The sequence below is a fragment of the Podarcis filfolensis genome (genome assembly GCF_964270895.1).
Source record: "Podarcis filfolensis genome assembly, chromosome: 17".
Classification (NCBI taxonomy): Eukaryota; Metazoa; Chordata; class Lepidosauria; order Squamata; family Lacertidae; genus Podarcis; species Podarcis filfolensis.
Window position 1 is genome coordinate 24,493,129 of NC_139621.1, and position 72,089 is coordinate 24,565,217.

Genomic DNA, 72,089 nt, shown 5'->3' on the forward strand with positions numbered 1-72,089 from the left:
TTAATGGGATCTGCCTGGTTTCAGAAGCAATTATTTGTTCTTGATGTTATTAAAATATAAAACTCATTTGGTGTGTTAAATTAAAATGGGGGAAAACACATCTAATAATTGCAATGTGACTACACACTTTGAAAGTTCTTTGCATATGGAGATGACAGGGGGTGAAATGAGTAGATGAGAAACATGCACATCACCTTAAGCTCTTTGGGGGAAGAGGAACAAAACATAAGTATGGCGGGGGGTGGGGGAACCAAATGCATCAGTCAAACTATTTCTGACTTAAGAGTGCAATTTTCTGAAGATCTCTGAAAATGTTAAGCTTATCATCATGGATTTCCCCCCCTAATTCCCATGTCCTTGATCTCACTCAGAAGGAAGTTTTTATGTTGCTTCCTAGGGAAGCATACAATTCCAAAAAAAAGGGTGGGGGACAGAAACAGCAGTGGAAATTGCTTATGTTTGCTTATTCTTCCCATGTTCAGAACAGAAATCAATCCAGCAAATAAGATCTGTATTCATCGTTGTTGTTTTCAGTCTGAAAATGATACAAAATTGATTATGTTTTCCTCCCATTTGCATTGCATTTCTTTTGCAAGACAAATACCATAATGTTTGGTGGAAGGTGAAGTGTAATGGAAGAATGGAAAACGATGCCCTCTTACAATCCTAGTGTTTCCACTAAAATTTTTAACTATTCTCACCTATTATATGTATTATTATATGGACAATAATATATGCACATTATACACATATACACTCTGGGATTCCTAACATAACCAGCCAGTAAAAGAGGTGTGTGTTTGTGTGTATTCATACTTGTGTTGCTGGAGCTTCTATTAATCAGGAACTTGCTTACACCTGTAGCTCTAATGTCAAGCACTACAAAATCTTCTCAGGAGTGCTTTAGAGTATTGTTGACCTTTTAATATTCATTGATTCATTAATTGATTAAATTTAAACAAATATGCATATTACCAAAACCTCAAAGTCGGCACTCCACCTTAATGAGTGAGGATATGCAAAACACAGCATGCCATCTAGCAGAGAATCTGTCTTGTGTAGCATAGCAACCAACAGATAGAAGAACAAACCAGGAAGCCCTCAGTCCAAATCTTGCCTCTTCCATGAGCTCAGTCATTGTCCTTAAGCAAGGTGAAGTCTCTCAACCTTCCATCTGCAATATACAGATAATAATAGTGACCTATCTTTCAGAATTCTCCAAAGAATTACAAGATAACAAATGGGAAGGGCTTTGATTACCCAGAGGGCATCATAGAAATGTTGCAACAGATTCAACTCACTACATGCCTGAAACAACTTTCACCCAAGCTAATAAACCTCAATGACAATCCTTGCTCTTACAATCAGCTCTGCTTCTAGGAAAGAGAGGGCAAGGCAATCGGAGGCTGTGGCTCTTCTTGCTCTAGACACAGCTTGCATACTTGGAGAGGTCAGGAGAAAAGGCAGCAACAACAAGAACAGGGAGGAAGATGAGCCAGAACAGAGGACTTCGGAGTCAGCACCACCACCTCTCCTGCAGCAGTGTGGGCCACAGCAGGCATTCTACAATAATGACTGCTCTCATTGGTCAATGTAGTGGGCAACTGTCTTGTCCTGTCCTGTCCTGTCCAGTTGTCTGCTTTAATTCCAGCGCTGCAGGATGACTTTCCCACCCTTTATTATCCCCATCCCTGTAAAGTATGTGTCTGTTGAGAAAGAATAATTTTAGTAAAGAATGCAACCAAAGTTGAAGTCGTTCTTTATTTATTCATTATGTTTCTAGTCCACCCTTCCTCCCAAAGGAGATCAGGTAAGCAATCAACAAAGTAATAAGACAAGAGTTAATGGTGAGTGTAATGCCCATAATAACAGAATGAACACTTTTCAATTGGATTTGCAAAGAATGGTCATGAAATTGAACGGAATGACAGATAAAAATAGGTGAATGGGGCACAGACTGGAAAGAGTCAGGTGTGTTCCACCATCCCCTTCCTCATGCTTGCTATGGGCACATGTGTGTTACATATAAGCATCAATGCTGGTGGAGCACTGGGAGAAGCACCCATGACTCCAGAGAGGAGATCAACTGGTGCCTGACAGAGGCAGCCGTCTATCCTTTATCACACCTGGTGTAATTTATCCAGTCCCTGCACCAGCTCCTGTGAGTTCTCAACCAATGAGCCATGATCTCTCTCCTAATGGTTTTGTAGTCCTGCTTTCCCCCATTGCAGGGACTTGTCTGGGAACTGAACCCATGACATATTGCAACCAAAGCAAGAAGCAGTGGTTGTCGGATTCCAACTCCCATCAGCCCCAGTCAGCCTCGTCAGTTGTCAGGGATGATGGGAATTGTAGTTCAAGGCATTTGGAGGGCCATCAGTTTCCCATCCTTGTTTCAGATATTTCTCAGGGCTCATTAGCATTCACACACAAACACCAGCATACACCAAATTTCAAACACTCACTAGCCCTCTCCAGGTGTTTCCCCTCTTGGGTTTCCCAGTGTGGGGGTGGGAGGGAGGGAGAACAAGGAAGTGCTTGCTAACCCTGTCCCTTCCATCAGATTCTTAATGGCCTGTTCCACATGTGACAGCTGAATATGAAAGATTTCATGTGGTTTAGACTGGGGAAGCCTGTCCTAGATCAAGAAGGCAGACACTTTAAGCCAGAGATGGTTAACCGTAGGCACTTCAGATATTGCCAGACTGCAACTCCCATTGCCCTGATTACTGGCCATGAGTTTCTCTTATGTACGCTGCTTTCTCCTGCATTATGTAGAATGTAGGCAAGAGCAGTCAAGAAGAGAAAGATGAAAGAAAGAAGACAGCTGCCAGCAACTGCCCCCAAAGGGTGTGTGAGTGGCCAAGCAGTGACAGGTCTCTCCTTACCTGGAGCATGGAAAGAACCAAAAAGGAGTTCTCAATTGTTTGGCACCTTTTGCAGCTGTCACAACTGATAGCTGCTACAGGTACCCAGAGGCTTCACTGCACAGGGGGCCTCATTTAAAGATGACTGTTCTCCATCTCTGTAGAAGCCAGAGGCAGATTCTCACCTAGTTTAGTTACAGATAATCTTGATTTATTTATATAGCTCTTGAAATGTCTCAATTCAGTTGGAATAGAGGAAATTGTATGTTTGGGTTGGAATGTTATAGTGAAAAGGGAGATTGATAACAAGCTGCACGAAATTCTCACTTTGGTACACCTTGTCTTGATGGACATTTGTTATTTACTGCTTCCTAGTCTACAGGATATCAAAGCTTCCAGATGGACGCACTGAAGAGACCTACAGGCTGATACTGAGGGGTTTCCCACCCCCACAACCTACTATTCCAGGTTTGTTCTATGCCAGTCATTTCTGCCCAGCACTATTGAAACTCACCTCTATTTCCCTTAATATCACTTTGTGTGTAAATAGAGAAAATAAGACATAGGCTCCTCTGGTTATATTATACCTGTGCCTGGTATATAAAGTCTAAACCTTCTGTGGTACATTTCCAATAAAAGAAAATGGGTTTGTGCTTGTGATGCCAGGATTTGGGCGATGAGTTCCATGCATTGATTTCCACAAAAGGTAATGCGATTTGGGTCACTGTAAAAGCAAGTTAATCTATTACCTGTGACAGTGTAATCTACCCTCCTCCCACTGACTTTACCCCCTATTGTTTCATAAAATCTGATGTCTCCACATTAGGCTGTCGCTAGGCTGGTCACACATGGACGTTCTGAGTTAGTTTGTAAGTTGATATATTTTTGTTTGCAGTATCCGAAGAAGAAGAAGAAGAAGAAGAAGAAGAAGAAGAAGAAGAAGAAGAAGAAGAAGAAGAAGAAGAAGAAGAAGGAGAAAACAACACAAATGTTCTTCATGGAGTGAAATATTTCAGAGCTCTTTCAATGGAAATGGGCAGGGATGGGGGGGAGATGGGCAATGCATATTGACGAAATCACAGTTATTTCAGGAAATTATATTATTTGGGAATAGATGGGATAATATGGCCCCAATGTTTTATGCTGTACAGAGACAGCATTGTATGATTCCAGATCAAGTAATGCTGATTTTTAAAAATAAAAAAGAAACTTAAAAAAAACTCAATTATTTTGACTAGCAATCTTCTGTGCACAATTTTGAGATAGCATTTCTGAAAGAATTAGTGAAGTACCCATATATACGGAGAAAGAATCCACGTATTGCCATGGCCCCTGAGACAGCTGTGTATTTGAAACTGTTGTCATAAGAATTTAAGGTCTCAAATATATAAATTCAATGTTCATAAATTCATAAAGGCAAACACATACATAAGTATATAAAACACGTGTCTGAAATAGTACAGGAGAACAAGCCAGAATTCATTTTGACTCTCCCAAACCATTTTGACTCTCCCAGTGACCACAAATATTCCTCTGCAGTTTGGATGGAAATGGGAAAACCCTCCCCATTGCCTCTGTGCTCACAAATCCTGCCTTAAGGGCACATGTAAGATATGAATAGGGTGAGCCTATGACCTGGACTCAGGAATTAAGTATTTATCATCACAAAAGAATGGCCAGATGCCCAGGTAAAAGCAATCAGTGACCATTAACAGGTTTCCTGCCAGACAGGATTTCTGCTGTAGACCGCCTCCGGTGATGTATTTCTGTTGTAGACCGCCCCTTCAGTGATGTATGTATGATGTATTGGGGGGGTGGCCTTGAGCTACAGGGCGGGCAATTTCAAAAGCCTATATAAGGGCTTGCACCTCATTGTTCTGGGTTCCTCCCATTCATTGTTCTGGCTCTCCCATTCATCAGTTGATGGGCAATAAAGCCCAAGCATTGGGTGCTTTGAAACTGGGATTTCAAAGCATCTTCTCACTTGATATCATTGTGATGTCAGGTGATGGGCAGGTGGGCATCCCATTCACCTGCCATATTTGCTTCAGGAGGCTGTGATCAGTAAGGATCTGGCCCACAGAGCCAGAAAGGTTCCCTAAACACTCCGGTTTCCCACCTGTGAAAATGTGAATTGTGTAATTCACCTCACTTAGACGTTAGGGTAATTCATTTAGGCTGTGAGTTATTCAGATGAATATGACAGAAATCCACCTAAGTCTCAAAATAGATACAAAGAATGAGTTCATTCATATTTTCCCCAGGGTGAAGGAATGACAGGCAATTTATAATTTAGCTTTAGCAATAATAATAGGGGGGGGGGAGCAAGCTTGGCTCCTATGACTTTAAGTACAGCTTAATCTGCACACAAGTGCAACTTTTTAGAACACAGAGATTTACTTTATTACCTGCCCATGTCTGCAGATCGAGCTGCTATAAAGGCACAGGAGCAGAAAGTAGTCAAAATGTACCTAAACTAGAAGGAATCCTCTTGCTGATGATCAATCACTCGTTGCTGGACAAAATGCCAGAGCTAACATTTCTACTGCATTTTTCATGTAGCCTGTCATTATGATGCAAAATTTATTATGCTTACTTTACAAATGCATTATATGCCACAGTGTGAAATGAACTTCAACCAGTTTTTCATACTCCATTCTCCTTCTATACCCAAGGGGGAAAACTTACATCTTCAATCCAAAAATTTCTGAAGGAAGGTTAAAACAATTTTCCGCTTTATGTCTCCGCATTCATGTTTGTGTCTTTTTTCAAAAAATGTTTACAATGGAGACTTGTTCCTTGAATATGCATTCCAGGCTTTTAGCCATTTAAAGGCAGGCATGTCAAACATTTAAGACAAATAGCCCTTCCAGCTTTTATGAAGTGAAGGATAGCTTTAAAATGTGATGTTTCCTACAACAGACTTAAAGCATTGCTTCATCCGTTTAAGTTCCAGTTCAGCTTTTTACACCATTTCAAATCTAGAAACATACCACAGATCCCCATGGAAAGTGGGACTCTTTTGAATTCCAGATGCTATGTGATGCCCTGGTTAGAGTGTGGCACTCAGACTGGGAGACCCAGGTTCAAATCTCTAATTAATCATAAAGGTTGTGGGCTAAGCTTGGAAAATCACTCACTCATCTTTTAAAAAACCTTTTAAGGGCCTGGCAATGCTGAAAGGAGGTGTGCTGAGTTGGGTGACCTGCATTTTCTTCCCTTGCTGCCAAATGTGGCAGGGGATATGGGTGGCGCTGTGGTCTAAACCACTGAGCCTCTTGGGCTTACCGATCAGAAGGTCGACAGTTTGAATCCCTCTGATGGGGTGAGATCCCGTTGCTCTGTCCCAGCTCCTGCAAACCTAGCAGTTCAAAAGCATGCCAGTACAAGTAGATAAATAGGTACCACTGTGGCGGGAAGGTAAACAGCATTTCCGTGTGCTCTGGTTTCTGTCACGATGTTCCGTTGTGCCAGAAGCAGTTTAGTCATGCTGGCCACATGATCTGGAAAGCTGTCTGTGGACAAACACTGGCTCCCTTGGCCTGAAAACGAGATAAGCGCCACAACTCCATAGTCGCCTTTGACTGTACTTAAGCACCCAGGGGTCCTTTACTCAGGGCTGATTTCCATAAGAATGGATAGGTTTGATCTTCTTGCAGCCCATGGGACTCTCAAGAGTATCCTTCAGCACCATAATTCAAAAGCATCAATTCTTCAGCACCATAATTCAAAAGCATCAATTATTCGGCAACCAGCCTTCTTTATGGTCCAGCTCTCACTTCCATACATCACTACTGGGGAAACCGTAGCTTTGACTATACGGACCTTTGTCAGCACGGTGATGTCTCTGCTTTTTAAGATGCTGTCTAGGTTTGTCATTGCTTTTCTCCCAAGAAGCAGGAGTCTTTTAATTTTGTGACTGCTGTCACCATCTGTTGTGGTCATGGAACCCAAGAGGTAAAATCTCTCACTGCCTCCATTTCTTCCACTTCTATTTGCCAGGAGGTGATGGGACCAGTGGCCATGATCTTAGTTTTTTTGATGTTGAGCTTCAGACCATATTTTGTGCTCTCCTCTTTTATCCTCATTAAAAGGTTCTTTAATTCCTCCTCACTTTCTGCCATCAAGGTTGTGTCATCTGCATATCTGAGGTTGTTGATATTTCTTCTGGCAATCTTAATTCCGGCTTGGGATTCATCCAGTCCAGCCTTTCGCATGGTGAATTCTGCATATAAGTTAAACAAGCAGGGAGACAATATACAGCCTTGTTGTACTCCTTTCCCAATTTTGAACCAATCAGTTATTCCATATCCAGTTCTAACTGTAGCTTCTTGACCCACATAGAGATTTCTCAGGAGACAGATGAGGTGATCAGGCACTCCCATTTCTTTGAGAATTTGCCATAGTTTGCTGTCCATATAGTAATCCCTAAATGTGCCTTCTGGTGTGATTTTGCCTGTGAGACAATCCAATGATTTCACTAAGCACAAATACTTCAGGTATACTACTGGCGAGATGAGAAAGCTTCTGTTCTCTGACTGGCCAGAGGAATCTACTTCATCTCCCCATCACTTATGCTTCACTGCTTTGCAACATGAGCCAAACAGGTAAGGCTCGTGGGAAGGAAGGATCCTGAGTTGTGTCAAATCGGCGGGGAAGCCCAATATGTCAAAATAGATTTCTTTTGGAAGAAGGAACCAGGTACAAAAGGGGAATAGAAGGGAGCAGCTGGAGGTGAAGGGATGACTCAGCACAACATAAAAGCAAATTTCTGCTTCCCATACATCAGATAATCTGATGAGCTAAGGGAGCATCATGCTCATCTTGCAATAAGAGCAGAAACTGATTTGAATTCCAGATAGTGGAGATTGTTCAAGGGAGAAGGTTTTCCAGTAAGAACTTGGCCGGTTGAGTAAAGTGTGAGGTGGAGGACCATTTGTCTAGCCAGTATTTAGGAGGCAGAATCAGAGATCTTGCCTCCAGTCAATTGGGCATAGCAATCTCATAGTAATATGGACTTTAAAAGTGCCTCTGGGCAGAACCTGGTTTTGATTTTAGCCTTGGTTTTGCACAAAAGCAAGTTTTGAGTATGTTTGATACTGAGATTGACACATCTCCTTTTGACACGCATGGCGAAACATCGATGTGCTCTCATCAATGTGTGCTGGTTTCATTTCTCTCTTACCACCAGTAATGGATATCTTATTGCGATTCTGGGACTGGGGAAGAAAGTCTCCAAGCTGCCAATACAAGCTGAGGTTTGGTTTGCCATCAAATTGTCAAGGTCACCCAGGGGAGAGCAGCTTGGAAGAATTGCATGAGCAAGAAAAACTTCAACAAGGCCCGTAGATTTTTATTAGGGAGGCTCTCCACATCACTACCTCCTTTCCCTGGCTTGTCGTGGTTTGAGATCAGCGGGAAAACAATTTGACCAAACCTGTGTAGTTTTTCAATGGCTACTAGCCAGGATAGCTGCACCATTGCAGGCAAGATGTCTTCGAATGCCATTTCCTGAGAATCACAAGTGTTCAGTTGTAGGCATCTGTAGAGTTCTGAGCTTCCTGTAGGCGTCTGACTGGCCAGTGTAAGAACAGGATGGTGGACTAGATCCATCTGGGCCGAATTCTCACCATTGTCTAGAGAGAAAGGACAGATGGAGTTGGTGCTCTTTGCGCTCACTGTCATTACTTCCAAATGCTCTACCTCTGGGCTGGAGGGAGGGAGAATGTGTGAGCACATTGCAATGGCAAGAGGAGCAGCAAAGGCACTTTGGTGGTAAGCAGTGGGCCACCTTCTGAAGGGTGGTCCTTACAGTACTGGCTCCCAACGTCTGAATGGAGAAATAGCCTCAGAACATGGATCATGTTCCATCTTGGATTTCTTGGAAGAAGAAAGAATGCAGAAAGAGTATTGGTGGGTGGGAGAGGAGAAATGGCTTCTTTGCAGAAGACTAAGTGGCTGCTTTATGTATCTGGAGAGAGCTGCAAGCAGAATATGAAAGACCAACTGCTTTGAGATGTCGCAAAAACAAACCTTGGTGATATTTTTTTTGAAAAAAGAACGTCTCTTTTATTGGAAAGGCTGTGCTATGTGTGTTTTAAAAGCTGTTTTTGCAAAGTAATCTGGCAAGCGACACTGACTGCGGAGAGGTCAAGGCCCGCCAGTATCGACAGCTCCATCAAGCTGCTGCAGCTACAAGTAAAGCCAAGCAAATAGTTGCCTCATTGTCATGCAGAGTTTAATTAAAAGATTAGACTTAGCAAAAGGCATCCAAAAGTGCAGGCACAAAAAGGGCAACTCAGTGTGAAATTGCCTTTCTTGGCTTGTAGCACAAGCGAAGCATGGAACCTGTGGAGGTCTGAATGTCAACAGACAGTGGTGGTGGGACTTTTTCAATTGTGGAACAAAAGCTTGATTCTTCAGCTGGAGCTCCTTTGTGCACTAAATACTGCAGTCTCATTAAGACAAGATGTCTTTATTCAGGCCCTACCCAGCCACAATTAGGGAAAATCAGAGTTATATGAGAAGGTTTGCACAAATGTTTTGGGGTGATAAATGGGTATTTTGGGTAGGACGGCTGGAAGAAGAGAGTGGGGTTTCATTACAATGTGCTCCTCTTTACCCAAACAATGGGATGTTAACATACCCTCCAACCAGGGGCGTAGGAAGGGGGCACGGGGGGGGGGGGGTTCGCCCTGGATTCCATCATGGAGGGGGTGTCAAAAAGGAATAATTACTGCTCTACTAGGGCGGTTCATAAAAAAAACTTTTTTTAAAAAAAAAAATGCCTGCTCCAAAGGTCTTATCTTACTACACTAGGGATTATATAGCTATATCTGAAATTTCATGCAAATCAGTTAATATCTTGACCCTCCTCCATGAAAATACTTGGCCGTTTTCATATGTTGTGAAGGCTGAAATTTCAGTTCAGTGGTGACCAAAACACAACCCATCCTGTAGATTTAAGTATCTGTCCACAGTCGCCTCCTTGTTATCAGAGGCCCATAATCCACATTCATTTGTAAGAAAATATGAAATAATGTAAAACTATTTTTGCAGGCCAATATATATATATATATATATATATATATATATATATATATATATGGGGGGGGGTTGACAGGGGGGGGGTTGACAAGAAATTTTCCATACCAGGTACCACTTGACCTTTCCTACGCCTCTGCCTCCAACATTTCTCCAATGAAAATAGGGACGTCTTATTCCAGAAGAAGAAGAAGAAGAAGAAGAAGAAGAAGAAGAAGAGAACCCCGCCCATCTGACTGGATTGTCGCAGCCACTCTGGGAAGCTTCCAACATTTATAAAAACATAATCAATTTAAACATTTAAAAGCTTCCCTATACAGCCTGCCTTCAGATCCCTGCTAAAGGTTACCTATCTCCTTGGCTCAAGGGTCACATAAATCCATACCCTCCAACATGTCTCCATTGAAAACAGGGACATCCTACCAATCCTCCAATATTTCTCCGATGAAAATAGGGATGTCCTAAGGAAAAGCGGGACATTCTGGGATCAAATCAGAAACCAGGACAGCTTTGTAAATCTGGGACTGTCCCTGGAAAATAGGGACACTTGGAAGATCTGTGTTCAGAGTAGGCTCTGCGACTTTAATTTATATTGGAAAACAGGACATTTTGGATTTACATCTTCCTTGTGAAAGTATGTTGGTTTCCAGCTATTGGAGAGAAGATGCAACAAAAAAGACTAGGAATCTACCTACAAAAATTTAGCTCCTGAATTAATATAATTGTATGGATCCTTAGGTTTCCCTTTCTTCACATCTATAGATATGTTCAAAAATTCACAAATATTTTACTTTTGCTTGCAAATTTCTTTGCAATGACCGCTCCCCACTTAAAACGGGGGGCGCCCTTTGCGTGGATGTGCGCAGCCCCTAGATCTGGAGCGGCTCCAACAGCATAGGCTTGGTTTGCCTTCCCTCAGGTGGGATACCTGGAGGTCTCCGCCTACCTCAGTCAGTTGTCCAATCCCACCTGGGGGAAGCGTTGCCAAGGAGACCAGGCCAGGTAGGGGAGGGATTACCTGCCCACACAATAGAGGGAGGATCTTACCTGGGAATCCTCACTTGGCTCCAGAGCTTCTCCCACCCTACCCACCCTCAGTTAATTTCTTATTTGCAGGTTAACTTTTCTTCACAGGTATGCAGGCGCTGCTACGTTAAGGTCGCTGTTAAAGGGCCGGAAAGGAATTTCCCTGCATTGGCAGGTTTCGCCTTTCCCGTAGCAAAACGTCACAACTTTGGCGGTATCAGGCCTTGGGCGGAATCCTTTTGTCCATCTTCCTCTTTGCGGCGGCGATACCAGGGTTCCCCGTTAAAGGGGTTTCTGAAGGGAGGCTTTGACCGTACGCCGAAAGGTCGTCATTGCTCTCCCCTGCGGCGGCGGCATAACGGGGGCGGCTATCTCTGCTTGAACATATGTTCTCCAGAGCCGGCCCATCCCCCCCCCACACACTGGATAACTCTGATGCTCCCTAGGTCCCCGGCTGGGGACTGGGGAGAGAGAACGCCCAATGCCTGAGCCAAGGTCTACCCACATTTGAAATTTAATAAAGTTGTGGCCAATTTAATCCCATAGCACGTTGTCATGAGTCGTTATTCCACGTGACGGGGGGGGGGACCGCGCGGGATCTGGGGACTCCGCCTGTCCACGCAAAGAATACATCTAAGTGTACTCTGCAGCCTAGTTTTGAATGCTGACAAATACATCAGTGCAAAGTACACTGGGGGAAAAAGAATAACATGAGCTATATTGTCATTGTTACTGCTGTTTAGAAGTGCAGATATTCATGATGAGGCCTCTACTGCATCCTGAAAAATGTGCGCAGAATTCTTAGCAGGGATTGCAAGGACAGCATCATTTCTGTCATTCTTATTTGTTCTTCTGGCAGACCAGATGAATAGCATGCCGGCGCTCCCATCGAAGACTTTCTGACAAATGTATATTTTCATTCCTACAATAAATGTGAGCAATGTATTCTAGGTCTGATGCCAGCAACCTAATGGCAGAGAAATGCAATGTCTACTTCTGAGACCTGCAGGTATAGGGCGGTATATTAATAATAATAATAATAATAATAATAATAATAATAATAATAATACAGTGGTACCTCGGGTTAAGAACTTAATTCGTTCCGGAGGTCTGTTCTTAACCTGAAACTGTTCTTAACCTGAGGTACAACTTTAGCTAATGGGGCCTGCCGCTGTGCCATCGCTGTGCAATTTCTGTTCTCATCCTGAAACAAAGTTCTTAACCCGAGGTATTATTTCTGGGTTAGTAGAGTCTGTAACCTGAAGCGTCTGTAACCCGAGGTACCACTGTACTTCAATTGTTGATTAGCATTAACATGGCTGCCTAAAATCAAACAATCAAAAGTCATTTCCCAGCATTCTGTTCCACTCTAGAATGACAAGAAGCAGAAACTGGGATTGGGCTCTGCAGAGGAGATGGGGTAGGCAAATCAGTCTACCCCCCCTTTGCATTTTTGCATGCATTTACCACGAGTGCATCCCATCCCATTGCCATATCAACCTGCTACACACTCACACACAAACGGGCATCTGCCCCTGCTCATTCCACTTCCCCACCCCCTACCCACTCTTCTACAACACCTGATCAACTCCCCTCCTCAGGGCCGTCTTTACCCTTGGATGCAAGGGGTGCAGGGCACCTGGGTGTTGAATTCTGGGGGGCGCTCAGCGCTGAAGCCACCTAAGATTATTGTATTGAGCTGCTATGCGGCAGCAGGTTCAGCAGCACCTTTGACACAACTGATCTCACGCCGGCAGCAGGCAGGCGATGTGAGATCAGTCGTGTCAAAAGTGCCACGAGTGAAACATTGCAAATTGCATATTAATTTCATCACTTACAGTTCAAATTCGTTTAGGGAAATCGTTAAAAAAATAATGTTTATTTTCACTAATTGTCGGCATTTTCTTTGGATAACTACTTAGTACTTAGGGCTCTACTACACATGCGTTTCAGCACGCGATTTAAGTTTTCCATTTCCACAAAAACGCGCCTAGAGCACAGACTATGAATTCTGTGAGCTGCATTTTTTCTTACTTTACGACAAATGCTAAGCGCATAAATGAGCAAATAAAAAAGTTTGTTTCTTTTACCTCCCTTCTTTTGTAATCAAGAGGTAAGGCATAAGCGTGGTGTCTGACATAAGCATAATAAAATTTAATTTGGGGGCTAAACTAAATTGGGGGGCGCTGGTTGGATCTTTGCACCCCGGTGGCGCATATGCTAAGGACAGCCCTGACCCTCCCATTACACTTAACCTATCCCTTGCCTATCCCCCACATATTGCCCCTCTGCCCACAGCTCACCCCTTAGCCCCTCCCTTCCCCACTAGCCCTAAGCCCCTCCACTCATAACTTGTCCCAACCTCCACTCCCTTTTCAAGGAGAGGGAGACACTTCACAAAGCAGCATGTTTCTAAGTCCTCCCCCCTTCCATTAAACTTCACTGCAGCCATGTTTAATGGAAGGGGGAGCATTTAAGAGAGTGGCTCACTAAACCACTCTGTGAAGCGCCTCTCTCCTTGCCCCTGTGCAGTCACATTTAGTGGGGCAGGTTCACAAAGCAGCTTGCTAAACTGCTCTGTGAAGCACCTGTCCCTCTGCTGCCGCATTCAACAGAGAGGGGCATTGCACAGAGAGTTTTGTTAAACCTCTCTTGGAAGCACCTCTCCTTCCACTGTTAAACCTCACTGCAGTTGCTTTTAATTATTAGTTTTAGCAAACTGCTCTGTGAAGCACCTCTCTCCATGTGGTCCAATGCCTAAGCCAATACCTTCTCACATGCTGTAATCAATAAAGTTGTGGCCTTTTTCTTGCCCATTAACTGTATATTATACTGTGTCCACGGGTCTTTATTCCCCAAGCAGGGATCGGGTCCTTGAGCACCTCTCTCCATGAAACACCTGCCATCAGCACTGCTTCCTTTCCTCTCTCTTCTGCGTGCAATTCGTGACAGCCTTAGCAATTATATATATATATATATATATATATATATATATATATATATATATACACACACACACACACACACACACACACACACACACGAAAATTTGTATTGAAATACCTTTTAATATGTATACTTTAAAATGTATTTTGGTCCCAAAATATGCCATTCTAACTGCTTTTGCAAAGGTTTCCCCCAGTAAATTTTGCTAAGTGTTTTGATCTGAGCACTGAGTTGGAAAATTTGGAAGCACAAAACCCCCATGTATTGCTAAGAGACAAATCCAGGGGGGCAGCAGTGGGATTTAAAGGAGTGTCAGATCACCAACTGCATACAGAACTCTGCTGCTCGTGCTGGCTAGGGTGAAAGGTGTCCGCATGGGGTGCAGATAGAAAATAGCATTATTTTTGCTGTTGCAGCTCCAGGCAAAAGCTGGGACTCCATTTAATGTCATGCAGCATGCCTCTCTGTGCTGTAAAAAACCCCACTGCATCTCCTAGCAGTTGTTGCATTTCCACAGTCTCTTCCAGTCATAATCAAGGGAATTTCATACATTCCGAGAGGCCATATCAGATTAGTGCAACTGTGGATTTCAATGTTTGCCAGTTTCATATTTTAAAGTAAGAGGCACATAAAAACACATGTATTCACAGAGAGTGATGGAGTTACTTGGTTTTAATGGGAAAAAATAATTATTAACCTTTGCCGCTCAGTGGTTGTTTTATCCTTATGAAGCATGAAGGATTTTTATTTCAGCTAGCCAAGATGGCTTTTGATGTTCTCATCCGTATAAATGTTGCATTTTTCTCCTTCCTATTTAATCCTGCTAAGCCCTCGGCCACATTGATCTCATGTGGCCACGAATTAGTTCCACAGGTTAATTATACATTATGCAAAACACAATATACCATCCTTTTCGGTTTCATTATGCTGTCTTTGGTTTTCAAATACGAGTGTGCCTTCTGTATGAGGGAAAAGAAGGATCTGATTTGCCTTGTGTTTTGGTATACAAACAGTCTTTCACACACATACACAGATCTTGATAGATTTCTATCTGTATTAAGGGTCAGCTCATGCATAGAAGAGGGACACGGGTGGCACTGTGGGTAAAACCTCAGCGCCTAGGACTTGCCGATCGCATGGTCGGCGGTTTGAATCCCCACGGCAGGGTGAGCTCCCGTCATTCGGTCCCAGCTCCTGCCCACCTAGCAGTTCGAAAGCACAATTAAGTGCAAGTAGATAAATAGGTACCGCTTTCTAGCAGGAAGGTAAACGGCGTTTCCGTGTGCTGCTCTGGTGCCGGTTCGCCGGAGCAGCTTCATCATGCTGGCCACGTAACCCGGAAGTGTCTGCGGACAGCGCTGGCTCCCAGCCTCTAGAGTGAGATGAGCGCACAACCCTAGAGTCTGTCAAGACTGGCCCGTACGGGCAGGGGTACCTTTACCTTTACCATGCATAGAAGATTTAAATGGATGGAATACCTCCGCTGGCTATTTGGTATTCCCAGATATACCTTCAACATCTCATTGTTCAGAACACTTGACAAGGCAGGAGAGGGTGTATGGGGATAGCTTACTATCATTTTGTTCCATTTTGTTATAGGAGGACAATTGTCTGCATTGCTGTGATCCCAAACCATCCTCACCTGCCACCAAATCTATCTTCTTAAAAAAGAGGTGCAGAACCTCAACCCCATGGACAAAATACAGCCCCCCTCAGGCCACACCTCCTCTCCTCAGACTAGACTCCTCACTAGAGAGTGGTATGGCATGGGGGGGCACAGGGGCAGTTGCCCTGGACAGAAAATTGCTAGGAGTACAAAATTCAACAACTGGTGCCACTTCAATACAGCTGTGCACCTTTGTAAGTGGGCTTCATTGATAATGGCTTCTCCATGCAAACCAGGAGGTGACCTCTCCAGACAACAGAACAACTCTTCTTGTCTCATCTGTTTAGCTGCAATCTCCAGGGTGATGTGGATGCCATTAGACAGTTGAATGTACATGTGTACTCTGCCGGAACTCACCATGAACACCTTCCTCATTCTTTTAGGTGGCACCTGAACTGAGTTCAGGTGAGTTATGACAAAAAAAGGTCTGAGGACACTCTATTCCATACCCTCCAACATTTCTCTGATGAAAATAGGGTTGTCCTAAGGGAAAGCAGGGCATTCTAGGATCAAATCTGAATCTAGGATGGTGTCTGTAAATCCAGGACTATCAGTGGAATACAGGGACACTTGGAGGGTCTGTGTCATGTGGTTTGACCAGTCAATTCTTAGTAGTAAAGTTACTCTCCAGATGACATTTTCTTCCAGGTTAAAATGTTTCTGTCTTGTAATAGATTTCTCTTTGTGTAGTAGTCATGCATACCTAAAGGTTCTGCTCTGTTTCATAATAATCAGCTAATGTGATTAAATTTGAAAGGCTCAGCCACAATATATGCTTAGAAATGAATAGCTTGTCAACAGGTGAATATCACCTGTTGTTTTAATGCCTTTTTTTAATCTCTCATTTGTTGTGGTAATTATGTTCATGTTCATTAACTTCCAGATGATGGTGATTACAATGAGCCACTTATTTGCTAATGTATTTGGACTTCAGAGTTGTAGATTCTTTTTCAGTTTTGGTTTACTGTTGACAAGAGTTCAGTAAGCTCGCATTTAAGATAACGATTTTCTGGAAAGCGGTCATTAATGTTAAATTATTTTAAACTCGGAAAGTGCCTTTTGCATCCAGTTTGTTGCAATTTGTGAGACTTTGGTGTATTGGCCTGTTTCAAACCATGACTTGCTCTGATATGAATGAGCTGGCATGAGCCTCAGACTCTTGTGGACAAGGGCACAGGCAGATAGAATACAAACCTTACTAAATGCACAATGCATGCTACTCTGACCATATAAGATAGGACTTTTGCATGACATGTTTTAAGTTGGAGCTTTGAGTTTGCTTCTTTTCCTTCACTATAGCTAAAACTCAGTGACACTTGGTTCATCCCTCAGCACATAACACACGCTGTGGAAATTTGTGGGGCAGGATTATTGATGGCATTTACGTCCGGTTTAACTATCACTCTCTCCAAAAGGTCTCGCACCGAACCCAGAGAGGCTGGCGGAAGGGTTAACCTGGGACTCCAAAGTCAAAGAACTCTTGGGGACTGAGATACTAGCAGCCTTGTAACTGCTCCCTGTGATGAGAATGGCTGCCCTCCACCCTGCAGCTCTAAGGGTTTGATAAGAAACATTCATTATTTCCCCCAATAGGTATGTTCAAAAAGGATGGAAGTGTTTACAGATGCTATCAGCATGAGGCTGGATGTGTTGACAATGAATTAATGCCTCTTTCTGACATGACTCTTGGAGTACAGAGAGGATGCCTGTAGTAATTCTCTCTTTCTTATGTGTCTCGACACCTACCTGCAAGTTGACTTTTATTAAAAAATGGTCAGTTAGGCTGACATTTGGCATGGGAAGAATGATGTTATTGGCATTGCTTCTGTTCTTTGTTGGCTTGTTTGTTTGAAGGTCAGATTGGGTGATGAATTAAATGCACAGGCTGACTTTGTGTGTGTGCGCCCGCGGCGAACAAATAAAGAGAGTCCGTTTATGAGCATAGAGAAAATAGACTTGTCAGGTGGCTAGAAAATGTTAATTCCCCCCTTAGCATTGTAGAAATGGAATCTGCAACAAAACGTTGCAGTCTAGTGTTCTCATGTTCCATGTTGCACCTGGCCAGCCAGCCATTCCCGCTTCCTCAACACTCCATTTCATTCACTATTCCCATTATTTCTCCATCCTGCTTCCACCCCACCAACAGTCAACCAGCAGGCTGTGCCCACTGAGCACACTCACTCCTCATTGAGATCTCCCCACCCTTACTTTCATAGAATCATAGAATTGTGGAACTGGAAGGGATCACAAGGGCCAGCTAGATCATGGGTAGCCATCTAGACCACTGAGGCTCGGGGGCCGGATCCGGTCCAATCGCCTTCTAAATCCAGCCCACAGGTGGTCCAGGAATCAGCGTGCTTTTACATTAGTAGAATGTGTCCTTTTCTTTAAAAATGCATCTCGGGGTTATTTGTGGGGCCTGCCTGGTGTTTTTACATGAGTAGAATGTGTGCTTTTATTTAAAATGCATCTCTGGGTTATTTGTGGGGCATAGGAATTTGTTCATTCCCCCCAAAAAAAAATAGAGTCCTGCCCCCCACAAGTTCTGAGGGACAGTGGACCAACCCCCTGCTGAAAAAGTTTGCTGACCCCTGATCTAGTCCAACCCCCTGCAATGCAGGAACCTTTTGCCCAATGTGGGGCTCTAACCCTTGGCCCTAAGAGTCTCGTGTTCTACCAATGGAGCTCCATGGCCCCTTCAACTCACAGATCAATTTAGTGAAAGCGTATAACAACGTCTGTTCTCGGCCTCCACAGTCAGAGGCTGTATGCCTCTGAATGCCAGCTGCTGCAAATCATGACTGTGGTGACTGCTGTTATGCTCATGTCCTGCTTGTGGGCTTCTCACAGGTGTGAAAACAGGATGTTGGGTCAAATGTGCATTGCTCTAATCCACCAGAGCTCTTTTTATGTTACATCTTCTCTCTAGTATATCACTCAGTGGTGGACCTTGTGGCCTCAACAGGACCTTTTGTGATAGCAAAGTTCGGTGCCCTCCCCCACCTCTCACCTTCCATTTTATTAAATTTTATATAAAATTAAATTTTCTGTTTTACAATTTAGAATATTCATTTAAACAACCTTGAAATATCAATGACTTCCCTTCTTCTCTTTCCATGGTTCATTTTGCATAACATAAATCCCTGCATATTTACATTAACTAAACCATTATGACATTATGACATCCATTAAAACTTATTTAACCTGTTGAATTTATCTTAATGCTGCCAACGTTTTCAAGTGTATACAATTCCCCCCCCCCATATTCAATAAACATTTTAGAATCCTCTTTAAAAGTATGTTCTTCTTGTTCTCTTATTCTATATGTTAGATCCACAGGCTGCGCATATTCCATCAGTTTAAGTTGCCATTCTTCTTTAGTTGGGACCTCACTTGTTTTCCATATTTGGGCTAACAAAACACGGGCTGCAGTAGTAACTGTCAGGATCTGGTAGGCTGACGGTTTAGATAATCAGCATGCAGTAATTGTATTTACAAGAAGATTTATTGTATACAAAACAAAATAAAAAAATTCCTTCCAGTAGCACCTTAGAGACCAGCTAAGTTTGTTATTGGTATGAGCTTTCGTGCGCATGCACACTTCTTCAGATACATTGAAACAGAAGTGTGCATGCAGACGAAAGGTCATACCAATAACAAACTTAGTTGGTCTCTAAGGTGCTACTGGAAGGAATTTTTTTATTTTGTTTCGACTACGGCAGACCAACATGGCTACCTACCTGTAACTAGAATTATTGTATACAGTCATTAAACTCAGAGTCTCTCTCACTAGTGATTGTCCATCAAAATGAAGTTGAGGCATCTGAGCTCAAATTGCGCCTCCAACAGGAAACACAAAAGTGCCCCCCTTCTTCTTTGATTGACGCCTTTCTTTGACCTTTGTTCTTCTGCGAGCTCTCACTGTACTGATAAAGTACAGTCTCTTCTCCTTCTGAGAAGGGTTTTTAGCCCACTGCCTTTGGCTGGCAGAGAAAGAGGCAAGTCTCTTTCTTCCTCTTCTGACTGACTACAACCCCCCCCCCCCAAAAAAAAATCAGACTGCTCATCTTGACTGTGGGAAGTCATGTCTATGACAATAACCTTTTTTGACACCTGGGAATTTCCATCTGAAATGTCCCCAACTCTCACCTTCCATTCTACATCACAGTTGTAACTGAAACCTGCTGCAGCGCCCCCATAGGCTCTGCACCCCATGTATCCAAACCAGTTGTGCTCCCCTAAACCCACCTCTGTATCACTCCACTAAATAGAAAACCCTATCATAAAATCCAAAATATCAGTCCACTTATTCTTTTTAAGGTGCAACCTTCACCTTTTCCTATAGTTAAGGTCCAGAATTTCTTAGCATATGACTGGTTTTCCTGTCCATAATATTGACATTTTATATGAAGTAGGTAATGGATATTTTAAGTGGCTAAAGGCATGTCTGACAAAGTCTAGATTACTGAAATGTTATAATCACCAACAAGATATTGGGTCCTCCCACCCCAGTCATGGATTAAAATGTTATTAATTGTGCCTTTATGTGCTCATAATTTATTAATGCAGCCTCAACAGAGGTATACTTAGTCAGATACAAATTATCAAAGCTTCATTTGTTTAAAAATAAAGCAAAACAGCCTCTTTGGGGGGCCAGATGTATAGCTTATTGTGAAATTCAAGGTGAAGGGTGAACATTCATATTCTGCGGGGGGCCACTAGGGGGCGCATCGGAAGATGGCTGACAATAACATCTCTCCGACCCACACGAGGTAATTTGGAGGCTATGATGGGAGTAATTAGCCTCCCTAACCCCCCCCCCAGGATGGTGGGGGGGACTGCCCATGCCTGCTGTGTCCTATACCACCCCCAAATTTGTGGGGATAGGGGCACTAGGCACAAAGCCCTCCTGTGGGATTCTGGCACTCCTGGACGCCGTCCCTGATCCGCGCCACTAGCTGCAAGAACTTCAAAAGAAACAATTTGGATGAAGGAATGCACATATCTCAAGGAAGGAGGGGGGAGTAAAGACTGCTAACAGAAGAGATCTCTGATAAAACAAGACAAGAATAAAACATGAGAAGATACGCCAAGATACGGTATGGCAAATGACTGATGGGGGAGGGGAAAAAACTTTCCTTTCTTTCCTTATGTGATTAAACAGAATCCCCTCCCCTCACGAGTCAGAATTGTCGTTTTAAGGACTTAAGCTGTGGATTTAAGGCTGTGTGGAGATAAACTTTCAAACCAAAGCATGTTTTAAGAAGAGCGTGGAATGTATAAGAGCTTTGGAATGACAGTTAAAAATGCCGTTGCCATATTGGGAAGTTCTGTCGGAGGACTTAAGTCTGAGAGGAGAAATAGAGAATTACAGCTGTTTCTATATTGTGGGTGAAACTCCTCAGTGGGACTTAAGAATGACAGTTCTGTAATTAATGATGGAAAGAACGCTGTTATCTATGAAGGTGATATATGGAAACCATCTCGATTTGAGGATTGGAAGAACGGAAAATTCACACAGGATTATTATTGGTGTTTATCGGCTTAAGGAGACTATCAGAAGAGATCATAAAGAAAAAAGAGAAAATATATGAACAAGATGTGATGTGGAAACAGCAAGATAAGACTGGATAGAATTATGAACTCTGTTTGGACTGATTTGGATTGATTTGGACATTAACGCAAGAAGATGATCAGAATCCCCCTTCGGATCTTGAAATATGGGTCCCCCCAACAAAATTTAAAATTCGGCGTTGTAATTCGTAATTTATGTGATGTGATTTAATTTGATTTGATTGGCCGGTTAATAAAAATTATTTTTTTTAAAAAAAGAACATTCATATTCTGCAGATGGGGAAACTGTGGTCCTCCAGATTTTGTAGGACTACAGCATCCATTTTCCCTGAAATTCTGCCATGAGTCCTGGAGTGCAGCAAATGTGGTGATTCCGCGAGGCATTGTGCAATATGCTTCTGTGCTGGCTTCCACAAAATTAGATACTTTGGCTAAGGAGGGTCCTCAAATTTACTTTGACGTTTCAAGTGAATCTGGTGACAGCACTACATCATCTATCGAATATCTGACAAATACTAAACACCACTGAATGTTAGTTGAAGGAAAAGCTGTCATCTACACACTACCTGCTATTAAAAATTGAAACTGAATGTCAGATGCAAATATGAGATGAATACCTGCCAAATATTCAGTGAGCATTTGGATGTTCAGGGACCACAGAGTGAACATTCAAAATTGCAGCAGTGGTGCACTGTACTGCACCCAGCAGCATGGAGTTGGGAAGCTCTGGGTTGGTGGTCCATAGGTTTACATGCATTTATAGTGCTGCCACTAACTTGGAGCTTCTCCCACCTTACTACTGCCAGAAGGCTGCCACCGCTGCTCTGCGCCCTTCATACACCCCTTCTCTTACATTTGTAGAGAAGAATTTTGAGGAGTATTTTTCCTTATGTTTCCAAGCACAATTCAAAGTGTTGGTGCTGACCTTTAAAGCCCTAAATGACCTTGGTCCAGTATATCTGAAGGAGCGTCTCCACCACCATCGTTCTACCCGGACACTGAGGTCCAGCACCGAGGGCCTTCTGGCAGTTCCCTCACTGCGAGAAGCCAAGTTACAGGGAACCAGGCAGAGGGCCCTCTCGGTAGTGGCGCTCACCCTGTGGAATGCCCTCCCACCAGATGTCAAAGAGAAGAACAACTACCAGACTTTTAGAAGACATCTGAAGGCAGCCCTGTTTAGGGAAGCTTTAAATGTTTGATGCATTACTGTATTTTAATATTTTGCTGGAAGCTGCCCAGAGTGGCTGGGGAAGCCCAGCCAGATGGGCGGGGTATAAATATATTATTATTATTATTATTATTATTATTATTATTATTATTATTATTCAGAGCAACTGTAAGACCTTTGCACTTGAGCTGTGGCTTGACATTTGGAGAGTTGCTACCCATTGCTGGAAACCACAGGCGGAGATAGTGCTCCTGTGATCAGATCCTACTAGCAGATTTCCTTCAGGCAAGTGGTTGGCCCTTGTGAGACCAGACTCCTAGACTGGATGGGCCAGCAGGGTTTTCTTTGTGGGAGCATTAAGGGTAGTAGGAAAGGATATATAGCGGTACCTCCAGTTGCGAACGGGATCCGTACCGGAGCTCCGACCACATCCTGAGGAATTCACAACCGCAGGTGCCACTTCTGTGCATGCACGCAGCATGTAGAGCACTTCTGTGCATGTGCCTACAACGAAACTCAGAAAAATACTTCCGGGTTTGCTGCTTTTGCATCCTGAAAGATACGCAACCAGAGGTGTGCCTATCTAGAGGAACCACCGTATTGAATAAATATTATCCTTCCTTCACGCATGCTAGTAAGTGTAGCAGAACAGATTCCTCTTAATATAGCTGGAAGCTAGTTTGCAGATTCGTTTGAATCTCTTAGTTAAGATAATTTCCTGGTGTCCCCTTTAATCCCTCTTAAAAGAATAAAGACAAGAGAGTCTTTCTGAGTAACGTAACAAAAGTTTGGTCACATTTCAGCTCATGATTTGATCCCTGAAAGGCAGGCTTTACTTGGTAATTACATAAAGAAACTGCGAGTTCAGCTCATAGGGAGACTGAACTCATGTGCTGCTGGCTTAGAGCCAGCAGACAACAAAATTACATTAAGACAACAAAATGGCTGCAGGAGAGCAGCATGGCAGCAAAAGAGGAAACAAGACAAAACAAGACAAAAGATACAAGAAGACTGAGAAAACGGCTACATGACTCGGCTCTTTTGTGGAGTCAGCCAGGGCCATGCCCATCTCCTAGGTCACATGCAGGGGGAGGATGCTCCAGACCAGTGGAACAGGAAGTTACACTGACTGCATGTCCCCCTGCTTATGCCCACTCTAGGGAAATAAGGAATGTTGCATTTGACTGCACCAATGGATTACCGTACACCCCACATTCTTATGTTCTTAAGAGGACATTGGCCTGATGAGGACATGCATGTGGGTGCATCATTCGGAGGGCCTAACATAACCTGAACTGAATTTCAGAGAAACGAGGGGAGAGTCTGAGATATGGAGGAGGATGAGTTTTCTAATTGCTTTTGAAGAGGAAAGTAATTGTTACTGTCACCAGAGTAAATTAGTTTGTGGGAATTTTACCTCACAAGGATCTCTCTTTTTGCTTTCTCTGAATGTACCAGTTTTTCATTTGATTCTCTTCAAAACAACAGAATAATGGGGTAGGTAATTGAGGTGGAGAAAAAAACATGTGTGGGGATTTTAAAGACTAGGTACTTGCCAGAAAATTACAATACAGGTGTTTTTCATAGGAACCTGCCTCCCACATAAGCACAAAAATACACACCAACAGAATGTCACAGAATGTTGGGATCTTTTTTGCATGTTTCAAATATAAGATTATGGTATATGGTTCTGATGGGGAGGAGGAAGACAGAATATCTAACAACCTGCCCATCTATCCCAGCTGAACATCTGTAATACAGTTCTTTACACCACTGAAGCAGCAAATCTTATCTGTACATGTTATGTTTGATTATATTCAGTCAAGGGGAGAGCGCTTTCTTTTTACACTTAGGGGAATATTTTCAGTTGGTATTGTTTTTCATTTTGAAACAAGAGATCTAAAGAACCAAACATGTTGCCAAAGAGAAACCAAACATATTATTATTTTTTGTCTCTAGTACCGTTCTTTAAGTTTCTATGTCCAACACAGCTTGAACAATAGGGAGTTCTTCAACTGGAAATCTAATCAATATAAGGAAATGATATGAAGTTGTCCTGGAAATTCTGGATCACTGAGTTACTAGCTTGCTATCTGCTATACTTCCTTCTGCCCCATTTCTGTAATAACTTTAAGCTAGGGATGGATGAGGCTGTCCATTTTGGTCTCTCTCAATCTCTCATTTTTCCAGTCTCAGTTTCAGTTTGCCCCATTTCTGCTGCAGTTTGCAATTGTTCAACGTCCGCACAAAATTCTCATGCACATTTCCCATTGCATACACCAACTCGATGCAATTTTGCCTCATATACACATTTTGCCAAGACATATTTTTTTTGCAATTGATTTCCCAGTATAATGCATTCTGCAGTGTCATTTTCCCAAATATTATCAGCTTGTGCAATATATACATACACCCCAATATATACCTTCCCTTAATATGAACACTTTGGTTGGAGAACTGTATCACAAATTTTTTAGAAGTGAGAGTTTTGAAGGCTAGCTGTGTTTCACTTGACACATTAGTTTAGGAAGTACAAATTATTTGTTCTTCCAATACATTTATATAATAATAATAATAATAATAATAATAATAATAATAATAATAATAATAATTTATTTATACCCTGCCCATCTGGCTGGGTTTCCCCAGCCACTCTGGGCAGCTTCCAACAGAATATTAAAATACAATAACCTATTAAACATTAAAAACTTCCCTAAACATTTCTTTCCCACTCATACTTTATGCCAACATAACTTTGCTTACCTGAGGAATTGAACAGATGTGTTGTACCAAAATAAAGCACAGGTAAGATATTGACCCCCCCAAATCACCCAAAGGCTCTGTTTACTGTATTTTAGATTACTTAGATTACTTCAGGCTTTGTGATTTTTTGGAGCAGCAGAATCTAGCATTTCTATATCATATCCAGCCTGTTGAGGGATACCACCCCGCCCCAATTAATTAATTAATAATAAATATTCGTACACTTCAGTTTTATAAAAAAACATTGAAACAGTTTACAACAATTAAAATACAATGAGAACAGATCACAAGATGACTATTATGAAGCATGTTCTTTTTTCTCTCTGCCTAAGTCTGGCAAACAAAAGTCTTCAGAAAATGCTTTAAAGTCTATAGAGAAGGTGCCCAGGAAGAAGAAGAAGAAGAAGAAGAAGAAGAAGAAGAAGAAGAAGAAGAAGAAGAAGAAGAAGAAGAAGAAGAGTTTGGATTTGATATCCCGCCTTTCACTCCCTTTAAGGAGTCTCAAAGCGGCTAACATTCTCCTTTCCCTTCCTCCCCCAAAACAAACACTCTGTGAGGTGAGTGGGGCTGAGAGACTTCAAAGAAGTGTGACTGGCCCAAGGTCACCCAGCAGCTGCATGTGGAGGAGTGGAGACGCGAACCCGGTTCCCCAGATTACAAGGCTACCGCTCTTAACCACTACACCACACTGGCTGTGGGAGAGGGTTACATAAAATAGACACTGAGCTATATTATCAGGGCAACTTGGCAACTTTTGTGTTTGGATTATCATTTTGGCCCAAATATAAGCTGCACCTTTAAAATTGGAATGGGGGAAGAAAAAAATACCCAAATATAAGCTGCTCCATTCCTCACTGCTCCTGGCTGCATACTGGGGGGGGGGAGGAAGCTGTGCTGCATTGCCAGTGGCCTTCTCCCTTCCTCGCTCTCTCCCTTCCCAGCCTTGGGGAAGAAGACGGGGAACTATGCAGGGGCAGGCGACGCATTGTTGTGCTCCTGGCGCTGCTTGCCCCACGCTCCTGGCTGCATACCATAAAGTCACGAATATAAACCACACTTTAACTTTTCACGGTCAGAATTTGGGGAAAAAGTGAGGCTTATATTCAGGCCAATATGGTAAATGACCCTTCTGAAACCGTACACAGACCAAAATAAAGCTATCTACACACTTTTCTGAATTTTGCAATACACTTGTTCAACCAAATAAATATATACACCAAGGTGTGTATCACGTGGAAAGTGTGTATAAATACATTAGATTCAGGTAGGTAGCCGTGTTGGTCTGACACAGTCAAAAGAAATATTTTTTTTTTTAAAAAAATGTTCAGTAGCACCTTAGAGACCAACTACCGTATTTTTCGCCCTACAGGACGCACCGTCCCATAAGGCGCACCTAGTTTTTTGGGGGGGGAATAAAGGGGGGGAATTATTTCCCCCCCAGGCACGGGGCTGGGGTGGGGGAAGCACGAGCTTCCCCCGACCCCAGCCCCCAGAACAGGCAACTCTCCGCAAGCCGTGGGAGCCCGGCGCTGGGCTTGCGTGCCTTGTGGAGAGCTGCGCGAAGTCTGGGCACGCTGAGCTCAGCGCGCCCAGGCTTCAGCATGCAGGCAACTTTCCGCAAGCCGTGGGAGCCCGGCGCGGACTCCCACAGCTTGCGGAGAGCTGCGCGAAGCCTGGAGAGCGAGAGGGGTCGGTGCGCACCGACCCCTCTCGCTCTCCAGGCTTCAGCAAAAGCCTGCATTCGCCCCATAGGATGCACACACATTTCCCCTTCATTTTTGGAGGGGGAAAAGTGCGTCCTATAGGGCGAAAAATACAATAAGTTTGTTCTGGGTATAAGCTTTGGTGCGTATGCACACTTCTTCGGATCCTTTGATAAATATATTTTTAAAAATTTAAAAAATTAAAAAAACTTTAAAAAAATTATTGTATCATATAAAATAGTTTGCAAAAATGTAAATATTAGGAGAAATACACACTAAATTGTGCCCCAATTTCAATGAGAGTGGCTTTTTTAAAAAATTGCACACTGATGAGGAAATGTTGCATGCTGAACTTACAGCTGGAACAAGGAGAAATGGAAAGACACCAACATTGACAGATTCACCCATCTGTATTCATTCCTAGCCAAAACCAAAATGAAATCACTTCATTTCATTGAAATCAAGCCAGGGTGAAAGCTGTGTATCAACACTTAAGCCAAAAAGAGTTGGTAACATTTGTTGGCATGGTAGCTCTAGGTAAATGTTATGCTTAATAAGGTTGTGATTGAAAGGTTAAAGGCTTTGCCATTCTTCACTCTTTATATTATGAGCTGGGAGTCTGAGCTTGGCATTTGTGACATCTCTTGCAGGATCTGAACTGCTCTGCCTTTTAAAGCTTGATCTCAGCTTTGTTCCACAGCAGCAGAGGACTAAAAAGAATAGCTGAAAGGCAATTTCTACAGCATGTGTGAGCCTATCAATGTGCCCCCCCTGTGGGACAGGCTTGTTTGATCCTTACCGGAGTACTTCTCAAGAGTTCAGATAGAGAGCTAGAATTACCAGCTGAAATAAGTGATCAGAGGCGTCCTGTAATGCTCGTGCTTCCCTGTGAATGCTTATAACTGCTCTCATTCAAGGTTGTCATTAGTGAAGAGATATTTAGTTGAAAGGAAACTGAATCTGCCTACCCAATTATTCCAAAATTTTATGCTTTTGGTGGGGATGAGATGATTCTGCTCTTATTATTCCTGCTGTAGAGTTAGAAGTTTAAGACAGACCCATTCGGTTCAACAGGACAGCTGCAGAATAGGTAAGAAAGCATCTGTGGTCTTTTGAGCTTGACAAATCTGTTCATGAGGCTGAAAAGGTGCCCCATTACTTCTTTTATGTCATCCTCTGAATAGTTGCTGTCTTTTGCATTACATTTTCAGTACATTAATGTATATCAGGCACATTCAACTCCAAAGAGACAGTGATCTACTCCTAGTATTAAAAAACAAACAAACTGGCAGTGATCTACCCATTGTCATTGCCCAGAGTTGCTGAGCTTTTTGGGGGGTGAAATGCCCAAAGTTGTTGAGCTTTCTTTGGGGGGGGGGTGCCCAAAGTTCTCATTGCCAGCTTAATTAATCCCTCAATCGACCTGTAGCACCAGTAGATCGTGACAGACCTGTTGGACATGCCTGATGTATATAATAAATGACACTAGAACTAACTCACCAGTGGAGGAGTCAGGATTCGACAAGAGAACAGTGACACAAGGCAGGGGAGCTGGGATGGAGTTGTGGTTGACTAGATGCTAGAGGTGGAGGAGACTCTTGAGAGTCCCATGGACTGCAAGAAGATCAAACCTATCCATTCTGAAGGAAATCAACCCTGAGTGCTCACTGGAAGGACAGATTGTGAAGCTGAGGCTCCAATACTTTGGCCACCTCAAGAGCAGAGAAGACTCCCTGGAAAAGACCCTGATGTTGGGAAAGATGGAGGGCACAAGGAGAAGGGGATGACAGAGGACGAGATGGTTGGACAGTGGACTCGAAGCTACCAACATGAGTTTGACCAAACTGCAGGAGGCAGTGGAAGACAGGAGTGCCTGGAGTGCTCTGGTCCATGGGGTCACGAAGAGTCGGACATGACTAAACGGCTAAACAACAACAACAACAGATGCTAGAGGACTAGTTTCTTTGAATGGAGAATTAACTTCATTGAAACTGTGTGACTTGTTGCTGACCTGGCACCCACTCCTGACAGGCAAAACCTCTGGCGCCAACCCCCACAGGATCCTGGTACTACTTCCTACACCTCACTGCCATCTGGCATCTACCACCCGGCACCTCTCACCCACCTCCGCAGCAACATCCTCCGCAGCAACATCCTCCGTTCCACAGCAACATCCCCTGCCACTAGCGTGTCGGGTCCAGCAGTGGAGCAAGTCGATCAGGTGCCTGGGGCGGTGCGCGTGCCCTGTGCCCAGGGGTGGAGCCAGCCACCTGTGGGGGTGGGGCCAGCCACCCATGGGGTGGGGCAAGCTGGGGCAGGACGCTCTGCAGGGCCTCTGAGAAGTCTGTCTGCCTCCTCCTACTCAGCCGCCCTACAACTGAGGGGGAGGCAGCAGGTGGACCGTTTGGGACAGCGTAGAGCCTGCGGGCACCGAAGCCACAGTGTCACTCCCAGGAGAGACGCGTGGCTCGGGCACGCTGCAGGCCCCTCAGTGAGTGCCGCCCGGCATTTTGTCACCCCCCTCACTGGTGACACCCGGGGCGGACTGGCTCCACTGCACACCCCCCCTTCTTCCACCCCTGGCCAGGTCTTCTCCAAGCTACTGCTAGGTGTTAAAGAGGAGGCATGGCAGCAAGCAGGCCATGGCAGGGGCCACAGCCATAGTGATGAAGGAGCAGGAAGAGGCAGAAAACACCTGACAGTGGTGATCGCTGGGTGCTCAGAGCAGTGGTGTGCACCCCCAGGAGCCTGTCACTGTGAAGCAACTGCTTCACCATGCCTTGTAGGCAGGCTGGGCCTGATCAAATGTTTTCTTTAAAAAAAATAAAAAAAAAATATGTTTTATAGCTTCTTCGGTGATAACAAGTTGATTTTACCTATCTTGATTATTTTTAACCCTATTATCCCTATTGGCTGTTTCTTTCTATCCTAAATCTCCAGGTCACTTGAAATGAGCCAATAATATATTAACCAACAGCCATTGCATCTTTGAGCCAAAATGAGAGCATTTTGTTCTGCGTTTCGACTTATGAAAATGTGTTTCAGAAATATAAAAAAACTATAAAAGTTTAGTATCTACAATAACACTAGGAATCCTTTTTAAATTCATTTTATTTCTGCTGTAACATCACAGCGCTTACCTCATTTGAAAAGTGCCTCTTTCCCGACGGTTAGCAATCGCCCATCAGTTATAGCGGAGTCGGACATGGTCTGTTAAATCCATGGTAAAAATTAGGAACCGTGGATGTTAATACCCCTTTAATTGCTCTGCCAGCAAAAAGCTGGGCAGAATAGCAAACATGAATCATGACGAATATTTCCTATAAAAACACTTTTGCGTGGCGCAATGAGTTCCTTTCCCCCCAACTTTTTATATCCCATTTCATGGCTTGCCCTGACAAGAAAAGTAGTGTTTTGGTGAGGTTAGGGAGATTGCTGCCTGTTTTCATAGCAGGAGTCATTGAGAAGCCTTTCCTTTATTAACCCCTCAGCATCAGTTTCTATTTTGTCAAGAAAATAAATATGATGCGAGCACTGAATATTAAGTAGAAGAATGTCTGTTTTCCTTCCTTGGTTTGTGTTTATTTTGTCCAATGTAACTTTCCTTAAAAGAAACATCCTACAAGGATGTTTGATATATAATTGTTTTGGCAACAGATTGTAATAATTAACATCAATGATATTAGGGGGGTGTGTGTGTGTGTGTATACACACACATATATATCATCCTACCTCGGGGTATCTCTGCAATGTCTCAGTGTTCCTATGCCTTGATTAAGAACCCATCTGCTCTATACATTTAAAACAGCACCTTACCACTTTAAACAGTCACGGCTTCACCCAAAGGATGATGGGAATTGTAGTGTGCTAAGGGTGCTGAGAGATACCCCTTCTCCATTCACAGAGCTGCAATTCGACAGTGGAATTTGCTGCCAAGGAGTGTGGTGGAGTCTCCTTCTTTGGAGGTCTTTAAGCAGAGGCTTGACAACCATATGTCAGGAGTGCTCTGATGGTGTTTCCTGCTTGGCAGGGGCTTGGACTCGATGGCCCTTGTGGTCTCTTCCAACTCTTCTATGATTCTATGATTCTATGAATTTGCTGAATGGTTTAACAATCAATCCCTCTTAGCTCTCAGAAGGGAATAGGGGTCTCTTAACAATTCAACTCCCTTGGCAAACTACAGCTCCCAGAATTCTTTGAGAGTGGAATGATACTGCTTTAAATGTATAGCGTAATTTTAATTTCAACTGTGTCAGACCAACATGGCTACCTACCTGAATCTAGAATAATTTAAAGGTGGGACTCAGTTTGGCAATCCCCTCATTATAATATTATGCCCATCTATAAATTGCCCATTTTTATACAGTATGAGCCACTACCATCTGTCTCTCTGCGTGTATGTGTGTGCCCATTATCATTTTTCATAAACACCCCCCCTCTATTTTTCTTTTTTAGATCATGATTTGCTTATACACATTGAACAAGTCAGAACTGGTTTGTTAAGTCAATAAAGTAATCATTGTTACCATACCAACTCGGGGCTGATGCGATCTCTGTAGAGCTCAGTCAGAGAACACACAGAAGCCTTGATATTCGCATCATGCTGTGCTTTCAAAGGAGGCTGACTATTTTTACCCCTGTCCTGCGGTGCTCATGAAATAAATGTGTAAAGCGTTACAGATAGCTAAATAAAACTATATGCTCTATGATCCAGAGGGGAGAGTCAAAACTGAACGCCCATCATTTTGGAAGAAAGGTGGGGCTGCATAGACACTTGGAATGGGCAGAGCAATCTTATTCTGCCATGGTGCTGGGTTTGAGCTGCTTTGATGTTGGAATGGCTGCAATCTCCAATACATGCACTCTGCCCAAGTCAGGAGGGGGCAACACTGTAGAAAGAAAAATTCAAATGGTTCAAAAAAAGAGGGGAAGGATCTTGTTCTCTTGCACTATTTGAACCAAGGTGTATTGATATGAAATGTGTTGTTTCATTGATTTATGGTATGCTCATGGAATAATACTTGGGCAACGCAGAAGGTTTACACTTAGTTAAAACTATGGTTTTCCCAGCAGTGATGTATGGAAGTGAGAGCTGGACCATAAAGAAGGCTGATCACCGAAGAATTGATGCTTTTGAATTATGGTGCTGGAGGAGACTCTTGAGAGTCCCATGGACTGCGAGAAGATCAAACCTATCCATTCTTAAGGAAATCAGCCCTGAGTGCTCACTGGGAGGACAGATCCTGAAGCTGAGGCTCCAATACTTTGGCCACCTCATGAGAAGAGAAGACTCCCTGGAAAAGACCCTGATGTTGGGAAAGATGGAGGGCACAAGGAGATTTATACACTCTGGGAATGGGAAGAACTGTGTCAGAGAGCAAGAGACTTCTCAGTCTAGTTTCCAGGTGGGTGGGTGGTTAGAGGGTGCTCAGGTGTTCACGCTTTCTCCTTGTGCATCTTTTCCGCTCCTCTTTTCTTCACACCTGTTGGTGGCCTGTCCATTATTCACACTAAAATATCATTTTCCGTCAGAAAGATTTTTATACTGATAGCGTATTGTGATCATTCAGGGAGCTATGACTGCCATTAAAGCCTGTCCTTTGGAATATATACTATATTATGCAGTCATGAACTTCTATATTAATGTCATTTGACCCTTGGCAATATTAGTCTATAGAGGGATGTTATCACTTCATTTGAAGGATTGCTACATTAACTTCTATAAGTGATGAGCTCTGGCACCATTCATGTTGAAACAGATCACATTGATTCATTTGCAACACCGGCACTTCTAAGGAGACTTTGTTTTGAAACACGATATATTGCTGTGACCCTCGGTTTCTTTAACTATCATCTGCTGGGGAACTTTCCTTTCCATTAGGATCATTCTTTTCATATTTTGTCTATAAGTGAACAACCAAAACAATAATTTTACTACAATTAGTAGTAGAAAGATGTCCACACCATGCCATTTCAAGTCCTGCCCCCCCCCCCAGTTAACAGGAAAAAAAGCTCCCATTTCCAACACATGGTCACAATTGTGAACCATGTTCTGACTCCCACTATATGAGAGGAAGATTGTGGGTTTACAGAAACCTTTATTGCTCAAATCCTTATAGGGCAGAAAGCTGAGGAAATAGGCAGAACATGTGCCAGGCAGAGAGAGGCAATGTTTTAACTGCATCCGAGTTCCGTTGTCAAGCAAGTAGGGGCTAAGTGTCTCCAAGGAACTCTTGCCTGAGAGCAGAATCCACATAGGAAGTCTGGCAGTCCAGGGGTCAGAGAATCCAGATGATCACAGAGTCAAGGGTTCAGATGGAGAGCAAGAAGCAACAAGGTAGGGCCAGGAACTACAGGCATTGTTTCCAGCATCTGACTGCTGCTGAGAGTTCTGTTTAAGATAAGGCTACCAGACGTCCCCATTTCCCAGGGACAGAACCCGGATTTACAAATCAGTCCCTATACAAAATCCATTGAAGTTGAAAACTGTCCCCGGATTAATTGGGGAAAAAATCTGGGAACCTGAAATATTCTTGGAGTCCTGTAGTGATTTCATGCTCTTTATTGCAGAATGTAAAACAGTGATTGAATTGCCCCCCAAACCTTGGGCTTTTATATACATTATTTACACAATGAGTCCCATCTGATTGGCTGATTCTGATTCCCTCCTGGAGCCTGATTGGTCTTTTCCTACAGGCCAATCAGTTGTTGCATTCTAGGATCTACTTGCCTATTGTTCTAGGATCCAAGCTTAGTACATAACAGAACCTTAGTTTAAGAGTGCCAGAGCCAGCTGGCTCTCATCAGTGCCTTTTCCTCTGTGGAGGATGATCAGCTGCAGGTGGAATCACTCACCTTCTCCCCCTTCAGGCTGCTGTTCAGCAGGTGAAGCTGACTTCTGGCCCATAACAAGCAAACTAAAACGTCAATCCAACCAGCAAGCAACACATGTCCTGCAATCTCATATGGGAATGAGAATGGCGCATCTTAGCATGGCAAAGGGGACTGGGCAAGCGAAAATTCAGCCCTCTGTGAAGGCTGAGCCTGAATTATCTGTTCACACCTGCACTGGGGTGATGAAGGTGACATTACAAACACTTGGGAACAGAGTGGCAGCCTCCTGCTGGTGGCATGATCTGGTAATGCTGTAGGTGGAGTTGGCATAATAGGCAGAGCATGTGCAGGTGTCCTACACTGTGGTGACTTGTGGGACAGGGCAAGAGGCAGGCACCCCACTAGGACCTTTCTTGAGATCCACTTCCCCAAGCAGCTCCCTGGGCTCCCTAGACCCTGGTATGCTCTGCCCCAACCTATTGGATCTCTCCCCCCCAGGATCGTATGGGGCCAACTACTCCCTTTAGTTTTCATCTGGCCAGTCGCTGTCCACCACAACCCGAATGCTTCCCCATTGCCCATGACAAACACATATAGTATGGGGCAATGGCAACATACGGTTTTACCTACGGGACCGCCTCTCCTGGTATGTCCCACGGAGGACCTTACAGTCTTCAAACAAAAACATCTTGGAGGTCCAGGGCCACAGGGAGGTTAGGCTGACCTCAACCAGAGCCAGGGCTTTTTCAGCTGTGGCCCCGATCTGGTGGAACGCTCTGTCACAAGAGACTAGGGCCCTGCGGGACTTGACATCTTTCTGCAGGGCCTGCAAGACAGAGCTGTTCCACCAGGCCTTTGGCCAGGGCACAGCCTGACTCCTTCCTTTGGCAATCCTCACAGAACGCTAGCCCAATGGTTGCCATCAATTTGATTTGAATTAATTTTATAATGAAATGATTTTAGAATGTTGTATTATTTTATTGTTGTTAACCGCCCTGAGCCTGGCTTCAGCTGGGGAGGGTGGGATATAAATAAATTATTATTATTATTGTTGTTGTTGTTGTTGTTGTTGTTGTTGTTGTTGTTGTTGTTGCATTGTTTGTTTTCTATTGCATATATCTAACCTTTGTTCCACCAAAGAACCCAAGGCTATGTTTGGGTGGACACGGATCAGGCCCAGACCAGTAGATCTGTGGCCTTGGGTGCCTTCAAATCATAGCCAGGGACTATCCTCATATTGTAACTGATCTTGAACAAAAATCCAGACATATGACTCAAGCACCTTCTGTTGGGAATAATTTTTAAAAAGAGTGGTTAATCTCCAGTGTAATGATTTAGTCGTAATCTTTGAATAGGCTCTATGATCCGGAGAGGAACTCCATAAGTTAACGGCTCATAAGACAGAGGTCCCATACCTGACAGAAATATATCACAGTTCATGTAAACACAGGGAAAACAGGATTTAAGATTTTCACTATGGTGGCTTTTGAAATAGGCCCAAGGGGCTTCACTACGCTGCGAGGCGCTAATTTACCTGGGAACTTCATAGTTGCTATGGTAATTGGCTCTCAAGATGTCCCCAAAATACCTCTTATGCAGTTGTAGCCATAGGTTAATTTAATATTCTTATTGCTAAGCAATACTTTGATTCAGTGTCATTATGTTTTGAGTTATGTATTTCTGTCTGGAAATGTCAAGGCAATTCATCCCTATTCGTTTTTAGGACTTTTGTGTTCTTCTTGTTTAAAAAGAGTTCATTGCATTTTCCCCTCTGGCACAATTTATTTGTCTGGGTTTTATTTGTAGGTGGAAAGAACAGCAACAGGACACTGAGCTGAAAAGCAAATGATATCAGCCTGGAACATGAAATTAAGTGTTGTAATTTAGGGCACTACTAGACAGTAGTAGTTCTATGTATTGTGTGGCAAGAGGTCTCCCCTACCCTTCGGTCCTTCCCAATACCAAGAATAAGAGGCATGATAACAAATATTTGGGTGAAATCAGGCCACAACTTTATTGACTACAGATATAAGAGGTTTGGCATAGGCATTCGGTAGACCCCATCCCTTCTGGCCTGCCTGCTGGAAGAATTGTGTTTGGGGGTCAACCAGAAATTAGGGAGTCCCTGACCTGTACACCAAGGGGTAACAGCCCCTCTGGGTTGCACCTGGGGAGTGCTCTGGCCCCTTGCCCCCACCTGGGAGTCCAGATAGCAGCATATCCCCTGGATCCCTTTAATGGGATACCCATTTTGGAGGGGCCAGGCAGAGGCTACAACCTTCCTTTCAATCAAGACTACACCTATCCAATGCCCAAACTGCCAAAGTTGTGACACCATGAGGATGGTGAAAACTAGAGGGCTTGAACCAATTTGCCAACTGGGAAAATTCCAACTTGGCCCCAGATACAGTGACTGACCATACCATAGCAAAATTGGGCTGCAACATGTGACAGCAATATATTTATAGGGATGGAGGGTGGAAATGAAAAGTGGCTGCAGTGCGAGCCATGGGCCTATGTTATATACTGGAGCTGGTGCCCTATGCCCACTCATGATTCGCTGGTTAGGTGAGTTGGCAGGATCAATTACCCAGGCTCAGCTCGGAGGCTTCCTTTGCTGCCTGGGAAACAGTCCCTGAGACTTCCCCATTGGATCCCAGCACATGGGGGAATGCCGACCCGCAATGGCACCCATCAGAGACTTCTAAACATGGGTCTGAATTTAACAGGAAAACGGTTTTGTGGATGACATACACAGAAATCATTTTGGGTCAGCCTTGCAAGGAGGCCACTATCCTACGTGAGCTATGTGCTCCAGAGCACACCTGTAAGATTCACACACTGAGAACTTCATCTTCCCTTTCTCTCTGCAGCCCTTGTGTTAAACTAAAGCTTGTTCCAGAGGTCTGAAGGACCCTTTGGAACACCATGCGGATTGGCGTGGAGTCTGCAGGAGAAGGGAAGAATGTGAAAAAACCACCATTTCCATTCATGGAAATTCTCTGCTGGATCAGAGCCTTCTATCAAAAAAGTGGGGCAAAAATTCACGTTTGTACATGCAAGCCCCACTCAAGTCAAGAGGGACACCACCTTCTGAGCACCTCCCAGTGGCAACATACTTGACATGCTTTTTGGGGGGACACAGTGATCCTTAGCCTTCTTTTTTAATTTTTAAATACATATCTGATTATTTCTAACAACAGCTTCCAGACTTTCAGAACTAGCCATATGCACCTTCGGAATCCAGCTCACAATCTCACTTGTTGCATATTGAAAATCTATTACATGTCCTAATGACTACAGCATGCAATACTTTCAATGTGCAACAAGTGTTGTCAAGAGATACTGTTTGCTAACTGTGGGAATGTTCAGGGTGGCAGGAGAGGATACATTGTTTATTAATACCCTTCCTAATTTGTGCTAGCAAGTTCCTTTTCTTAGCAGAGTGCATTCCTCTTTAAACAGCAGAAAACGGGTTGAAAACTTGTTGAGTTTCTTAAGACAATACGCAATTCAATCTGGCTTGTCCGAATTGAAATGTGTTCTAATATTTTCCTGGTAAGACCCCTTGAATCCCTCCTAAAAGAATAAAGACACCACAGTCTTATTCATAAGAAATAAAAAGAAAGTTTACTCATGATCAGGCAGAGCACAGTGTGATCCCTGAAGGCAGGCTTAAAGTTACAAATGTATAAAAACAGGTTTACCCCATATGTGGGTTGACCTAGTGACTGCCGTTAGCAGTCCGGGAAGTTCACAGGACGAAAGGAAGATGGAAAAGAGGGAGAGTGGCAGCATGCCTTGGTCTTTTACCAGGTCTGGAAAAGTCACGCCCACCCACTAGTCACATGCAAGGAAGGATGCTCCAGCCCAGGAGGAACAGGAAGTTTCAACTGGCTGAACCAAACATTCCCTTGCATGTCCACTTTAGCAAAACAAGGAATGTTTGACTGCTCTCAGTGGATTACATCTCACACTAACATTCCTGGCTATGTCTCTGTTGTGGTCATCATTAATCTTGGAGAAAATGAGCATAAATTAGGTATCTTGCCCATGATGGATTTTTTTTTTTAAGGACGCTTTGACCACTAAGAAGACCACATTTTTGCCGCTCACTCGCTTACATCAACCTTTCCCAGCCTGGTGCCCTCCAAATGCTTCAGATTGCAACTCTCATCATCCCTAACCATTGACCATGCTGGCCAGGAATGATGAGGCTTTGCTCCAAAACATGTGGAAGGCACTAGGTTGGTTTCCACACATCATTTCACTACTGCTTTCATCTCAGGTGTCAGCTGCATAAAGGCTTAGCATAAGTTTCTGGTGTGTGTGTGTTTTAAAAAAGAGAAAAAGCAATGTCAGGTTTTCCTATCACCCAGCATTAATGATTAAAAGATCAAACAAGAATCATGCAAAGCATAAAAGGGAAGGAGGATAGAAACTAATGAAAGCTCGCAGAGAGAGAGAACAAAGAAGCAAAAGGGATATCTTTGAACTCTGGAGATCTCTCCCCACTACCAGGCTGTTGTAGCGCAACTGTAACATGGGAGCATGCGACAAGTCAAGAGCGAAATGAAAATGGCTCATGCAAAATGGGACAGGAGCTTTCTGGCCACCTTGCCGCGACTTCAAAGTCGGGCTTCCAAATCAATTAAAGACGAAGATGTAGTCCTGCTGATGCTGGGAGAAATTTAAGAATGCAGAAACACTTGCTTAAGGTATCACGAGAAATGCCAGACATTCTAATACTTCCTGAAAAGCTGCATCATTTATAATGCTGTTAATATCTACTTGCAATTGCAGTGAGCTTAGTGGGCATGGAACAGCTCTTTGTCTTTTTCAGTTTTGTTTTCTTTCTTATGATACTCAATCAATTCATTAAGGTCATAATATATCATTCAATAGCTCTTACTTCTCTTTCAAAGCCTTGGTGTCATGGAGGGATCACACAGAGGTTTTCAGAACACACACAATACCACCTGGATGCAGACTGATCAGAAACCTGAACTAAAGGAATATTTTTTGGGGGGAGGGAGAAAGCTTACCCCAGCAATAAGTGCCAAAATGTTCCCCAAAGGGTGGGGGATGTAATCTGTCCCATTTCTGTTTATTGTTCTTTTTCTGCTGATTTGTTGTGGTTCTTTTTAAAAAGTGTTATATGATGCTGAAGACACCAATCCCAGACAGGTTAGAACCAGGCAGCCAGCCTGATAATGTCATGATGCCATATAGAATCATAGAGTTGGGAGGGACACTGAGGTTTAGCCCCGTGCTCTGACCAGCTGAGCTATGTGTAGGCAAATAAGGCTTGCTTATGTGATGATAAAGTCATAAAGCCAGCCCTGAGTGAAGGCAACACTTCCTGCCCTCAATCTGAATAGGCAAACACATTTATTTCTGTGACCAGGGCCCTTGAAAAAAAATGCCAAAAGGAAACTACTTCAGAGGTGAAAGCATTCGCAAAAACACTACCTTTCATTTGGGTTCAACCCTAATGAATTTTCTCCACATTTTCCAACATCAATGTCTTTTTCTTCCTTCCGAAATGCATGCTTCCCTAAAGATGCCATTTGCAAAGCACTTAGCCTGGAAGTCACTTCTCCAGAAGTGTTATGTAGCTATCAATGCATTTTTCTTTTCTTTTGAGAAGTGGATATTGTCACCACTGAAAACTTACTAAAAAAGAACACGTTTCACAATAAAGTTATTGTTCAATTAACTTGAGAAGATTCATTTTTATGACTCATGAAAGGCTTGAGTTGACCTTCATCTGTTCAGCCTTCATGATAAGCTTGAAGCAACCAGCAAAGACCTTCAACAAAGCAGATCGGCTTCTGTACTTTAGTAGTGTGCAAGGGAAAAAAGGAAGTAAAATGTTACTGTTTTCTGAGGGATATTAGAACAAAGAACATTTGAAACATAAAGTACAGGCAAACATTTGGGCAATAGAACCCAAGTAGGTATCATTCTATAAAGGCCTTCAATTCAGTCTCCCATTCTCCATCAGAAACAAAATACAGTCAAACCTCAGTTGTCGAAAGTATAATAATAATAATATAATAATAATTTATTATTTATACCCCGCCCATCTGGCTGGGTTTCCCCAGCCATTTTGGGCAGCTTCCAACAAAGATTAAAAATACATTAAAACATCAGTCATTAAAAACTTCCATAAACAGGGCTGCCGTAATCCGTTCCGGAAGCCTGTTCAGCTTCCGAAATGTTTGACAACCGAAGTGTGGCTTCCGAGTGGTTGCAAGAGCTTCCTGCACTCAAGCGGAAGCCGCACTGGACATACGGCTTCCGAAAAACATCCAAAAACTGGAGCATTTACTTCCGGGTTTTCAGAGTTCGGGAGCTGAAACGTTCCAAAACAGAAGCGTTTGGGAGCCGAGGTTTGACTGTAGCCTGAAACCAGGAGATTGCTTGCAAATTGTCACGGATAGGCAAATTGTCACTGCAAGATGTAGAATGGAGCAACAGACTCATGAAGGTGTCGTTGGAGAGACACATCTGTTTTTGGTGTACAAAGTTAGCCTAAAACACCCCAATGGCTGCTATTTCAAATGAGAGAATTAAGGTTTTATCTAATGTTACTCAGGGATCTCCTATTGGAAATAATGGGCATAACTAGTTTTGGTTCAACAATTTCAGGGGGTCTACTTTGAATATTGCTTAATGGGATACAACCCTCATCAACCAACTCTACTACAGTGGTACCTCAGGTTACATACACTTCAGGTTACATACACTTCAGGTTACAGACTCCACTAACCCAGAAATAGTACCTCGGGTTAAGAACTTTGCTTCAGGATGAGAACAGAAATTGTGCTCCGGCAGCGCGGCAGCAGCAAGAGGCCCCATTAGCTAAAGCGGTGCTTCAGGTTAAGAACAGTTTCAGGTTAAGAACAGACCTCCAGAACGAATTAAGTACTTAACCCGATTTACCACTGTATTCTATGCAATCCAATGATAGGTTAGAGTGGAATCTACACACACATAAAAACCATTTTGAAAATGCTTTGAAAAAAAGCGTTTTTAAAAAAATACATTGCATTCTCTGTAAGGCTCACCATCACCATCTAGTGTCTCATTGGATAGTGCATGTAAAGCACACTTAAAATGTTTTATTTGCTGCTGAATAGCTGAGTCCTAGGAGTAAGGAGAAAATACGGACAGTATTTTGCAGGACAGATTCAAGCACATAAATTTAGGTTAAATGAAGGTAGATTAAAGTGGTCTGACACAACAGCAGCTCCACGTTAAAAATAAACAGACTTTTTGCAGTTAGGAAAGTGAAAGGTAAATGCACTGAAAACTAGTATGAACAAATGACAAATGGATAGCATACCCAATTACCTTTCTTGGTAGGTGTTTCTGGGGCCAGGCATTGGGCCCCACAGTGATCTGGCCAGGGAAGGGGATTGATGCCTTCCTCTCTACTGTTTGGCCACGTCACTGAGTGGGGCCCCACCCAGGGGTGGCCCTCACTGTCCAGTTGGCACCGGCAGGGTGTGTGCCTGCGGGAAATTTAAACTGCAGCGCAGCAGGAGATCGTCCTCTCACACCCTTCACCAGATCTGTCCCTCCTCATTAAGGGTATCCTGTTAAAGGGATCTGGGGGTGTGGATTCTGTCTGATGCCCAGGTTGTCAGGAGCTCGGACCCTGATAGAGACACATGCCTGACTGGGATGTTCTCTCCCTCCTGGTCAATTGTTCGGGAGCTTCAAAAGCTTTCTTCAGCCTGAACATCACGACGACTGATGCCAACCAACACCAGCACACTTAGGGATCTGCAGAGTCTTCGAAGCTTTGCGTAACAGACCTCAGCAACTCAGCATTTTGGCTAATCTACTTTATTTACATATAAACACACACAGAGCACTGCAACATGGCTCCCTCTCTCTCTAGCATCAGACAGCAGAGAGAAAAAGAACAAAGGACAATAGTCCCACTTCATGGAACACAGTAACACAAACATCCTGCCTCCGTCACTTCCCACTCTGTGGGGTCAAAACATATACTGTCATGTGATAGACAAAAATCCCATGACTGCAGTCATGGAGCAGGAATTCTAACATAGTTGTGGGCTAGGGCCATACTACTACCCCAATAGGGCCCCCTCGGGGTGCCCCATTTGATGTAAGTCATAGGGCTCCCCCCATTGGTCGTTGGACTCCATGCAGATGGGAGGGAGCCAAGATACAGCAGGCATAGGCAAACTCCGACCCTCCAGATGTTTGGGACTACAATTCCCATCATCCCTGACCACTGGTCCTGTTAGCTAGGGATGATGGGAATTGGAGTCCCAAATGTCTGGAGGCTGGAGTTTGCCTATGCCTGAGATACAGCCTGGCTTCACCCAGTGCCTAAGCCAAACTGCTCATATCTGTAACCAATAAAGTTGTGGCATATTTGAACCCACTTGTCCACTTGTCCGTGTTTATTTATCCACTAGGGAACTGTGGGTCATGGTGCCTTGGCATGCAAATAACAACCTCCATTAAAGCCAGTCAAGGTGAAGACAAGATGAATGCTTATTGTCAAGTAACCTCTCAGCAAATGAATCAGAACAAATGTTCAATAAAGACTAGGTAAAATCTAAACTCTGTGCAAGATTTTTACAAGCAAATCAGGATGAATGCTCAGTTAACGGGTCATCAGGAGAAGAAAAGAAAAGAAAAGATTCAAAGTCAGTACAATGGCAATGATACCTCATTTTTTAAAAAATTCACTTAATAGCCAATATCTTCATTTTAGTTTGGCTATTTGTCATGCAGTCCTTGGAAATATATAGAGCACAACATTCCTAATGTTACCATAAAATCAAACACCGTGATTTCAGCAGTGATCAGTTTAATGAACAATTTTGTTCAACTCTCACATCCATCGAGTCCCCGGATTTCCCCATCAAGAATGCATTTTCATGGTTCCTTTTTAAACGTCATCTGGGGCGGGGGGGAGTCATATAATATCATAAATTCTATTATTTTCAACTGGAAGACAATCACCTACAAAATGGCAAATCAGCAAGGCTAAAACTCTTGTGAGCACAGATGGACAAAAAGTGGTAAGAAATGAAGGTATTAATAAGGATAGGGGGAATTTTAAATTTACCAATGATCCTGGATCCAATCTATGTGAATTAAGCATTCTTTCCCATCCATCTAATATGGTGGCCCTTCTTTTGCTGCTGGAGCTTAGCTCTAATCCCTAACACTTTCAAACAGGACATAGAAATCAATATTAATTCTGTCTGTGACTAAATGGAAAGTAAATGTGCCGCTTATTTTCGTCTCTCTGAACATGACCTAAATCTCTTTTTGCAGGTATCAAAAAACTCTCATAAGGTGGCAATTGGCCTTTGAGAAGTGTTGGTGGGTGACTTCATTCCACTTCCACTTCTGGTATTTGAAATTGCTGTCAAGTTCGATCTTCGGATGAAACTCAATCTGAGTTGGCAGGATGGGAAGCTGAGCAGTGCAACTCATTTTTGCTCCCTGGGCAATGTTGCAACAGGAGCTATATCTTCATTTAAAAGTATATATGATTCAACACATTAAATCCATACAATCCAGGAGAATTTGGTTCTGGAAAGGCTTCATGCTAAAGCAGCTTAGTTAACAAAAATGTGATACATTCAATGAGGGAATTGACTGGCATTTGCTTGCTTTGCAATGGCCTTGGAATGAACTGAAACACAGGTGGGGAACCTTTTTGGACCAGAGGGGTGCATCCTCTTCTGGGTATCCTCCTGATGGCCACAGTTAAGGTGGGCAGAGAAATTAATGCATCTTCTTCTTTGGCGATCGCTTGTAGCCGAGTAAGATTGCCTTCCATAAACACAGTTTTAATAGTGAGTCCGTAAGTGACCATGGAGGCCAATTCTGGATCCACACGTCATTCCGTGGGTGGGAGTTGATCACGGTGAGGGTTTGCCAAGTCTGCCTTCCTCTTAGCACGTTTCTCCCTTTTGTCCTGAGTTCAAGTGTCTTCAAAGCCCATGACACCTTTGGTAAAGGCTGTTCTCCAACTGGAGCACTTGCAGGCCAGTGTTTCCCAATTATCGGTGTTTATATTACTTTTTTTTTTTTTACATTTGCCTTGAGAGAGTCTTTAAACCTCTTTTGTTGACCACCAGCATTACGCTTTCCATTTTTAAGTTTGGAAGAGAGTAGTTGCTTTGGAAGATGATAATCAGGCATACTCACAACATGACCAGTCCAATGAAGTTGATGTTGAAGTTGATGTATATTTATCTTTTAGGCTAGCAGACCCTCCAAGTGTCCCTTTTTTCCAGGGACAGTCCCAGATTTACAGAAGCTGTCCCAGTTTCTGATTTGATCCCAGAATGTCCCACTTTTCCTTAGGACATAAATATTTTTATTGAAAAAAATGTTGAAGGGCATGGTAGGCCATTCCTATTTTCATCGGAGGGGATGAAGTTATGTGACCCCACCCCAAGCCTAGGCGAACTATATAACCTTTAGAATATGTGTAGTTGCAAATGGGATGACAAATTATCTCCTAAATGTCAACTCCAAATGTAGTGAAAATTGTCCTGCGTATTTTGAGGAGGACTGCAAATACAGCTGTGGAGTCCACTCCCACAAGATCCAATGATGACCATCAACTTGGATGGCTTGAAAGGGATTAGACAAATTAATGGAGGATAATGTAGAACTGATTAAAGCGAGTTGTGTGTGCTTCTGAATCCCCGCTTCTCCCATGGTGATTAATGCTTTTTGTAAAAGAAAAGAGGGATGAGGCTGTATGCTTTTGAGGGAGGGGCAGGGCAAGGGGAGATGAGACAACAGAGCTCCTTGCAAGGGTGAGAATCACTAATCTACCCCAACACACCTTGACAACATTTCAATCCGACGCTGTAAGGTGAGATCATGACCCAAATCACTCCAATTTGCCTCACTCACAGCCAATGTGCCCCCCCCCTCATATTTATTCCTCTGGACACAAGCAAAACACTTGCCTGGAGGGAGAGGCTGAGAAACAGGACTAGAGGCAATATGGGAGAGCAGAATATACCCATTTTGTCAAGACTTTCCAAAGCATTAGACACCTTCCAGTTTTTTGGGGCTCTACCTCTTTCCCAAACATGATAAAAAGCCACCCTTCCCTACCCACAATGCAGCAATTGTGTACAAGCACAAATGTGTTCCATTCCTGTGTCACCTCATTCATGTCGATATTCATTCTGTATTCAGTCTTGCTAGGGAATCATAGAGAAGCCGGTGCAGGCAAGAACAAAGTTCAGGTTATGTTCCATGCAATATTTAAGAGCGATGCTTATATAATGAGAATACTCTTAATGCCTGGCTGTCTCCAACTACACCACAGCATATAAAAGGGAGATAAATAAATAACGTACAATGTACAGAAAAGAAGTCTGTTAGGGGTCTTTTTACGCCATTTACCTAGTCATGATGAACATTTGAAAAGGAACAAAAGAGAACACAATAGCAAGCTTGGCAGGTACAGGGAGTCAATGCCAAAGAAAGTGCCTTTGACACAAGACATTTCAAAGCTCTCAAGTGGAAAATGCAACTTCCCTTAACAAATCATCCATCTAAGAGGTTTTACCATCACAGCTGAGCTAGTGCTTTTAAGGCAGGTAAGGCAAAAAACAAATTTCCTTGTGGAATGGCTAGGTAATAATTAATGCTCCCACAAATCAGGAATGCACTAACTCTGGCTGCCAAAAAAAACCAATAATCCACCTTTTAGAAAACCCAGTTTCTGGAGACATCTTGAAGTTTCCTTCAACCATGGAAACCTGTAGCATCTAGCTGGATGCTGAAGCTTCTGCCAATGATAGCCTTTGTCACTGGTCTTTCAAAAAGGAACTGAAAAGTAAGTGGGGCTTCTCATTTACTATGGCTGAGCTGTTGAAAATCTCTCCATCTATCATTGATTCAGACCCTGGAAATGGCTGGGCAAGTTTGTGGCCCTAGAAAAGCAGGGGTAGAAAACTCAGCAAACTATTGATAAACTCGTAAGCAGGATTTGAGCTATGAGCAACAGAAGGAATTAGATTATAATATTGTAGTTAGGATTGGATAGATGGAAGACAGGGTACAGCAGAAGGGGAGAAACAACAACGCCATGGAAAATGGGGAGGGATGTCGAGAAAAGACGAAATTGTATTTCGACTATATATGTTAAAAGTAGATCACTTTGCAAGTAGAAAGTCTCAAACTGAATCCCTGGCACTCCCTGTTAAATGAGCAGGTAGCAAGTATTGGGAAAGAAAAGACAGAATACACAGTACTGGGCTAGAAGAACTGATTCAGTGGCTTAGTTCACACATTGCATTAAGCCATAGTTTAATGTAAGCATGCAGTTGGTGCCTGCTGTTGAAATGTTCCTGCTCCACCCAGAGTCTGTCTTGTCTGTCTGGGCTTGTAGTTTGTTTCTGTCCAAACAAACCTTGAGTAGTAATTCAGGCTTGCTCTTGGGTTTCTGAACATTATTCAAGGAAAACAAGCCATGAGCCCACGTTTAGACAGCAGAACAAGCCGGATTCTAGCTTCTTTCCTCGTGGTATGGCATTAATAGGGGAAGTGGAAATGAGAGCAAGTACTTTTAAGCAGCATACAGCAACACACTGCTCATTCACATTAAACCATAGTTTTGTTTTAACTATGGTTTTAATATGTTGGGTGAATTAGGCCAATAGAAAACAGCTTTATACAAGGGGAAAAGGTACACTTGGCCTTGAGCTCTCGAAAGGCTGAATGTCATGCAAACACTTGAAATCACAAGGCAAATCTTTGGCTCAGACTTCTCCAGTGGTTGCACTGAGTTTCATCATTGTCATAGAGTACTTATGTTGTGCCAAATTGCAAATATTTTTGACATTAATTTATTCATTGCAGACAGACACTGAATCACATCATCAGTTACAAAAGGTATCAGAAAGATAATGTGAAACACTGCCATACCTGCATAATGCAAGGTGTGATGAATTATAATGCAGGCTACCTTTTGCATATGAAGATATCTACGTTCTAAGTTACATCTTACAATAGTTTAATACTTTATCTGTTGTTCTTTTATTGCTGCCACTCGCGGTAGTCAAAAATTTCCTCAAACCTGGCTGGACTTAGCTGCGGACTTAGAAGGAACTTCCCTTCCTTGGAGTGCAATATTGGATGCTGTTGGATACAAAGTGAATTTTCTCCATGACGAAAAGCCAGAACACATTTTTTCCCCTCCTCCTCAAGGATGCATTGATACATATGCATTTAGTTCAGAGATGCCCAAGACTCCAAGGATCTAATTAAAAAATGGGATTTATGAAGAATAGAGAGAGCGCCGTGTTAGAATGCAAGAAAAGGCATCATCCACATAACAACTCCCAGAAGCTTCCAATCTGCAGAAGGCTGCACTAGCTCAGACTTCCTCATATACCATGGCATGAATGCAAGCAACATCTTAAAGCACCTAGTGAGGGTTGCCTCTCTCCCTCCTCTTCCATCTTGTAAGCAGTATGGAAAAGACGGAGCCTTTGGTTCATCTGTGTACATCGTGGATCTCCTCATCTATATTTCATACCATTTCTTCTCAAACCCCTCTCGTTAGCTCCTATGCATGGCTGTGTCCATGGAGAATGTTGCACATTGAGAAATTTCAAGCACCTGGAACCATCCTTTAAATATGCTCAACTGTGTGCCTAGCACATGAAGGGTTAAACTGAGGATGGAGCAGGGGTTGTACACAGGCTGCTCTTCAGATATTCACAGCATTAGCCTAGAAACATCTCCACAAGAGGGACCCTTGGCTTATCAGGGTTTCTGAGGACAGACAGGGAGAGTTTCTAACTGCAAGGTACCAAAGTGGGGTCTGTGTGCCAGAGGGATAACAGAGGGTGGGGTTTGTGTGCATGCCCCATGCCTAGTTTCCAGAAGTGGCTTGCTGTGTAGGGTGGAACTGCTATGCTTGTATCCCAGCAGGTTACTGTTGCTTATTGGGGGTGGGGTGGTCAAGGTGGTGCAAACACACTGACAGGAGTTTAGGATTGGCTCTGCCCATGCAATTGCACCACACCAACTCCTAGCCACTTCATCCTTCTTTTTCTTTCCTAATTAGCAACAGCAAGTCACCTGCTAGGAAGTTAGCATAGCAGCTCCACTACACCTGGTGAGTAACTTCTGCCAGTTTCACCATTTGCCCATTCAGTCAAAGCCCTGAACATAGCTTTTTCCTGTATCAGTTTGAGCACTGCATTTGTTAATCAGGCAGAATGATCCTGTATTGTGCTTCCATTTACAACCATACACAAATCGGCCTTCCCTCAAGAATTAGCCGCTGCTTTTATTTTTAAGCTCATCAGTTTATTGTTCTAGCCAAAGGCCATGACAAACTTGTACTATGCAATAGTATTAATAAAAGAATACAGAACATACATCCATAATATAAAAATCCATAATACAGGGTGAGTCTTTTAAAAGAGGCCCCGTTGAACATGTGTACTCTGTATCCATGGGGCTTCTTTTAATGGACTCACCCTGTATAAAAAATACATTGCCAAGTTCCTGAGCATTAAAACACAGTGCATCTCTGACAATTCCAATTCTAATATTATTCTGACTTCTAAAAATCCAACATTCATGATGTAAGAGAGAGAAGTTACCAGATATACCAACAAACTCAAATCCAACTTGATTTCAAATTAAACCTCTAAACCACCACAATTTATACTGAATTTATCTAACTCATTTTTCCTGTTGTTGTTGTTGTTTTTCCAGGCAGTGCGTGGCTCACTCTCTGTGCTATGAAGCTATTGTTGTCACTCAGAAGAAACTGAACCATTTCTGCTGGGGTATATCTGCTTGCTTGTATGAACAAAAGTTTCAGAAAGTTTCAATCTCTATATAAGGTGCAGGCTAACAGATAATGAGTGATGTTTTCCACCCGAGGCTGACTTCAAATACAAAGTCTTTCTGCGTATGGGACCTTATTGCAGTGGTCATCCAAGACTACAGTGGGCATGACTTGGAAATGCAGTTCAGGAAAGGCATTTCTTAAGGAAACTATTGAGAGTTTGGCCAGATAACTGGCTGCAAAATGCTTTGTTCTCAGTAGTAAATACCAATGGGAAATTTTGTGTTTCTAATTAGTTGTAGGTCCCATCTGGATTATATCCAGAAGAGCCAATCCCTTAGTTGACACTTCTTCAAGGTCAAAGCAGAGCTCAGTTCTAGAAAATAATAATAGTCTAAAACATATTGACAAGCTGCTTTCCTGAGTTGGTGATCACCATATAGTTTAGAAAAATTCAAAATAAGTAGTAGTAGTAGCAGTAGTAATAATAATAATAATAATAATAATAATAATAATAATAATAATAATACATTTTACACCCTACCCATCTGGCTGAATTGAACTTTAAAAAATATACTTTAACTGAACACAGTCCACTCTTGCCTTAATTATTGGCCACCCAGATCCTGTATGAAGAATAGCTGCAGGTATTCCTGATGGTTAACGGTATAGCTCCCCCCTCCCAACCCCCCCACACACCTTATTCTGCACAGTTGCCAAAACTTTGCACATTGTTGTTGGCATCTGTGTCTGTTTTGAGACACAATGGAGTGCATCCTCAAGGGTGAAGTCAAATCACTGAGTTAGCAGCAGCGAAGTGACCTCTCTGGGGTACAAGCCTGGGCAGTGTGTATGGATGTCTTGGGCTGCCCAGACGACAAGCCCCCCCTCTCAGACTCTCTGATGTGGTCCAAAAGAAAGCAGAGCAATATGTTTGTCACCAGCTTAGCTGCAGGAGTTGCCAGAACAAGGCGTACAAGGCTCCATCCCACCGTCTTAAGGACTCCACTACTCCTTAGCCCTTTCATCTCCTGAAGATATCTCACAAAGGCAGCAGAGGATCAGATTTTTTCTTCCCAGGTTGACTAGCCCCATCTGTCCCTCACTTCCCTCTGCAGCAGATGCAGATACCACCTCTGACTGTTGAACCCATCATTACTCTCATTCACTCAATCCTCTAGAGCCTGTCTTTGCATGAATGGGAAGTTCTTAACTCATGGAGGGTTTGAGACCCATCGGCTACCCTCACCCGGTTTAGCTGGCCAGCTGAAGACATTCGTGGGGTGTGGCCACTGTCACATGACAGCTTCTAGGAGCCATAGGTGATAGCTATAATTTCTCCTCTCAGTCTCTTCTTTTCCAGGCTAAACATACTCAGCTCCCTCAACCATTCCTCACAAGGCTTGGTAGTTGGTTTCCAGGCCCTTGGTCATCTGGGTTGCCCTTCTCTGCACATGTTCCAGCTTCTCAACATCCTCCCTAGATTGTGGTGCCCAGAATTAGACACAGTATTCCAGGTATGGTCTGACCAAGGCAGAATAGAGTGGTACTATTACTTTCTTTGACTTGGGATGTGGGTGGCGCTGTGGGTTATACCACTGAGCCTAGGGCTTGCTGATCAGAAGTTCAGCGGTTCGAATCCCTGTGATGGGGTGAGCTCCCATTGTTTGGTCCCAGCTCCTGCCAACCTAGCAGTTCAAAAGCACACCAGTACAAGTAGATAAATAGGCACCACTGCGGCGGGAAGGTAAATGGTATTTTCATGCGCCCTGGAACTCATCATGGTGTCCTGTTGCACCAGAAGCGGCTTAGTCATGCTGGCCACAGAAAAACGTTGGCTTCCTCAGCCAGTAAAGCGAGATGAACACCACAACCCCAGAGTCATCTGCAACTGGACCTAATGGTCAGGGGTCCCTTTACCTTTACCTATTACTTCCTTTGATCTGGACACTATCGTTTTGTTGATGCAGCCTAGAATAGCATTAGCTTGTTTTGCTGCTGCATCACACTGTTGACCTGCTGGAAAGCTAGCATAACAGCTTCACTACACCTGGTGAGTGACTTCTGCCAGTTTAACCATTCACACATTTGGTCAAATTCCTGGACATGCAGTACAGTAGCTCTTTGTGGTAAGGTAAGGTAAAAGGTAAAGGATCCCTGGACGGTTAAGTCCAGTCAAAGGCAACTATGGGGTTGCAGCACTCATCTTGCTTTCAAGCTGAGGGAGCAGGCATTTGTCCACAGACAGCTTTCCAGGTCATGTGACCAGCAGGACTAGACCGCTTCTGGCGCAATGGGACACCATGTTGAAAACCAGAGCACACGGAAATGCCGTTTTCCTTCCCGCCACAGCGGTACCTATTTATCTACTTGCACTGGTGTACTTTTGAACTGCTAGGTTGGCAGGAGCTGGGAAGGAGTAACAGGAGCTCACCCCGTCGCGGGGATTTGTACCACTGACTCCATATGGTAATCAGGCAGAATGATTCATAATGTTGTGCTTCAGTTTACAACTGAATATTGTGACTGAACGCTGCCACGACTGCTGTTTCAGTTTTGTGTGCGGGGCAGGAAGGATTTCCCCTTCACTCAAGAATTAGCCGCTGTCATTGTTGTCAACTCATCTGAAATGTGTGTGGGAATTTTCAGCAGAATTAGTTTGTCAAATAAATAGATCAGGGTAAAAAATGGTGGAGAAGGAGAGTTAAATACAGATGAGCTGTGCCAACCAGGAATTGTTCAGTGTGGAGATGAGGGGTGGGGGGAATTGTTCAGTTTGCATTTAAAGACAAGCATACCTAATTCAAGCTTTCTGAAACAATACATGAACCGAAACTCTGCCATCATTTCGATTCAAACTTTTTTTTATCAGTCTTCAGTCAAGAAATGTGTACAAGAATGCATAAAAATCCATATATTAATGAAATTAGCATACATAATAGTCTTCTCTCTCTTTTTACTGTGAATCAGGTTGTGGAAGTCCAGGGGCCATCTTCACTTAGCCTTCAACTTGATCTACTCTCTTGTAGTGCACTTGTGCATCCAACTCACCATTTGAGAATTGTCAGGTGATTGGTTTTGTCATTTTCATGTACCCAAGCTGGAAATGTCATTCCTTGTATGCACCGCATAGGGCACAGAGGGTTTAATAACCTTGGGGAAATAATGCAACATGACCAATATTCAAAGAGTAAAAGCAAAGGTAATCTTAAAAGACTGCCACGGTCCAGCTGGAGACAGAGAAGTTTGAACGTTGCATGTGTGTTTGTGTATCTAGGATGGAGCTTAAACAGGTTGTTTGCTTGCAAGGCAGTGTGGAAAGCCTTCCCTTCCGGTACATCGCTTGCCAATGGAATAAACAGGGCTGAAGAGCTCCATCAAAATTCTCTCTTAATTGTAACTCATTCATCAAGTATCACTCAACCTGCCTTGTCAAGATGCCACACAAAATGAGCTTGTTTTCTTTTGACAATAGCCCCTTTATTATTTTGGGCATGTTTGCTGTTATCAGAATCGATAATAGTTGGGGAGAATGAACAACAGTCCTCTTCAATGGTAGGAAAAAGCTTAATGGGTGAACTATTATTCTCATTATGGTTAAACCATTCATAGGTCATCTTAAGCCATTTTGCTTAGTATTTCATAACTGCAATCCATTGTATCTTGCTCCCCTTTTCTTTAATATTTCAGATTGATGGTAGAGAAAGCTATCATGGGCTACTAATATTGAAGGCTATTTACTGCCTCCAGGCACTCAGCCTCTGAATACCAGTCATGGGGAAACTAGAGAAGATGGGTCATCCCTGTGGAAGCCCCAGTGATAGCAGTTTGGCCACTGCAGGTCAGGGTAGGGGAGGAATTCAGTGGCATTTTCATTTAAATGCAGACTCTTACAAGTGGCACTCTAGTGTGCATAGCTCCTGCCATCCCACATGGACTTGTAATCAATGTTCCACATCTCACTGAGAATAGTGGGTTGATGATGATGTGCTGTGAGTTTCTGGGGGAATTTCCCTTACTAAACGCATTTCACATACATTTCCGGTATTTTACATTCAGTTCTTCCTAAACGTCTCAGGGGGGGACCGAATTTAAAATATGAAAATTCATGTATAGTATATTAAAGATGTAAGTTTGCCCCAGAGAGTGATGGCATGTCAACAAGAAGATCTACCCCTATCAGTGGGGAGTGCTGTACATCAATTTCAATGCAGGCAGTGACCAGGAGCCCTGTGTGCTATCGCTTTGTGATACCCTAGTCATAAATATAGTGAACAGCTAGAATAAAGGCAAAGATTGTGAAGTTTCTTGGTGTTTTGTTTTGTACTCTGCAATAAAATTCTACATGATTGCTACTATACAATTTAGCTTTAGTCTTTTCCTTGGAAAAAAGAACAAGATTAAAAATATGCTTGGTGAGCAGTGACCTAATGTTCTGCAGACATTATGTGGGTTTTGGTTCTGTGTTAAACATTTGAATTTAATGAGACACAGAGAGGGGAACATACCTTTCAACAACTGATCCTCTCAACTAAAGGTGATCTATGCATTTAATAAAGAGTTGCTCCATATTATTACCAAGCGATCATTCACCAACGCTCACCAGAGCATCATTTTGCTTTTCACTACAAACAGCCGCTCCGCCATCATCCTATGACCTCTTTGTCTGTTGCTGTTTATCCCAAACTGCACACTGCACAAGATACAATAGGAGACCAATGTCAAGGCAGCAGCTTTGCAAAACTCCCTATAGTACACTATTGTCCCTTTAATATTTGATAGGCCTATATGTAGCTGTTAAATTATTCAGATGCCCTCCTTTTCCTGAACATAATCTCTCTTTTTAGAAAGGGTTTTGTCAAAAAGGACCGAAATGTGATCTTCTACAGGAAAACCTGATATTGCATTAAGTGGCTGCCGAACAACTGAAATGGAACTGACAACCATATTCAGAGAATTATGGTAATTATGGATCCATTAACCCAGCTGAGAGCCAAATGTAATGGAGCTAGTAGAAAGTGTAGACACTGTTTTTAAAAGATACTCCAAAAACAAATTAAAAGACTGGATTTCATATGATGCAAATATAAATATATTTATGTCTCTCCAGTCTGATAATTGACTCCGTATATTTAGCTTTTCCACTTTTCTGCACTGCATTGGATGGTGTTAGTTTAGCTGAGCATTGTGCAATATAGAAGGTCATAGCTTTCGTCTTGTGGTGTCTCTGCTTAAAAAGATCTTGGGGGAAAACAGTGCCCAAGAACTTGAATTGTCACTATTGTCAGCAACAATCGCAGATAACAATGGCTCTCAAAGTGAACCATTCACAGTGGGATCAGGTGTTAAACAGGGTTGTGTTATTGCCCCAACTCTATTCATTATTTTCATTGCCATGATCCTACACTTTGTTGAAGGGAAACTCCCCACTGGAGTAGAAATCATATATCAAACAGATGGAAAGCTCTTCAATCTGAGCAGGCTGAAAGCAAAGAGTAAGGTTACCATAACTTCCGTCATGGAGCTTCAGTATGCTGATGACAATGTAGTGTGTGCATGCTCAGAGGATGACCGCCAAACCATCCTAAATATCTTTGCAGAAGCTTTCGAAAAGCTTGGCCTATCGCTCAACATCCAAAAAACCAAAGTGCTGCACCAACAAGTACAAAATAACCCCTCTGCAGTGCCACAAATCCAACTCAATAGTGTAACGTTGGAAAATGTTGGTCACTTCTCCTACCTAGGCAGTTATCTTTCCACAAGGGCCAACATTGATGCTGAAATCCAGCATCACCTGAGCTCTGTGAGTGCAGCTTTCTCCTGATTGAAGTGCAGAGTGTTTGAGGCCTGGGACATTCACAGGAAAACCAAAATGCTTGTTTACAAAGCTATTGTACTGTTGGAATCCATGGTTTACATGCAGCTTTGCAAGTTAGCAATTAGTGTCTCCACAGCACCCTGGGAATACAGAGCATAAAAGGAACCTGCCTAGAGATAAGGAGACCCAGTAACAGCTCTGTGATTGGCTGAGGTCCCTCATATAGGCAGCATGACCTATGACACTGGTTGGTTGAAGTGGTTAGTGTGGTTAGTTTGTTGAGTTGGTTAGTGCTGAGGTGTTGCTGAGAGTGAAGAAGTCGTGTTGTAAATAGTAACTTGTAGATAAGACTTGTATGTTTACTGCTGTATATAATAAACTAAAAGAATCAAGTTACTAGTCATCAGATTCGTTCCTGATCGTCGTCCTGCCTGGGCAATCTCAAGTGCTGCCTAAGAATCATTGCAGTACTCTGCTATACTCTGCTAAGCTGTGCAACAAGTGAAAGCACTTCAAAAGTTCAAGGCTTCAAAGTTTTACTATATGCTTGTGAAACATGGACCACTTTTAAATGCCATCTCAAACTCCTCTAAAGATTCCATCAATGGTGTCTCCGAAAATTTTTACACATCACTTGGGAAGACAGGCAAACTAATATCAGTGTACTGGAAGAAGCAAATACCAGCAGTCTTGAAGCAATGATTCTTCAACATCAACTTCATTGGACTGGTCATGTTGTGCGGATGCCTGATGATCGTCTTCCAAAGCAACTACTCTATTCCAAACTTAAAAATGGAAAGTGTAATGCTGGTGGTCAACAAAAGAAGTAACTTGGCTTCTTGCAGTGAGGGAACTGCCAGAAGGCCCTCGGAGCTGGATCTCAGTGTCCAGGCAGAACAATAGGGGTGGAGATGCTCCTTCAGGTATACTGGGCTGAGGCTGTTTAGGGCTTTAAAGGTCAGCACTGACACTTTGAATAAGCAAGCTTTCCTAGAATATCCACAGCTCCCTATGCGTAGGAATGGGAAATATCTCTCTTGCTCCCTGAATGTATTACCAAGTTTGCATTTTGAAGGAGTTGGAGGAGGAAAGTGAAATACCGGGCTCATCTTGACAGAGAAACTCCAAGGCATTTCTACATTTCAGCATGCAGTGAAGAGAGGAGGAGACTAATCCATTTGAAACGTAAACACCTCAGAAGATTGGGTTGCATTTCCTTTCACCTTCTTTTCCATTTTTCCCTTTGCGGATTTCAAGGATTAGAATTACTACAGTTCACTGGCTTGTATGAATATAAGCAAATTGCTTTTTTCTGATGAGTTACCTGAACTGCTAATTAACTGCCAAAAATCTGTCATTTTCCTCTTAAAAGCTATTTATGATAACCAGAGAAAAGCTAGGGATTTTCATAGTAGGTGTAACAGCATTACATTAGCATTATATATATATATATATATATATATATATATATATATATATATATATATATATATATAAGCTGACCTACACAGAACTTCTTTCTAAAAAAATTTAAAAGCCATGTAGTATTGTACTGTTGAATTTCAAATCACAGTTTCCTTGAAGGACTGGAAATATTTAAATATTATAATATTACAGACTTTAACATGGAAGGCACACTAGATATATGTGAATTCAAGAGTTATGTTTTCTTTGCACTGGAAAGAATGGTCTTTGCATTGAAATGAATGGTGTGGAAATAATGACATGACTAATTAGGCTAAATTAAGTGGACAAGACCAATAGTTGGTTCGATGATGAAGAAGGTGGTTCCTGCATGTACTGTGAAGGGAAGTGAGGTGTAGATGGGACTTACCAACCTGGGAAGGTAGCACATCCAGGAAAAGAAAAACTCTAATCCTCTACTGCCTTGGGGGATATCTTCAGGAGAAGAAAGGGCTAAGAAGTTGTTGCTGTTCTTTAGTCGTTTAGTCGTGTCCGACTCTTCGTAACCCCATGGACCAGAGCACACCAGGCACTTCTGTCTTCCACTGCCTCCCACAGTTTGGTCAAACTCATGCTGGTAGCTTCAAGAACACTATCCAACCATCTCGTCCTCTGTCATCCCCTTCTCCTTGTGCCCTCCATCTTTCCCAACATCAGAGTCTTTTCCAGGGAGTCTTCTCTTCTCATGAGGTGGCCAAAGTATTTGAAGCCTCAGCTTCAGGATCTGTCCTTCCAGTGAGCACTCAGGGCTGATTTCCTTAAGAATGGATAGGTTTGATCTTCTTGCAGTCCATGGGACTCTCAAGAGCACCATAATTCAAAAGCACCAATTCTTCGGCAATCAGCCTTCTTTATGGTCCAGCTCTCACTTCCATACATCACCACTGGGACCTTTAGCTTAATGCAGATAGAATGGAGTCCCTAAGACAGTTGGATTGTGTGCTTTGTATGCCTCCTTCTGGCAACTTCTGAAGCCAAGCTGGTGCCAAATGCTCTGCTTTTCTGTGAACCACATCCATGAGGCTGAGAGACAGATGTTGTCACCTGGGTAGCGCAGGACCTCAAAACACACTGCCCAGTTTGACTTCATCCCCAGAGGTGCACTCCATTGTCTCTCAAGACAGACGAATGCCAACAACAACCACACAGAGAAAGAGAGTGATTTGAAGAATCTGGATATTTCTGGAGATTAAAGATTTGTGCGATTTTCAGCTGTTGCTAGTTCCGCTACATTGATTTTATCCTCTGTGGTATTTTTATGCTGTTTCGTTTGTTACGGTTTCATTATTTTGTCTCTGCATTCTGTTGTTTTATTTTTATTGTAAACAGTTCAGAGAACTTTTGTAATTGGCAGCATACAAATGTTGTAAACAAATAAGCAAATAAAACTCTTCTTGCTGTAATTGTGTATTGCCCAGGCAGGTGCATTCTGTGGCCTGAAAGAGAGAGGTGGAATTATTGAAATGGGACATTGGTGTTGGGTGTAAGGTAAAGGTAAAGGGACCGCTGACCATTAGGTCCAGTCGTGGCCGACTCTGGGGTTATGGCGCTCATCTTGCTTTATTGGCTGAGGGAGCCGGCGTACAGCTTCTGGGTCATGTGGCCAGCATGACTAAGCTGCTTCTGGCAAACATATAAACACATAGTATACAAAACATATAAACACATAGTAAAATATCAAACATTAAAACCTTCCCAATACACGGCTGCCTTCAGATGTCTTCTAAAAGTTGTGTAGTTCTGTATCTCCTTGACATCTGAAGGAAGGGTGTTCCACAGGAGCAGTGCTGGATTTACATATAAGCTAAACAAACTATAGCTTAGGACCCCACTCTCTTGCCCCCCCAATATACTTCTTTTTAATTGTATTTCAGTTCAACAATTACTTTGATAAAATACATATTTTGTTAGGTGCAAATGGCTTTAGATATCTATTAGGTCCATAAATTACCAGATAGCATATATTCACCACCAAAAACAGCAACAATTTGTTGTAGACAAAGGACAGCTGGACATATAAAGGGCCCCATTACCTTCAGTAGCTTAGGGCCTCATCAAACCTAAATCCGGCCCTGCACAGGAGGGACCACTTCTGAGAAGGCCCTCTGCCTGGTTCCCTGTAACTTTGCTTCTCACAGTGAAGGAACTGCTAGAAAACCCTCAGAGGTGGCCCTCAAGTTGGTGTGGGTAAGGGATGTGGGTGAAGACGCTCCTTCAGGTATACTGGGTTGAGGCATTTCAGGCTTTAAAGGTCATCACCAACACTTTAAATTGTGCTCAGAAACACATTAGTGCTGAACATCAGTAACTTCTTTCAAGTTTGATGTACTGTGCCTTGGATGATGATGATTCCTTTTATATCTCACCATTCATCCAAGGAGCTCAAGGTGGCTTATGTAGTTTTCCTCTATTGTTTTATTTTCACCACAACATTGTGAGGTTGGTTCAACTAGGAGACTGTGGCAGGCCCAAAGACACATAGTGAGCTTCACAGCAGAGTGGGGATTTCAACCCTGGTCGCCCAGGTCATAGTACAACCAGTTCGCGTTCTGACCCACATAAATTAGAACATAGATACATATTTTCATTATATTGTTAAATGAGTGTAAGAAGGCTTCATCTTGGTCTCTGTCTAGATGAGAATTTGCTTAGGAAGACCCATCTAAACCACTTTGAGCTTTGTAAGAAAAGAGTGATATGCTTAAAGAAAAATGCAGCTGGGGGGTGGAAAGCATGGGGAAATTGTCAGTTATGCAAATTTTGTGCAAATTTAATAACAAGAAAATTATACTCAAGTTAGCTATGTTCTTTCACTTGCAATGCAGCCATCATGGGAAGTCACAGAATTAGCTAATCTAACAAATCCAAACATCCCTCAACCTGAGGTTAAAACTTTATCATTTTATAACTCACTTCTCATCATTTTTAGCCAGTGGATCAGATAGGCACAAGGTGGACTGATTATTTATGGCCCTGATTTATGCTGACAACAAATAGCTAGGAGAGTTACCAAATGTACCCATTTCAGCTTCAGTGTTTAATCACCCGCAAAAGCTGTTAATTGCTTCATATACTCAGATGCCATAAACATTATCCTTCCTCTAAATATTTTACCTCTGTGGTGGCTCTAGGGAATCTAAAAGGCTTTTAAAGATGTCTATAGAAACACAATTCCATTCTAACACTCCAAGAAAGGTTGTAAGTTCCCCCAGAATATGGTTGCTAATGGAAGGAGGGAGTCCAGAGTGATAAAAGGTAGGTTCAAGAGCAAGCAGTGAAAATTGTCAAGTTAGGAAAGAGAGAGAGAAAGGAACGGAAGCTTATGTTGAGGTCAGTTATAGAGTAAGGCTGAAGGAGCAATTCATCGTAAATGGATTTATATATGGAATTTGGCAGTTCCGACTAAGTCAAGCTTTGCCTTCATTGGACACTCCTTGCATTATTATTATTATTATTATTATTATTATTATTATTATTATTATTTACCCACCTGTTACCTAAGATCTCAGGGCAGGTTACAATTAGAACATGATACTGAAAACATTTTAAAGCAACTTATACAGTGGTTCCTTGGGTTACAGACGCTTCAGGTTACAAATGCTTCAGGTTACAGACTCCGCTAACCCATAAATAGTACCTCAGGTTAAGAACTTTGCTTCAGGATGAGGACAGAAATCGCGCAGCGGCGGTGCAGCGGCAGCGGGAGGCCCCTTTAGCTAAAGTGGTACCTCAAGTTAAGAACAGTTTCAGGTTAAGAACAGACCTCTGGAATGAATTAAGTTCTTAACCAGAGGTACAACTGTAATCACAAGAATAAGATGGGTGTCAAAAGCCAAGATAAATGCATCTTCAGCATTCACTGAAAGTTGGTTAATGAAGATGCCACATGCACTTCCATGGGGAGCTGTTGGAATAGAGAATGCCCTCTCTTGGGCCACACCCTCCAAGCTTTTCAGGGCGTATGAACAACCAAGAAAACCCTCTTTGCTAATCTTGGCACCCAAGAGGGTCTGTAGGGAAGGAGGTAGTCTTTCATGTATTTGTGGCCTGTGTCATTTAGGATTTTAAACACAGTTTTCTTTTTTCTTTAAAGAAAACCAGCAACAGCAACCCCTGACTAATTATTTGTAAAATTATGCACAACATGTTGTTATTATTATGAGGTGATCAAACAATGGCCTTTTTTAAAAGGGGTGCAAATGCTCAGGAATGAACCTATAAAAATAGACACCAAAAGCTGCTGTATTTCACTGTCCAACAGCAGGTTGGTTTAACAAAAATGAGTATTTATACTCTTGCTCAGTAATTTTTTTTTGAAAAATGATGACCTATGTGTTACAGAATTTGCAGAAACTTAGCAGACTCTAGCAAGACTTCCCAAATTTGTCCAGGCACCCACTAATGTGAAGTATTCATACTTCTCTTTCGCTTCATTAGTTGGTAAAGGAATTTATGGAGATCTCAGTGACACTACTAGGAAGGATGGGTTTGACCTCAGTGCCATCAGCAGCTAGCCCCTACTTTCACCTGTTAATTTCACAGGCTAAATCATCCCTATTAAAACAATTAAAGCCTGCAACATTAAAATATGCTCTCTCTCTCTCTCTCAGTGTGTGTGTGTTGCTGGATAATATTGGATTTGTTGGACTGTGTTGGCACTGACATTTGTACAGGTGCTGTCAAAAATGAAAATGTCTCTTCATTTCACATGCCCTGTGAAGTGGCTGCAAAACTGGAGAAAAGAAATGGGGAAACCTTTAATTGGAAATCGCGAAGTTCTCTATGTGCTGAGTAACAGTAATAAATATTCCCTTCCCCCGAGGGCCGTAAAAGCAGTGACAGAGATTCCTATGACTAGATACTTTACTTTTTAGAAGATAATACATCTAAGCTTCATTCTGTGTTCACTGAGCAAGTGCGGCACAAACAGCAGGCTTTTGATGACTTTCCTTTCCTTCGGATTATTTTTTTGCCTCAAGATCACACTCAACCAAAAACAAACAAACAAACAAACAAACAAACCCACACAAAACAACCCTCTTTTTCAAAAGTTAAAATAAATATAGCAGATCTTTGCATTCAGTTGGTACGTTCACATATTCTCATGTTGCTCATTGATGGGGAATAGAGAACTGAAGGTGCTGTTGATATCTGGATGGGATTTTCTGATTCTAAATGATGAGCATGCTTGGCTTCCTCCTTTCCCCTCTGTCAAAAGCCCAGTTTGTTTGTTCCATTTGTATTCTTCCCTGCAAATCCCTGTGAAGCCATCCCCTCCTGGGACATGCTTTCATCTCCGAGTATCAAGGAGTGATGATAACTACTATTTATTTATTTCTATCACAGCCTTCGCCTAAGGAGCTACAGGCAGCAAGGGACGTAAGAAGGCATTGTTTTCCATTCCCCGCCTGTATTAGTTGCACGCAGCACCATTTCTATCCCAGTGCATTTCATTTTCCACCAAAATCTACATTATCTGCCTCACTGCCCACCGTGGTGAAATAATATGACTTATCTAGTTTATGCAATTAAGTACAAAAGTTACGTAAATCGACATTGCATTATTCCACTCCATTCATTTCTATGCAAATCAAATGGTGATGGAGGGGACATAACCTATTACAGTTCACACCAATTTTTCTAGGACTCTGTCAAAACCCTCATGCCTTCTTCCCTAAGCCCAGCACCTTTGGAAAAGCAGTGTGAGGGTTGCCGGGGGGTGTCAAACATTGTTAGGGGCCACCCAAAAAGATGTTAAGGGCCTCATGTGGCCCTCGTGCTGCACATGGGACCACCCTGAGCTGTTAAGTATTATTTGTGGGTTGAAAGCAGCAACAGCAGCAAATGCCAATTGTGTTCATAGAATCATAGAATTGTAGAGTTGGAAGGGACCCTGAGGATCATCTAGTCCAACCCCCTGCAATGTAGTCATATGCAGTTGTCCCATACAGGGATTGTACCTGCAACCTTGACATTATGAGCATCATGCTCTAACCAACTGAGTTATCCTTCTCAGACATGGAAGATTTCTGGTCCCATTTCTGCTTACATGTGCCATTCTCTGACAGGGAACATGCATGGTTCTTACCTGCTTTAACTTACCCTCAAAACAACTGTATGAAGTGTTGTTGTTGTTTAGTCGTTTAGTCGTGTCCGACTCTTCGTGACCCCATGGACCAGAGCACGCCAGGCACTTCTGTCTTCCACTGCCTCCCGCAGTTTGGTCAGACTCATGTTTGTAGCTTTGAATACACTATCCAACCATCTCGTCCTCTGTCGTCCCCTTCTTCTTGTGCCCTCCATCTTTCCCAACATCAGGGTCTTTTCCAGGGAGTCTTCTCTTCTCATGAGGTGGCCAAAGTATTGGAGCCTCAGCTTCACGATCTGTCCTTCCAGTGAGTACTCAGGGCTGATTTCCTTAAGAATGGATAGGTTTGATCTTCTTGCAGTCCATGGGACTCTCAAGAGTCTCCTCCAGCACCATAATTCAAAAGCATCAATTCTTCGACGATCAGCCTTCTTTATGGTCCAGCTCTCACTTCCATACATCACTACTGGGAAAACCATAGCTTTTACTATACGGACCTTTGTTGGCAAGGTGATGTCTCTACTTTTTAAGATGCTGTCTAGGTTGGTCATTGCTTTTCTCCCAAGAAGCAGGCGTCTGTTAATTTCGTGGCTGCTGTCACCCTCTGCAGTGATCATGGAGCCCAAGAAAGTAAAATCTCTCACTGCCTCCATTTCTTCTCCTTCTATTTGCCAGGAAGTGATGGGACCAGTGGCCATGATCTTCGTTTTTTTGATGTTGAGCTTCAGACCATATTTTGCGCTCTCCTCTTTTACCCTCAATAAAAGGTTCTTTAATTCCTCCTCACTTTCTGCCATCAAGGTTGTGTCATCTGCATATCTGAGGTTGTTGATATTTCTTCCAGCAATCTTAATTCCGGCTAGGGATTCACCAGCCCAGCCTTTCGCATGATGAATTCTGCATATAAGTTAAATAACCAGGGAGACAATATACAGCCTTGTCGTACTCCTTTCCCAATTTTGAACCAATCAGTTGTTCCATATCCAGTTCTAACTGTAGCTTCTTGTCCCACATAGAGATTTCTCAGGAGACAGATGAGGTGATCAGGCACTCCCATTTCTTTAAGAACTTGCCATAGTTTGCTGTGGTCGACACAGTCAAAGGCTTTTGCATAGTCAATGAAGCAGAAGTAGATGTCTTTCTGGAACTCTCTGGCTTTCTCCATAATCCAGCGCATGTTTGCAATTTGGTCTCTGGTTCCTCTGCCTCTTCTAAATCCAGCTTGCACTTCTGGGAGTTCTCGGTCCACATACTGCTTGAGCCTTCCTTGTAGAATTTTAAGCATAACCTTGCTAGCGTGTGAAATGAGTGCAATTGTGCGGTAGTTGGAGCATTCTTTAGCACTGCCCTTCTTTGGGATTGGGATGTAGACTGATCTTCTCCAATCCTCTGGCCACTGCTGAGTTTTCCAAACTTGCTGGCATATTGAGTGTAGCACCTTAACAGCATCATCTTTTAAAATTTTAAATAGCTCAGCTGGAATACCATCACTTCCACTGGCCTTGTTATTTGCAGTGCTTTCTAAGGCCCATTTGACTTCACTCTCCAGGATGTCTGGCTCAAGGTCAGCAACCCCACTACCTGGGGTGTACGAGGCATCCATTTCTTTCTGGTATAATTCCTCTGTGTATTCTTGCCACCTCTTCTTGATGTCTTCTGCTTCTGTTAGGTCCTTACCACTTTTGTCCTTTATTATGGCAATCTTTGAACGAAATGTTCCTTTCATATCTCCAATTTTCTTGAACAGATCTCTGGTTCTTCCCATTCTGTTGTTTTCCTCTATTTCTTTGCATTGCTCGTTTAAGAAGGCCTTCTTATCTCTCCTTGCTATTTTTTGGAAATCTGCATTCAATTTCCTGTATCTTTCTCTATCTCCCTCGCATTTTGCTTGCCTTCTCTCCCCCGCTATTTGTAAGGCCTCATTGGACAGCCACTTTGCTTTCTTGCATTTCCTTTTCATTGGGATGGTTTTCGTTGCTGCCTCCTGTATAATGTTGCGAGCCTCCATCCATAGTTCTTCAGGCACTCTGTCTAGCAAATCTAAATCCTTAAACCTGTTCCTCACTTCCACTGTGTATTCATAAGGGATTTGATTTAGATTGTATCTTACCGGCCCAGTGGTTTTTCCTACTTTCTTCAGTTTAAGCTTGAATTTTGCTATAAGAAGCTGATGATCCGAGCCACAGTCAGCTCCAGGTCTTGTTTTTGCTGACTGTATTGAGCTTCTCCGTCTTTGGCTGCAGAGAATATAATCAATCTGATTTCGATGCTGCCCATCTGGTGATGTCCACGTGTAGAGTCGTCTCTTGTGTTGTTGGAAAAGCGTGTTTGTGATGACCAGCTTGTTCTCTTGACAGAACTCTATTAGCCTTTGCCCTGCTTCATTTTGCTCTCCAAGGCCAAACTTGCCCGTTGTTCCTTTTATCTCTTGATTCCCTACTTTAGCATTCCAATCCCCTATAATGAGAAGAACATCCCTCTTTGGTGTCGCTTCTATAAGGTGTTGTAAGTCTTCATAGAATTGGTCAATTTCAGTTTCTTCAGCACCAGTAGTTGGTGCATAAACTTGGATTACTGTTATGTTAAAAGGTCTGCCTTGGATTCGTATCGAGATCATTCTATCATTTTTGAGATTGCATCCCAGTACTGCTTTCGCCACTCTTTTGTTGACTATGAGGGCCACTCCATTTCTTTTCCGGGTTTCTTGCCCACAGTAGCAGATATGATGGTCATCCGAACTGAATTCGCCCATTCCTGTCCATTTTAGTTCACTGATGCCCAGGATGTCAATATTTATTCTTGCCATCTCATTTTTGACCACATCCAACTTACCCAGGTTCATGGTTCTTACATTCCAGGTTCCTATGCAATATTTTTCTTTACAGCATTGGACTTTCCTTTCACTTCCAGGCATATCCGCAACTGAACGTCCTTTCGGCTTTAGCCCAGCCGCTTCATCAGCTACTTGTACTTGTCCTCCGCTCTTCCCCAGTAGCATGTTGGACGCCTTCCGACCTGAGGGGTTCATCTTCCAGCGTCATAACTTTTATATGCCTGTTGTCTTTGTCCATGGAGTTTTCTTGGCAGGGATACTGGAGTGGCTTGCCGGTTCCTCCTCCAGGTGGATCACGTTTGGTCAAAACTCTCCACTATGACCTGTTCATCTTGGGTGCCCTGCTTGGCATAGTTCATAGCTTCTCTGAGTTCTTCAAGCCCCTTCGCCACGGCAAGGCAGTGATCCATGAAGGGGACTGTATGAAGTAGGCTAGGCTAAAGAGAGAGAGAGAGAGAGAGAGAGAGAGAGAGAGAGAGAGAGACTATTCAATGATCACGAAGTGAGTTTCATGGAAGTGGGGGGATTTGAAAGCAGCTTTCCATGCTTCTAAGTTAAACAGATGCAGTAGTCAGGGACTGGGCAGAGGAAGAATGGTGGAGACCACCTCCCCATCCTGACCCTTCCAGAGAAGAGGAGGAGGAGGAGGAGGAGGAGGAGGAGGAGGAGGAGGAGGAGGAGGAGAAGAAGAAGAAGAAGAAGAAGAAGAAGAAGAAGAAGAAGAAGAAGAAGAAGAAGAAGAAAAAGAAGAAGAAGAAGAAGAAGGAGGAGAAGGAGAAGAAGAGGAGGAGGAGGAGTTTGGATTTGATATCCCGCTTTATCACTACCTGAAGGAGTTTCAAAGCAGCTAACATTCTCCTTTCCCTTCCTCCCCCACAACAAACACTCTGCGAGGTGAGTGAGGCTGAGAAACTTCAGAGAAGTGTGACTAGCCCAAGGTCACCCAGCAGCTGTATGTGTAGGAGCGGGGAAGTGAACCCGGTTCACCAGATTACGAGTCCACCGCTCTTAACCACTACACCACAGCGGGGAAATAATGGGAGAGGAGGAAGAGGAAGCACCAGGAGTACAACAGCTGACGGACACTGTGTCTTTAAAAAGCATTCTAGACTCCCCCCCCCCCAGAACATGGCGAGCCTTGAAAGTAGTAGAGCAAAGGGCTCAAAAGCAAAGGGCCCTCAGTGCCACCCATAGGGGAGAAGGTGGCAAATGAAGAAGTGGGTGGGAAAGGGGGTGGAGAGTCACTCGGGACAACGCCATTATTCCAAGCCTCTCTATGTAAATATTGAATAAAAAGCAGATGGTAAGGACTTTTCCTTGTCTCATCCCGTTCCTGGCAACCTGCCGTGGGGGTTGGTTCCTCTGCCGCCTGACAGCAGTGTACAAAGCAGTGCAACATACTGACTCTCCTAAAAAACAAGGTTGCAACACATCCTTTCATTGTTGTTTCTCTGCAGCTCATTCAAGGAAAGGACTCACTTTCCATTCTGGAAGCAGGCATAGATGACCCCCTGGTCCTGCCGACTGCTACCCTCACACAAACAAACAAACAAACAAACAAACAAACATTCTCTCTCACCTGTGGATGGAACTCCACAATGCACAATTGCCAGTCCTCTGCATAATCCTAAAAAGCGGCAATTAATTGTTACATTTTATCATCTCAGCAGAAAGGGGGTGGCCATCTCGATTTTCTGCTTCAGGCACAAAACTGCTTCTGCCACTTCCTGCTGTGCACCCCCTGTGATGGCTTGTTCCCAGGCTTAGATTCATGACAATGCACTGTTAGCACTCTCAGATTAAAGTCGAAACATTCTGGACAGACAAAGGCATGGCTTGGTAACTTGTGGTCCTTCAGAAGCCAAATCTCATCAGCCCCAGTCAGCGTGGTACATGGTTAGGAATGATGGCAGCTGGAATGCAAAACACCTGAAGAGGCAAGACAAGTCTTCCAATGTGAGCAACCGAGTGGACAGAAAGTGCCATGCTGAAACACTTTCTGACCTCTGCTTGGCCGTCATACAGGGCTTTATACTCGGGATTCCCCATGCGCAATGTGTGCACTCTATGTGAGGTTCATCTCTATTTCACTGTATTGAATTGTATAATTGGGGGCCTGACCTTTTGAGTCACCACTTGGCAAGAGAGTTCCCTTTAACTTCATTGAACCCATTAAAGGTCAGGCACTTTTGAGCTTATTATAGCCGCTATCATAATATGGGAATGGTGCCTAAAGAGGAGTTCCCCTCTGTACCCAACCAACTATTTTAATCACTGAAATGCATCACATTACTTGCATATCTACAGGCACCGCAAACAAAAAAAAGCAGTGGCCTTTATCTATGGCCTAGCCTATGGGTATTCTTTATCTCTTGACAGTCTAACACAGAGTAGATTAATTGCAAGTAATTAGACATTATTCCCATCCTGTGGCTTCTAGCTTTCTTGATCTTTTCTCTAATGCGATGACACTTTGGGAACAAAGATCCGAGCTTCGTTTTAAACATTGCAAATGAGCAATGATGCTCTCAGGGTATGGAGGATGCTTCCTCAGAACTCGGATGAGATCCTTTTAAAGCACTTGACTCCAATATGGTGCAGGTTCCTGCTGGCAGAAATGGGGAAGGAGGCAATCCTCACCGACCCTCCCGAGCCCTGCAATTCCCACACTGTCCCAGAGGGTCCCCCAACTCTGTGTCAGGAGCTCAGCCTACACTCGAGTAGGACCCTGGCAGAGACACATGCTCAACAGGCACGTTCTCTCCCTCCTGGTCTTTCATTCACAAGCTTCAAAAGCTTTCTTCTGCCCGAACATCGCAGCGACTGATGCCAACTGACACCGGCACACTTAGGGGTCCGCAGAGTTTGCGCAACTTGCATAATAGACCTCAGCAACTCAGCATTTTGGCCAATCTACTTTATTTACATATAAACACACACGGAGCACTGCAGCATGGCTCCCTCTCTCTCTAGCATCAGACAGCAGAGAGAAAAAGAACAAAGGACAATAGTTCCACTTCACGGAACACAGTAACACAAACATCCTGTTTCCATCACTTCCCACTCTGTGGAGTCAAAACATATACCACCATGTGACAGACAAAAATCCCATGACTTCAATCATGGAGCAGTAATTCTAACACTCTGCAGAGCCAATTTTCATGATGGCAGTGGAGTTCCATGCATGGAATTGTGGGGCCCACATCTTTGAATTCAGTGAAACTTAATTACCATGTGAACATGCACTGAATCGGGCTGCACATCCCATTAAATTCAATTAGGCTGAGCTGTAAATAGATTATAGTAAATCATGCATTCCAAAGTGATGAATTGGAAATTCCAGGTTGTGTGTGTTTTTGCAAGCTTCAAATAAAAGAATGGGACTGTCACTACCTAGGGGGGCCTTAGACTAGACTTGCTCCTTAAGTCAATTATTAATTTTAAAAAATTGATTAAAATGTTGCAACAAAAATTTAAAGAATTTTTATTTTGGAGAAACAGAAAACAAAAGCATGAACATGATTTTGTTGTTGTTTAGTCATTTAGTTGTGTCCGACTCTTTGTGACCCCTTGTACCAGAGCACGCCAGGGTATGGAGGATGTCCAACTAAACATGATTTAGTTTTGCCTTTTTTTCTCCCAATAGACAATGCATTATTCTAGTTTGTTTAGGGTTGCCAAACGTCCGGAATTTCCCAGACATAGCTGTGTCAGAAGTGTAGATATTGGTGATTTTTCTTAAAATGGCAAAAAAAGAGAGCTCAATGACTTTGGTGTCCAGATTTTCACTTTTTGAAATATGGCAACCCAAAGTTTGATCATGTCTTGTGATTGAGGATATTGGAAATTTCCATGAAACATATCAAGTCATCTTTTCTCTCATTAGAGAGGGTATAAAATGAAATGAGGAGTTTATTTAATATATGTGGAATTTGCCTTATTATATAGTTTGGGGAAAGGGTATTACAATTTACACAGCAAATTTGTTGTTGTTGTTGTTTAGTCGTTTAGTCATGTCCGACTCTTCGTGACCCCATGGACCAAAGCACGACAGGCACTTCTGTCTTCCACTGCCTCCCCCAATTTGGTCAGACTCATGTTTGTAGCTTCGAGAACACTGTCCCACCATCTCGTCCTCTGTCGTCCCCTTCTCCTTGTGCCCTCAATCTTTCCCAACATCAGGGTCTTTTCCAGGGAGTCTTCTCTTCTCGTGAGGTGGCCAAAGTACTGGAGCCTCAGCTTCATGATCTGTCCTTCCAGTGAGCACTCAGGGCTAATTTCCTTAAGAATGGATGTGTTTGATCTTCTTGCAGTCCATGGGACTCTCAAGAGTCTCCTCCAGCACCATAATTCAAAAGCATCAATTCTTCGGCGATCAGCCTTCTTTATGGTCCAGCTCTCACTTCCATACATCACTACTGGGAAAACCATGGCTTTAACTATACGGACCTTTGTTGGCAAGGTGATGTCTCTGCTTTTTAAGATGCTGTCTAGGTTTGCCATCGCCTTTCTCCCAAGGAGCAGGCGTCTTTTAATTTTGTGACTGCTGTCACCATCTGCAGTGATCATGGAGCCCAAGAAAGTAAAATCTCTCACTGCCTCCATTTCTTCCCCTTCTATTTGCCAGGAGGTGATGGGCCCAGTGACCATGATCTTCGTTTTTTTGATGTTGAGCTTCAGACCATATTTTGCGCTCTCCTCTTTCACAGCAAATACACAGCAAATACACAGTCTCAAATTTCTTTATGTCCTTATGGGATAATCTTGCTGAGCTATCTATTGGACTTTCCGCAGCCATGGAGTAAGGGGAACAAATTGCCTGTTCATTGATTGCAGTTTTTAAAATAGTTGAGAAGATAAGAAAATAAATGCCCCAGGAAGGAAGCCTTGCCACCAGGCAATGCTCAACCTCTTCTACCCATTTTGATGCCTATACACCACAGAAACCTCACCTGAAGATTGGGAGAACATCAATAACACCATCTGATGAGGTTCTGGAGGGACGGTGAAGTTTCTGGATGAGGGGGAGCATGATAAGGGAGATTCTGGAGGGCAGGTGAACTGCCCAAAATTGGGCTCAGGGAACCCTCTGCAAGCAGAAGAGAGTTCACAGAAGATGACTGGCACCTGATTTTGATTCATTTTCTCCTCCTCTAGAAAATTCTTAAGCCCATACCACCCTGTTGCCATTTTTAAAAATAGATAGATAGATAGATAGATAGATATAGATAGATGATAGATATAGTACGGGATGGCATTGGATGCAATCTATGGTTCCAAAACAGCATTACTGTCCAACTCAGAATCTCAAGGATTGAGGCTGAGATTGAGCCTAATCCCACCTTCGACTGTTACTCCTCAGTCCTCTATTCTGGCACAGAATGTACAGCTCAGCCCAGGGGTCAGCAAACTTTTTCAGCTGGGGGCTGGTCCACTGTCCCTCAGACCTTGTGGGGGGGCAGGACTATATTTTGGAGGGAAAAAATGAACGAATTCCTATGCCCCACAAATAACCCAGAGATGCATTTTAAATAAAAGGACACATTCTACTCATGTAAAAACACACTGATTCCCAGGCCGGATTTAGAAGGCGATTGGGCCAGATCTGGCCCCCGGGCCTTAGTTTGCCTACCCATGGCTCAGCACCTGCAATTGCCAAACAGTGTGGAGGTGCTAGACTAAGCAAGAGCAACATGGACCCCACAAATCCTGTCTTCTGTGCCTTTCCCATTTCACCACAGCTGTATCCTAAACCAAACCTAACCTAACCTGAGTGTTGCTGATGCTGATCTTTTTATTTTTATTTTGGATCTTATGACTTATGTGGAAAATCCATTGTATACCATTGATATTTTGTTTATCATGTGTCAGGGAACTGACATCGGAGCCCAGAGTGGAGGTAGGGCTCTCCGATGATGCAGGAGAAGGGACCAGCAGGGAGAGGGAGAATACTTCCATTGGGGAAGGAAATCGGCGTGACACCAGGAAAGAAGGGGAGGAGGGAAGGTCTTCGGAGAGAGGGCTCCAAGACCCTTCCACAGGGTCCAGCGGGGAGAGCCCAGGACCTCCGCTGGCCACGCCCACTCTGCGCAGGAGACTTCCGTGCAGAGAGGCTAGGAGGAGACTTGGCGTCAAACAGCTTTTATGTTGGAAGAAGTTTAGGGAACGCCCACTGACGGATTCTGCCAGTGACTGAGACAGTCGCCTTGTAAGGGCTGTCAAATCAGGGAAAGGTTTAGCTACCCCAACAGCTGGGAGCAGTTTGGAATTTACGCACAAGCAACCCCAATTCCCATTACATTATGATTACTTTTGTTATGTTTGTGGTTATATAATTTTTTTAATATGTTGTAAGCCACACTGAGCATGGTTTAACTTCGGAAAGGTGGCATAGAAGTAAAATGATTGACTGAGTGACTGACTGAACTCTGGCCACATTAATAAGCTTAATTAATAAGGTTAATCACGTTAAGTAAAGGAGCAGAAGAATCATTGCAAGTTAATCATGTGGATTAAAGTCCACACTACTCCCACATCCTTACTTTTTCTAAAAAAATAAAAAAAATAATTGTTATATACATTTTTCATGTTACCCTGAGACATTCTCTCCAACTGCAAAGTTGGAAAAATTGTCTTGATTAGAAACAGACCTCTTTTAATCCATTATATTTAGGGATACATATCCAGTAACTGGTTAATAATACTTCATCTTTCACCTCTAGCAATAGCATTAAACTTCCTCATATTAAGGGATGTAATAAAGCATGCATCTTCCTCCCTATAATAGCAGACGGCATTATTTCCTTGCCTTGAGTGTAGAACTGCTATAAAAAATCCTGTTTGGCAGATGGAATGTATATGGATTCCTCAAATGTTCTTTTTAGCATTATGAAATATGAATCAATCAGTTGTTTTTTTTTACCTGGAAATGTTCAAATTGTCTCCAATATTATAGGCTCTTCCTTTGTTGCATGAAATATGTGATCTTGGGCTTCTTTTTCTGGCACTGGGCATGTTTGAGATAAAAGTGATTTCAACATCCAGAGATTTCAATGGGAGTCATAAGTATTCACTGTAAAGTCCTCCCCTGAATGAGAATTGACTTCAGCTTGATAAATAAATAAATACAGTACCAAAGACAATCAGCCTGATCCAGCTATGAAAACACATACACCCAGAAACAGATCTTCATGCAGCTTCTGCAAGTTGGATGACAATTGCAGTAGGTATTGCCTGTTCAGTTTTCAGTCTGATCCAAGATCTGGGACTCCTAAGGCATAGCTCACAACAGATAATCAGCTACAAAAACCAATTCAGGCGAAAGAGAAATGTTTGATTTATACCTGCCCCCATTTCCTTTTGCCCAGCTTATTGATTCTATTACCAATTACCTGGTTGGGGCCAAATATACATACATACATACATACATACCCATACGTACGCCAGGGCCTGT

The 72,089-nt window shown here is 43.0% G+C and overlaps 1 long non-coding RNA gene across 1 annotated transcript; it reads left to right on the forward strand.

The window, feature by feature from the left end:
• The first annotated feature begins 33,545 nt into the window (after positions 1–33,545).
• LOC310752339 lies at positions 33,546–35,591 on the forward strand. Its single transcript, XR_014542914.1, has 2 exons — positions 33,546–33,642; positions 35,398–35,591. It is a non-coding gene; the product is annotated as an uncharacterized lncRNA (long non-coding RNA).
• Positions 35,592–72,089: the final 36,498 nt, after the last annotated feature.